The 71,680-nt window shown below is 40.1% G+C and overlaps 5 protein-coding genes across 6 annotated transcripts in view; all 5 read left to right on the top strand.

Moving 5' to 3' along the window:
* The window catches only part of GSTP1 (glutathione S-transferase pi 1), a 5,323-nt gene extending 621 nt beyond the window's left edge, over window positions 1–4,702 (top strand). Inside the window, exons 2-7 of the mRNA XM_053451199.1 lie at window positions 649–684; window positions 1,478–1,584; window positions 2,274–2,361; window positions 2,519–2,622; window positions 3,927–4,034; window positions 4,449–4,702. Of these exons, the coding sequence (XP_053307174.1) occupies window positions 649–684; window positions 1,478–1,584; window positions 2,274–2,361; window positions 2,519–2,622; window positions 3,927–4,034; window positions 4,449–4,637 (632 nt within the window). The 3' untranslated portion in view covers window positions 4,638–4,702. The remainder of the gene's footprint in view (window positions 1–648; window positions 685–1,477; window positions 1,585–2,273; window positions 2,362–2,518; window positions 2,623–3,926; window positions 4,035–4,448) is intronic.
* A 5,870-nt stretch (window positions 4,703–10,572) lies between these two features.
* On the top strand, window positions 10,573–18,714 carry LOC128469378 (glutathione S-transferase P 1-like). The gene is made up of 7 exons (XM_053451198.1): window positions 10,573–10,668; window positions 11,729–11,764; window positions 12,970–13,082; window positions 16,365–16,452; window positions 17,270–17,373; window positions 18,236–18,343; window positions 18,447–18,714. Coding segments are annotated over exons 1-7 (636 nt in total). The 5' UTR covers window positions 10,573–10,667; the 3' UTR covers window positions 18,633–18,714.
* Window positions 18,715–22,265: 3,551 nt separating this feature from the next.
* Window positions 22,266–26,866, top strand: LOC128469377 (glutathione S-transferase P 1-like). Of its 2 annotated transcripts, none has more exons than XM_053451196.1 (7): window positions 22,266–22,375; window positions 22,626–22,661; window positions 23,087–23,199; window positions 24,053–24,140; window positions 26,041–26,144; window positions 26,436–26,543; window positions 26,628–26,866. In XM_053451196.1, coding segments are annotated over exons 1-7 (636 nt in total). In that variant the 5' UTR covers window positions 22,266–22,374; the 3' UTR covers window positions 26,814–26,866. The 2 variants fall into 2 exon arrangements, with proteins under 2 accessions (XP_053307171.1, XP_053307172.1); XM_053451197.1 differs by having other exon boundaries at window positions 22,267–22,352.
* Window positions 26,867–31,675: 4,809 nt separating this feature from the next.
* On the top strand, window positions 31,676–44,261 carry FTSJ3 (FtsJ RNA 2'-O-methyltransferase 3). The gene is made up of 22 exons (XM_053451177.1): window positions 31,676–31,751; window positions 35,042–35,129; window positions 35,395–35,500; window positions 35,604–35,650; window positions 35,733–35,812; window positions 36,052–36,151; window positions 36,258–36,452; window positions 36,543–36,658; window positions 36,951–37,055; window positions 37,156–37,256; window positions 37,335–37,418; window positions 37,665–37,796; window positions 37,909–38,044; window positions 38,209–38,405; window positions 38,490–38,616; window positions 38,837–38,915; window positions 39,000–39,189; window positions 40,521–40,615; window positions 41,407–41,509; window positions 42,337–42,520; window positions 42,796–42,890; window positions 43,880–44,261. Exons 2-22 carry the CDS (start codon window positions 35,063–35,065, stop codon window positions 44,046–44,048), a joined length of 2,508 nt encoding a protein of 835 aa, XP_053307152.1. The 5' UTR covers window positions 31,676–31,751; window positions 35,042–35,062; the 3' UTR covers window positions 44,049–44,261.
* Window positions 44,262–48,483: 4,222 nt separating this feature from the next.
* On the top strand, window positions 48,484–57,129 carry TBX10 (T-box transcription factor 10). The gene is made up of 7 exons (XM_053449922.1): window positions 48,484–48,523; window positions 49,781–49,988; window positions 50,158–50,259; window positions 50,905–51,076; window positions 51,832–51,987; window positions 54,455–54,526; window positions 57,085–57,129. Exons 1-7 carry the CDS (start codon window positions 48,484–48,486, stop codon window positions 57,127–57,129), a joined length of 795 nt encoding a protein of 264 aa, XP_053305897.1.
* The last annotated feature ends 14,551 nt before the right edge of the window (window positions 57,130–71,680 follow it).

The following is a 71,680-nucleotide window of genomic DNA, read 5'->3' as shown; positions in this document are numbered from 1 at the left end:
GTATGCTGCCCTGTGCTGGCAAACCAAGCAAATCTCCAGTGGCTGATGTTTCCTGCGCTTGCATTTATTGTACTCCAGCTGCAGGGTACATGAATGCATGGCCGCCGGCTGGATGTATGCTGCCGTGCCCTGCTAGAAACTAAGGTCAGCTGCCACAGGCTGGTCTCAAGGTGCCAGAACTGTTTTTCTTCTACACTTCAGTCCTGGGCATGAGACCCATCAATAGTACCGGTCTTCAGCCAGCTCATGAATGCCCCTGCTTGCAAAAGTGTACAGGGCATCACTTAAACATTGGGCCAGTCCAGGGGATGATGGGCCGGTTCAGGGGATGATGGGCCGGTTCAGGGGATGATGGGCCGGTTCAGGGGATGATGGGCCGGTTCAGGGGATGATGGGCCGGTTCAGGGGATGATGGGCCGGTTCAGGGGATGATGGGCCGGTTCAGGGGATGATGGGACAGTCCGGATGTTTGGTTTGGTAAAGAAATGTTAACAGCACATTGGAAAATATTAATCTGATAAATGCAGTCTGCTGTATTTTTACCAGGAAAAATATTTTCCAATACTTCTAAAACCATTTCTTGTGGAGGGCTACTTTACTGAGCAAAAGGTCTTGCCCCTTATTTTTCTTTTTATTGTGCTTTTGCAGTGCCTGAATACACCATTATATACTTCAATGTCAGAGGTGAGTGTAAAATCAATTTTGGGACATCCATTAAATGTTTGGAAGTATTTTTTCCCAGCTCGAGTTTATCTTTAGATCAATTCCAACTCATTATCAAGCCCTAATTTACCCTTAAACAGTCATCCTAAAAATATGTTAGTAGTTCTCAGTTTAGAGTCTTTTCATGTGAGTGATTTTTTTTTCTTGCTGCTGCCCCTTTGCTTACAGCTCCATTTTTCCCTGTAGTTAAAATCTTACTGACCACTTAAACTATAAGATTGTCCTCTCCATTCAGTGGCCTAGATAGTCTTGTTTCCTATTGAGAAAAGGAAGAAACACATCTAGGTTCTGCTCCCGCTGTATGCTTTCTGCCTTGTTCTTTGTGTTTAAATGCCCATACTTGCCTAACCTGCATAGGACAACTTACTTTAGCTTTATTAAAAAAAAAAAAAAGATGACTTGGAAAGACGGATCTCAATGTGTATATTTTGGGGTAGAAGGAATGTGATGCATAAATAGGGGTTTAACAAAGTACAGAAGGTTATATTATGTTAACCCCTTTCAGTCCCTTATAAACGTACCAGTACTGTACTAAGAAGCCCTTTAGGACGTACGTAAGGAATGCAGATCGGATAAAAAAAAAAAAAAAAAAGACAAATCCCTCCCCCGTTAAGTTATTTTCTGAATTTTGCTGGAACTGTAAAATGTTTTACTTGCTCTTGCAACATTTGGTCTTTGCTCAATGATTAATCTAGAATAATTGTATATCGTATCCTTCAAACTCCCAACATGGTTATTTCTGGTGGTTTTCCAGGGCGTTGTGAAGCAATGAGGATGCTTCTGGCTGATCAGGGCGTGGAGTGGAAGGAAGATGTTATAAGTGTGGAAGCTTGGGGGCAAGGCAATCAAAAGGCTAAAGCGGTAAGGCCGTGGTATAAAATATTCCTGAATTAAAAGTGTTAATCTTATAGCCGTATAGTTCCGGTACCATGCAGAGTATCTCTACTGGTCATTGTGATAAGGTCCTGTTAACCAGTTGGATGTCTGGATAGGTTTTTTATTTATTTTTTGTTTGAGATGCCACCTAGGTACACACTATTGGCAAGAGTGTAGTGAAACGTGAGGCAGCAGTAGGTGTGTGGAGAGGAGTTAATGGGTGTAACAGAAGCTACATTGTCTGGAAGGTCCTTGGATGTTGCCTGCTTCTTCTTGATATGCTACAGAAGAGTATCCGTCTTTGTTTTCTGAGTAAAATGCAGCTCTAGAGATTTCCTAGTAAATCTCATTCTATCAATATGTAGTGACTACAGATGGGTAGCCATATCATCTCATCTGTACTGCAGTAGAAGTAATAAGTGTGTGATGTAATATGTTAGCTGTGCCTAGTTCCCCACTAGAGAACTGAGGTATGGGGTTTTGTTTATGAAAGTGAGGAGAAGTTTAATGGTGGCGAACAAGGAACATCAACCATGGTTCTGACTGCCACTCTGACTCTGAAAGCAAATTCATGATGGCATGGTTGATAAAGGAGTTTTATGACCAATCAAATACTTTTTATTTATTTTGCCCAAAATTGCTCTTTGCCTAGCCTATTACTTGTTGTTTTGCAGGTATTTGGACAGCTTCCTGGGTTTAAAGATGGTGATATTGTTTTGTACCAGTCTAATGCCATTCTGCGCCATCTTGCCAGGAAACATGGTAAGCCACCTTTTTAGTTTGCCCTTCTCATTTCTGTTTCTTGAATTGTGTGCCCACCCAGTATGGTTGTCATTTTTCTCACTCAAAGCTATTACTGTAACCAGAAACTTCAGCTTTCTTGAGCTCCACTTAACTACAATTGAATGTTTTACTGCAGGTCTGTATGGGAAGCAGCCAAATGACGCGTCTCTGATAGACATGATGAATGACGGAGTAGAAGATCTTAGGCTGAAGTACATCCGTCTTATCTATCAGAACTATGTGAGTGACGCTCTGAGGGCAGACAGGGCTTTTATTAATTTTAGATGTACAGAAAAAGTTTGCATCCCCTTAGAAAATTGGTAATATCTGTACCATAAAAAAAAAACAAAACAGTAAACTGGCAAAACACATTTATTACTAATGGGATTTATATTCAACTGTAGGTCATAATAGAAAGGCATGATCATAAACCAAAACATGGCAACAAAGAAATAAATAAATAGCCCCTGTTCAAAAGTCTGCATACTCTTAGTTCTTAATACTGTGTATTGTCCCCTTTAGCACCGATTTACAGCGTGCAGTCTTTTGTAATAATTCTCTGAGGCTCCAAATTCTTGCAAGTGTTTATAGGCTGCCCATTTATCAGAATGCCTCCAGGTCATGCAAAGCATGCTCAGTGCATCCACGTGAGAGCTAACAAACGTATTGACTATTTATACACACTAATTGCAATTTAACCCCTTAATGACCTATGACAGGTCATGCAAAAAATTGTGAGTTAACGATGGATTACGTGCCTGGCACGTCATGATGTTAAACAAATTATCACTTTTCTTCGCTTAAATGGTTTTGCTGTAATGCCTCGATTGTCGGCATCAGAGACCCTTCCCGGGGCTTCAACGTCCGCCTTACACTGTATGGCCGTTTTAAAAGTTTAGGAGGGGATTAACGATCGCTTCCTAAACTTCAGTTGTGTAGCTGAAATGCCTTGATAGTGAGGCATTCAGCAACACCGAACACCCACCCCAGGACGTGCCGTGAACGCTCCAGAGAGCGGTCACAACCACCACTGCGAGAGATTTTGCCACTTGCAAGATGGCAGCATGTCCTTTAAAAGAAATGCAAGTATTGCATTCAACCATGCAGGTCAATGGAGCCCAGCTTTCTAATTGCAATGTGATTAGTAAAATATTATAAAATTAATTTAACAAAAAAAAAAAAGTTTTCATGATGGCACAGAATGGCATGACGGTTTTACGGGTTTAAAAGAGATCGGGGATAACAAATACCCAAACTCCTTGTAACCCCAACTTTAGAAACTTCTGCTGTAGGAAGTGCTTGATTGACCCTGTATTGAATATACCAGATGCATGTATTCAATCATCTCGCCCACTGAGTTACATAATATGCAGGGCCAGCTGGGCCCTTTTTGCAGGAGAAATATGCCAGTGTTAGCTGTTCAATAATGACGTAATCTGATGGAGCTGGAATTTAAGCTTGTGTAAAGTTCACCTTAAATGTATAAACTTTATGTTCTAGTTCTGCTATTTTCTTTCCATTGAACACTTTCTTCTCTTCTACAGGAGGAAGGGAAGGGAACCTACATTAAGAATCTCCCTGATGAGTTAAAGCACTTTGAGCGTTTTCTCTCAGAGAATAATGGAGGAAAAGGCTTTCTTGTAGGAGAAGAGGTGAGGTTTGAGGCAGTGGACCTATGTTCTAAAGCTACCTAGAATATCTGTGGTTTGGGAATATGAAATATGTGAGTTTAGTAACTTTCAAAGGTTATGGTGATGTTGATATTGGCGATTGCTTATTTTTACAGTGCATTGACGTGTTCAGTTCAGCAACAAAGGCACACAATATAGTTATTTTTTCAAGATGTTAGAGCTGAGACGATCCCCAGGGTAAACAAGTTATCCAGCTAATGGGCATAGCATTACAAAGCATTGTTGAGCCAGGCCATAACCAGTACAGTATATGGGATTTGGTGAGAGTCTCCAGACTGGTTCTTCTAGGAAACAAGTGATGTTAGCAGGTAAAGTGTTATAATTTTCTTGTTAAATGGAATCCATGAATGTGACCTTGCATTGTCTGTCTTCAAGATTTCCTTTGCTGATTATAACCTTGTGGATCTTCTGCTCAATCACCTTGTACTGGCTCCAGAGTGTCTCGCAGACTTCCCTCTTCTCTCAGCATATGTCGAGCGCGTCACTTCTCGACCCAAGATCCAGGCCTTCCTCTCCAGTGATGCCCACAAAAAAAGACCAATTAATGGCAATGGAAAGCAGTAACTCGACGAACAGCTGTTTGTGGTTTCTGTGTGTCAATTACAGTAATAAACCATTTGCAAGTCAAACTGTAGATCTGTGTGTGTCCTGAACATCATGATGCCTTTTAAATGTAGTTAGGCTGATACACAACACGTTATCAAGGGTGTGCACTGCAAAAAAATAAACTTCTATTAACTGCAGGTTATATTTGAAATATATTTCAAAGCGACTACCAGACTTGATCCTGTCATGGTAGACCCTTCTTGTGCAATCGCTTTTGACGGTGATGGATTAAGCTTTTATTGGTGTACCATGTTTCCACAGGTGGGCAGGGAGCCTCGAGGCCTGGCTTATCATGGAATTAGGTTGCCAATCTAATAAATGGGCTTAACTTTATTTTTATATAGCGCCAAGGGATATGACAAGACTAGAATTGACAGTCCAGGGCTTGAGTATTTGCCTTTTCATATCCAGCAGCTACTGTTGTGAAAATTGCCAAAAAAGTTAATGCTGGTTCTGAAAGGTGTCAGAACATGCACTGCATTGCAGGTTTTTGCGTATGAGGCTACTTAGCCACAGACCAGTCAGGGCGCCCATGCTGACCCCTGTTCACTGCTGAAAGTGCCTACAATGGACGCGTGAGCAATAGAACTCTTCCACAGAGCAATGGAAGAAGATGGCCTGGTCTAATGAATCACACAAATGGCCTGGTGGGGTGTGTATTGTTTACATGGAGAACACATAGCACCAAGTGTGGGGACCTGACACAACATTCCCCTGCTGCCTGATCGCTCCTTCAATGCCGTGATTGCAACATTTTAGGGGTGAATTCCCGTTTTGTACGGGGCTCTGCTGCTGGTGGTCTGCATGGAAGCCCAGGCAGACCAGCAACAGCAAAAACGAGCCCCCACAAGCCCTTTGATCAAAGAGACTACCTGCAATCGCTGGTCTATAGAGCAGCAATTCCATCCCAGCTGCCAGAGGCAGCTTCGGGACACGGGGAGAGGGTTCTTCGGTCTCCACATGAGTGTGGAGACCAGCCCCAACCCTCCCCTGCTGCCTGATTGCTCCATGAGAGTGACAGTGCAGCGTTAACTCCTTCAATGCTGCATTGCAGGGGTTAACATTTGTCCCCCACAAGCTTATGGGGACTCAATGTCAGTCAATGCTGTGCTCCAATGGAGCATCAGCATTGAAAGAGTTAAAAAAAATAATAATAATAAAAAAAATAACCTATCCCGACCACCAAAACAGAATACAATAGAATTTTTAAGTTTACCCGTCCTTGATTATTACTAAGTTGCGAAGTATCTTATTTATATAAACACTCAAATATAGTCTTCCCTTCAAAACAAACCTAGCTATAGATTTATGAAAAACTTTGCTGACATGCTAAACACTGAACCAAAAGAAAATGTATCTATCTGAACATGTGCTATTTCTGGCTGAAGCAACTGGTAACTCTTGTTCTTTTACTTGCTAAAGCAGTTTCACTATGCATTGCTATTAACTCATTATATGCTTTATAAAATTGAACATTGACTTAATTTCTTACAAATGCATGGGGGATTCTGCAGAATCTCCCAGATACATTTGCCCCTTTGCCAACCCCCAGCTATTTTCCGTGAAAAAAATTGTTTTGCTGAATAAATCCACATGATATACTTACCGTTAGCCAGCTCTAGTGTTGTCCCGATTTAACAAAGCTATTTAAAGGTAAGGATCTTCAAACCGCAGAGGAGGGTGGGAATCTGCAGCTTCCCCCTATGATAAGTTAATTTTTTCACTATTTTATTCCTAACCTTCAAACAAGTACAAAGTACCTTAATATGCATTGTTTGTTTAGGGTACTGTAGTTCCATTTCGAAATATAGAGTGCAATCATTAGTGTATCCGGTTGTTTGGTAATTTGTTTTTTTTCTGTTATATATGGATAAACCTTTCCCTTCAAAACTGCCCACCACTGAGCTAAAATGTGTACAAGAGCAGTGTAAGCAGGCTTGTGGAAGTCATAAATTCATATGGGTTGTTATACCCCTTGCTAAAAAGGCAGTTGCACCAGGACCATTTGGTGTATGATTCCTACCTAGTTTAGTTACCAACCACTCACATTTCACTTACACAATTTACCTGTCCTAGATGCAGGTACATTCAAGACTGAGCTAACCTCACTGTTTCCACAAAGGTATATGTATGTTCTCTGGCCAGACTGAGCATGCAAATGTTTTAATCCAACTAAGCATGGGTGGTGACAGTCGTTCCAAGGACAGTTCAGTTATTTTCTGTTTTTTTTCCACGTGAAAACCGGCAAGGCAAGCAACAAGCTCCGTTTCTCTGAAAAATAGGCCCAGGTCCATTGGCTTGCAGAGCATTTGCTATGTGTTCCCTGTGGCCTAGTATACGTTCTATAGGTGGCCCTAGTTAGTAGGCATCCTTTTAAATTCCTTTAGTTTCAGTGTTGTCAATATTGCTTCTGCCACTTAAATGGTTAATAATGTGCAGTAGACAAGCTTTCATGTAATCTAATAGATCAAATGTCAATGGTTACAGCTGAAGTGCACCTTACAGTGTGTTCTTTGTATTTGTATATAAGTACATGTTTGTGCTTTTGCTGATCTCATGGTGAGTTAGCTAGATTTCAAAAGACCAGATATCAATGAGATGAATTATACAAAGAAAAGAAAAGCATCCAATGTTATGATGAAACAATTATGCCTGTTTTTGCAGAATTATCACATTTTTGTACTTATGTCCTGTTCCTTAAGTAGAGGACTATGCTCTTTTGTCTGACTAAATAATGTTGGTATTTTGTTTAGGTTGTGTGTATTACGCAATTTGTGTAGCAACTGTCACGGTAACCCCCTGAGGACACATGGATGTAGGTTTGAGTTTGGGATGAGGGGCCATGACGGTATCATGGAATGACTCCAGTTCCCTCTTCTGTCTAAGTCACTCTGTGCTCATTAGGTGTACAGGGCGACTGGGAAACCCTGTCTGATCTGCCCTAACCAGACTTCTATGGGGGCTCCACATGGTCAGAAACGCTCCACGCGCCTTATCGGGACCTGTGCAGCAGTTGGAAACCTTGGTGATGCCCACCGTCATTTGGAACTGATTCTCTACATACGTCCGTTGTCCTACTACGTCGCTCTTTTGGGGTTATGCTGTGCTCGTGGTGGGCCACACTCAGGTGGTTACAGAGAGGGAGCTCATTTGGGAAAACTGGTTTTAGTACCCATCTTTAGAACCGGGGTTTACCCAGCCGGAGCTGTGAAACCGTGCAGACTATTCCCGTGGTTGCTCAGGGTCCCGACAATGGATCAAGTCGCTTTTTGGAACATAACATCCTTTGATCCTGAGCTCTCCATTGTTACTCCAGGATTGATGCCACTCTTCTGGGATTATCCCGAAATCGTGACTCGTGTCAGGTGGGCATTGCTGGCCATAGAACTGGATGGCGGCTGTCTGGTGGCGATGGGATTACACTCCTGATCTAATTATGCTTTTTTTGTGTAAATAGCCGTAGCGTTCCAAATAAACGTAGTTTGTGTTTTCCATCTCAACATTAGCTCTGTCTGATGAAGAGGTTGAGTGGTTGCCATAGTTAATGGGTGTTGTTAAGTACTACATTTGTTAAAGCAATATAGCCACACCCACTTGCAGGTGACAAAAATAATTGCACCCAGGCATCGTGACCTTAGCCTCGTCTACCTTGGTAGGGCAGGGTTTGGGAAACCTGTATTCTGTTAGTCCCATCTCCTGCCAGGTGGTCTGAAGTCCAGGCAGTATCCTAGGTAGGACTTCTTACTTCCATTAGGAGCCTTTCCAACTGTCTCCTGGGCTAGGGTGTCAGGTATCAAGTTTTACTGCAGCTCCAGTGGCCTGCTGTGCGCCTCTGGTTGCCAATGAAGTCACATGTTCGGGTGTTTTTGGCTAATTGTCTTGGACCTTGATACCCACATATATGTCATGCTGACAAATTACAGGTTTTTTTTTTGGGGTGGGGTAACCTTCAGCCTCGGTAGGCTGCCAGCTCCACAAACATGTTGCTTACTGACGGATTAGCAGCATTTCACTTCCTTCATCAAAGCCTTTGTAGTTACATGTAAACTGCAGGCTTCTGTCTATAGCTGAAGTCTCACTTGCACATTTTAACACACTAGATTTAGGATTGGCATCCCAACTGCAGTATAGAAAGCTTTTCTCCACTATCATGTTTACTTATCAGCACCTGTAACGGAGAATACAAATAAATGACACCATTAAAGTTAACAATAAATACACATAAGACATGCTAGTACAGTAGAGGAAGAGAGCCCTGTTCTTGCAAGCTTACAGTCTGGGGGGTAAGGGGACAGAAACCTCTAGCCACACTCTAATTTAGTTTGGTATAAAAACATTGCTGAAAATTTAAATGACTGTTTTTTAAATGTAATGACTGTTTAAAGCATTAGCCGATGTCTTGTCATGCTTACAAGGTTGTTCTCTATGCAGTAGGTCACAGGTGAAAATGCTGCGAAGTGCAGCAGAGCAATAACCCAAGGCAAAGGCATTCACAGGGAAACAATCAAACCAGTGTTGAGTCTACTAAAATGTTTAGACACGCAATGGCCAAACTATATGACAGAAAAGTTGTAGCTTCACTATTTGAATAAGGAACCTTAGAATGGAGTGAGTGGACGATATTACTATTGTAAAACAATTAAAAGAGGACAAACCTATGAGTTAATTGAGATGAGAGCCATACAAAAATCTTTAAGTTCCACTTGGCTTCGGCTACCACTATTTGACCCCAAAAACATAGACTAGCGTATTATTTTTTTTTTCTTCAGCTCATTCTTGTTTCTGGGTGGCTTTCACATACCTCCTAAGTGTACATCTGTAGTAAAGACTTTTTTGGACCCCCTCTGCCCCTCTGCTCTGGCATCCCTTTTTCCTGGAAGCTCGGAAGATTTGGTGGTCATGAGTTTATTATAGTGTCACACTGGTCTAAAACGTATATAAATGATATATTTTTCTATTTTATTTATTAAAGAATGTTTGTAAAATACATTATTCTTTCCAGAAATGCCTTCTAAACAGCCATAACATATTTGCTAAAAAAAGTAATAATAAAGTCTTGCCTGCTACCTATTCCCCTAAATACACTCCCTAAAACAAAAAAAAATCCCGCTTTGGTCATAAGAAATGTTATGCTCTCTCTTTTGGAAGGACAAAGTAAGTGTGAAAAGTATAAACTTTCAGGATCTTCTGTCCCTTGGTATTCACTCAAAATTAGTTGTTTAAAAGTGCTGTTTGACAAAGATAAAACATTATTTATGATTGATTTGATTTTTCTGCAGCGTATATGGCAACAACCTATCAGCGGTTGTATTATAAATGAGGCATTATTTTGTATTAACTATTCCATGGACGTGCTAGGGCATTCAGCCATAATGCGAATTATGTTTCTCATGTTGCATTTAGTTACAAAGATGTGAAATTCAGCACAGTCAATGGGACAACCCCTGTAAATGTGGGACAACATTAACCATGCCAAGCACTCTCAAACGACCTACATATAAGGCTAAATTAAGGATATTTGGTTAAAACCAATCTGTTGCTGCATGCAGGGCTGGTGCAAGGATTTTTGCCACCCAAGGCAAAACATAATTTTGCTTCCCCTGGCTCCACCCCCACAAGCCCCTCCCATTTTCCCACACCCACTTAAACCCCCATTCCTCCCATCAAGTGACCGGCGGTTCGCGGCTGCTAGCCCCCCCTAGGCGGGCACCTACTTTGCCTATAGGTGGCAACACACTAAATAGAGTGCTTGATGTGTCTCATGTGGAGTAAAGAAGATTAACATATTATTAATATAGTGTTTCTTTTCTGTTCTCTATCACCTGCATTTCTGGTTGTTATGCATTTATGACTTTATGGTGCTATCATTGTGACTCAGCAGAAGTCAACCTATATATATACACATTACCTGACCCTTAGAGACCAGCAAGGATCTCCACTGAGGCAACAGTTCCGTCTTAGAAGAAGCTACTTAGACACCGCATAAAAAGTGAGAGCAGCTGCCTGCCACAATGCATTCTAGGTTGCCAGGGGGCACATGGTGTGGTTTCTGTATAGCTAATTATTGCTGTCTTTTCTGTGTTTAAAAAAAAATCTAATCTGTTGCAATATCTATTATACCTTAAATTTTGCAATGCATAGCAGTTGTAGGATGTTGACATTGCATGTAATGTTTGTTCTGTTTGCTCTGATGTGTTAACTGTGTTACCGGTGACTTTCTGATTGTTCCCCTTTGTGATATATAGGTATTTGCCATATTTTTCCATGTTTGGTTCATAAGATAGCACAAAGAGTTTTACGTAAAAAATGTATTCTTGTTATAAGCTTAGAAAGTGAGTGCGACGCTTACAGACAGATTCACAAATCACACATAAACAATAATTATACACAGGTAGTCACATAAGAACATGACCAGTCAGCGTTTTGCATCATGTTTATTTGTATTGATTATTTTGTGTACTTTTATGCCCATCTCAAGCTTTTTTGAATTCCATTTCTTCTTGTCTATCCTCCTTCCCCTGGAAGACTATTCCAACTACCTACTACCATTTTGTCTTTAAATCACATTTATAGATTTACTATAGATTTATTAATACTGCTGAAGGTAAGTGTGACACATTACATAGTGTATATATATATATATATACACACACACACACACACATACATACTAGTTTGTGTAGTTTTCCATTATGGTTGCTTTTGTGCTTTGCGCTGCCAGTCAGTCTGCCTTCTATTTGATCCTAAAATGTACAACATTCTGTAGAAAAAAACAGCAGAGGGGATTGTGGGTGCACGTGTATCCCATCTGACAGTTTTAAACTATATTCAGATACATTTAAATTTGAAATTTCCTCTTCTTATATGTTTCCTAGCCTATTGGCCAGCACAGTCTATATTACTCCATACAAAGTGACACCTTGTCATTTTTCAGTGACAGGTGTTTGTTAAAACTATTTAATGAGTTCAATTCCTGAGTTTTTATGCATTTCTTTATGGTTGTTCTCTAAATAGGCTGTTGATTAAGATAGTGTTTTCTTTTCCTTTAGTGCCAGGATATGTTTTGACCTACTTCCCAATCAGAGGTAAGTGTAAACTGTATACACGTAAGCTTACGCTACAAACCGACCTAATGTTTCATAATTTGGTTTATGTTCTTTAAAATTACCAAGAATTACAGACTCCTATACTTTGATGGCAGATAAGAACCCACAGGTGAGCCTAGGGTTAATGGTCCCTGGGTGCAGTATTTTTCACCTGAACCCCCACCCCGTAATCACTCTAACACCAAAAAGTTACACATACATATCACAAACAATCTTCCTTCACCCAGGAGCCACAAACGCTAGGCCCACTCCTGACACTCTTAACAGCACACGCTGACACCCACACACAAGCTAAAGCTAAATACTAACACACACACTCATGCTAGCACATAAACTAACATACACACAGTCTAAACACCGTTTAGTAATGCACACACAGGGCCGGCCCAAGACAAAATGCCGCCTGGGGCGAAGTTTAAAATGCCGCCCCCCCCATTATCTACCCTTCCTCTCCCCCTCCCCACTGTACTTAATTTCAGCAGTCCTGCGGCGAGTCTCCCTGCTCGGTCTCGGTGCCGGTTTGTAATGCTGAGCGCCGGAAATGACATCATCTTCCAGCGCTCAGCATTACAAGCCGGCACCGAGACTGAGCTAGAGGGCTCGCAGAGGAGAGAGGGGCGCCGAGCGGGTACTGACAACATATGCTCACACACTTTCACACTGTGCACTAATACACATGCATACACCACTTTAACATGCACACATATGTATTTAAACACACAAACACTCTTTCCTCCCGTCTTCATTGCAGCTTATACACCCTAAAGAGCACAGTCTTCAGTGGCCACTACACTGGTGGGTTAACTATAACGCGTTATGTGATCATGCTGAGCTCTTCAGTTATCAAGGCTCCTGGACACTGTGCACCTGCCTTAGTGCATCCCATAAAACCATAAGACCCCACTAGTCAGCCCATTATCCTGCGATAAAGAACTCAAACCTTATTATTTCCTTGATCTTGTCTTGTATTCAGGATAAACATATGCCTACCCCATGAATGTTCAAATTTCCTCATTGTGATACTAATAATAATAATGTCACTATTTATTGATCCAGTCTGAATTTTACAAGTGTTTGTATTTTATATTTCCATACATGATACCCATTTCTCAAATATTTCCCTCTCACTCCTGAATCATCCAGTGCTATCACAAATATTTAGCTTGTATTTCTATTCTATTCAGGAAGGGCCGAGCCTATACGATTACTGCTAGCAGATCAAGGGGCCAAGTGGACAGAAGATGAAGTGCAGCTGTCTGACTGGTTTTCAGGAAAGAATGATCTTAAAAAGAATGCGGTGAGAATGTTTTCTGACACCTATTCTGTGGAAGTTTTCGTAGACAGTATTTCCCTGACAGGGCCATCAACATATGTAAACACCCAAATTACACACACTTACTCATACTCACTATACACACTACCTCTCACCCCACTTACAGATCCATACACACACACACACACACAAGTACACATCCATGCTCACATATATACATTTGTGTTACGATAAATGGAAAGAAAAAGCATCTGGTGCATTTTTTCTGTAAAAAAATCCAATTCCACCACATAAACTTTAAGTTTGAGTAGCCGATACTGTCTCTCGTCAACCTTTTATTGGCCCAACATAGAAAAAAGATGTAAAGTTACATAAGCTTTTGGGACCTCAGAGGTCAGAGCACGATACAGAAGGATGAGGCGAAGGGGTATTCCAAGTATATGCTAAAATAGAACAGCAGGTAAATAAGAGACATAAACAGGGTACAGATGAGCAAAATGGTTCAAGCCAATGCCTAGGGTTACTGCTTTATAATTTGGGGGTGCTTAGGGCTATTAAGCCAGGAATAAAGTAGTTTTTTTTTTCACTTTAAATGCAAAGTATTCACAATTTTACAAGGTCTGTTAAACCCACCTCAATTATGATGCGAGATAAAACAGTGAAGCCACGGCATTGGCTACAAATAACTACATTGACTACATTGTTAAATGCTTACATGTGACATGACCCAAATAATAAAAACAGTCTTTTACTAAGATGTAAGATACAACTAGAATCTTCCCACTGTCTGTGAGGTTAGTGTATGGGGATTGAGGAGGATGTGGCTTAGCTTTGTAAAGATTGTACACTTCCTCAAATGTTTTGTAATATAGTACTAGATAGTAAAGTCCACCGTACCATGGACAAAGTGGATGGCATAATAATTGTTTTACTTAATCCCTTAAGGGCGGAGGATGTAGAGGATACGTCACCAAAATACTGGTCCAAGGACATATCCCCTATGTCATGGGGTTTTGACACCGGCAGTGTTAAATCAATGCTGGTGAACTGAGATCAGGCTGTCAACCTAGTCTCCCCTCTGATAGCTAGGGCCAAAATTTGACTGATGAATCACTCAACTAAAAACTAAAAAATGTATATATATATATATATATATATATATATATATATATACATATATATATATATACATTTTTTAAAGAAAACATCTCGTCATATGTAGTCCTATATAAAATTTTAAAAATACCATGCCCTACAGCACTCCCCATTTACCTACAAAAATCATTAAAAAATAGAAATGTACAAATGTACTCTGCTGACTACTGTTTTAGGGGAAACAATTTTTTTCTGCAGTCACATTTTCTGGGCAAGAAAATAGTGGTATTTCAACACTTCCCATGCACTAATACATACTTTTGTCATAGTAATTTTTAGTGTAATTTAGTTACTACTGCAAAATAACAAAGGCTGATAGTAGAATTAGTGCATGGAAAGAGTTAAAATACCAGTATTTAAAAAACCTGGGGTGTCTAGTTTTCAAAAATATATTGTTTGATGAGGGTAAATTGAATTGGCCAGCTTCAAAGATGTCCCAAATAGCACATGGAGGTAGGATGACAAGATGTGGATAAACATGGTTCTGAAATAGCAAAACACTACTTGTACGTATTGCCCTATAACTTGCTAAAAAGAAAACATAAAAACATTAGGTATTTCTAAACTCAGGACAAATAGTAGAATTTGCTTAGTGGATTTTTGTAGATGACTAAAAACATTTTCAAATAAAAGTAATATAAAAAAAGTAAAATATACATAAAAGTAATTTATGTAAAGATATGATCTTAATATTATGATATGATCTTTATCTAAGTTACAATAATAAACAAATACATTCTGTTTTAACTAATAGCACACAAATGATTGTATTCTTCTTGTCCATATTGAATATATCGTTCAAACATTCACGGTGCGGGTTTGAAAAAGTATGTGAACCCCTAGGCTAATCACTTCAACAAAAGCTAATTGTAGTCAGGAATTAGTAACCTTGGGGTTGAATCAATGAAACTGGAGGACTAGAGGTGTGTTTTAGAAGCATACATATTCACCAGTCCACAGTTATGCAAACTGTTTAAAAAATTAGAAGATTTGGTAATATGGCTATTTTTCAAAGAAGTGGGCGCCCAGCCAAGGTCAGGATGCTCAATGAGGTAAATAAAGATCTCTAAAGTAAAGGCTTGAAGGAATTATTGGAACTAGTTATCATATCTGTTCATGAGTCCACCATATGAAAAACATTGAACACGTATGGAGACCATGGATGAAACTAAGGTTGTTTGGGAAGAACATGCAGTACTACATATGGCTGAAAAAGGGAACCGCATACCCAAATAAAAACATCATCTCAATGGAGAGGTATGTTGAAAGGAGCATCATGATTTAGGACTGCTTTGCTGCCCCAGGGCCCGGACAGCATGCCATCGAGGGGATAATAAATTCCCAGGTTTATCAAGTTATCATACAGGATAATGTCACAGTGGCTGTGGGCCAGCCAAAGCGCAATAGAAGTTGCGTAATGCAGCAGGACAATGACCCTAAGCAGAGTAAATCTATTACAGAATAGTTTCAAAAAAGAGAATCCGTCTTTTGGAGTGCCCCAGTCAGAGTCCAGACCTTAACTTATTAGAAATACTTCGGAATGACTTCAAGTGAGGCGTTCACATCAGACATGCTAGGAATATGGGTGAGATAGACCAGGTCTGATCTGCAGCTACTAGATGCACTTGTTTGAGGTCATTGTTGCCAGTGAAGGACCAATCAGTTATTACATCCAAGGGTTCGCTTACTTTTTCGACCTGCACTATGATTGTGTGTTCATTAAGGACATTAAAGAATATCATTGTTTGTGTGTTATTAGCTTAAGCACATTGTTTTTGTCTATACTTGTTACTTCCATGTAGCTAAGATCACATTTTATGAACACAAAAAACAGGTATTTAGTTACAAAGGGTTGACTTACATTTTCTTAACACTGTATATACACACACTTATATGTGTCTAAGGGCTCATGTGCCTGTATATAGCTGTAACGTTCCTCTGTATAAGGGCCCATGTGCTGGTATATAGAATTATAGAAGCAGATGCCTTTATGAAGCGCAGAGGTAATCATCCTGTATAGGTCAGTGCAGTTATGTGGCAGAAGTGGGCATCATTCTGGTACAGAGCAGGGCATTACGGTGTTTTTGCTGCCTGCTTGATGGTCATCTATGGTGGTAGTGTTTAAGCATGTTCTTTTTTCTTTGCTTTCAGGTCTTTGGACAGCTGCCTCGGTTTCAAGATGAAGATTTTGTTTTATATCAGAGTAATGCCATTCTAAGATATCTGGGACGCAAACATGGTGAGATGGAGTTCTTGCATCACATGATTTTTCTGTACATCTACTATCACAAAGAGGACTGCTTCATTAGCATAGCGGTGTGTTTTTGAATGAGTAAACTGATAATATACCACCTTTCATATGTCAGAATAGTGGTTGATGATGTCAAAGTCTGTAAGCCAGAAAGCTAATCTCAGGTGTAGTAAATATTATATTAAACTATAATCCGAGAGCTAGATTTACTTCTCCAAAGAAACAAAATCAGTCATTCGAGGGTCATTAGTAGCTCACTATTGGTGTAGCACAATTACAGGTTGTGCAAATACCACATTTTCCTTACCCGGCGGATGCTGTAGCTACAAATTAATAGGCATCTCTTTCTCAGGGACAATTATTTTATCACAGCAAATAACTCTTATTTACTATGATACAACTATGAGTACATTGGCATGAGCGGTTGTTTTTAATAACAAAGGAATCCTAACACACCCACAGAATGTTTTCCGGAACTCCTATAAATGCAAGTTTAAAAATTGAAATCAAGATATACAGTAAATATTGAGGATGCAGTCAGATTATATGGCCATATATTGTTTAGCCAACCATTGCAAAAAAAAAAAAATACACACATTTTCTGTGTCTTATTTAGTCCTGACATGGCCACATATCACTTTTAAACCCAGTAAGTTCAAATCAGTGTCTGTCCATATCTAATAGACATTTTATACACTTTCTAATACTTGTTTGTACATGAACATCAAATGTGTAAATATTTGGAAGTCCCAGAGAAACATCAGAACATATTATGAAATATTTTATATTTATATATTAATCACAGGACTAGTGGGGAGCAATGAGAAGGAGAGTGCTCTGATCGACATGGTGAATGATGGCGTTGAAGATCTAAGGCTAAAATACAGTCGTCTGATCTTCTATGAATTTGTATGTGTAGACTAAGTATATGACTTCATGCCATTAAACATTCTCACTACTTTCATAAAACGACATACTTTATGTACACCGTGCACATAGAATAGTTTCTTCCAAGTGTCTTCATTGGCTAAATTAATAGCTATCAACAGGTCACAGTGTAACATAAAAAACCTTATTAAACCATAATGCCTAGTAGCATTGGTAACCACGCCTACTAAAGCAAAAGTGTCCATTTTTGGCCATTCAGAAAGTTTTTCTGTTATGAAACTATAATCAGAGGGGGTATTTGCAGTTTCCAGGAAAGCTAAAGCTAGCAGGGAGAACTTTAGAGCCGATATCTCAAACAATGAATAAACTAGGTATGACCCTGAGGTACATATATTATGTTACAAGTCACATAATTACATTTTAATGAGATCGAAAGTCATATCTCAAATAATGGAAATATGGATTACCATGAATTGCTAAAGGAATATTAAAGCCAGACGTCCATCCTTTAACAGTGAGCTAATCAATGACTGGCAACCTAGAATACTCTACAGTCCGTCTCCGCTGTTAAGTTACCTACACATTTAAGACAATTGTAGCAAATTTTATTGCAGAAACAGTTGGAGGTTGTGCTTATTGTCTGACAATGTTTTTCAGTAAATTCTATTGCCCCTTGGTGTCCCTCCTTCACTCTTAAAGATTCAAAAGCCAGTGACTATTTTGGTATTTCCCTGTAATATCTGCTGTATATTCTTTAATATAGAATATGCAGCAGAGTCATTTTTTTCATATCTACATTTTTATTAATACAAACAAAAAACAGTAAACATCAGAGACAATTGTATTTACAATTGGATCCACTCATTTAATATTTTCTTTCTAGGAAACAGGAAAAGATAAATATCTGAATGATCTGCCTAACCAGCTGGCTCCATTCGAGAGACTGCTTTCCCAGAATTCCAGTGGAGGAAAATTTGTGGTGGGAGATAAGGTAATATGACCCAAGCTACCTGCATGATCTCATTATTACTAATAAAAACTGTACATACAATATATATTGTAATAATAATATCAAATATCTAATTCACCCACAGATCTCGTTTACTGACTATAACTTCCTGGATATCTTGCAAGTTCATCTTGACCTTTCCCCAACATGTTTGTCCGCATTCCCCTTGCTCTCTGCCTACGTTGAACATTTGACTACTCGTCCCAAACTAAGCGAGTACTTGAAATCTGAGAAACGTAACAAACGTCCAATCACCCCTAAACATAAATGATCTGTAATCCTTCCTTACGCAATTAGCATTTGTTCCTATGTGTGTCTACCTTCCCAATAAAGAACACCTTTTTGTAAGATAATGTTTCCTTTGTTGAATTTTTAGATTGTTGCGGAGAACGGAATCCATAGAGCTAAAAGTTTTAGTCTACAAAAGCATCCAGTCTTTTATATATACCAGCTGTAAATATGTTTAATTTTAAGCGTGATTTTCTAGTTCTGAGAGAAGTAGCTACAGAGTATTTTTCACTTTCTCTGTAGGGCCAACCTAGCTATAAATATAAACAATATAATTATACATCTAATAGCACAAAGCCAACTCTTTGTTGCATCAATTTATCAAGACTGTTTTAGTCTTTGTATTCCCTTAACATTGCATTAACCTTAATAGGATGTTGTTAAAACATAATGCTGAAACTTAAGAAAAGCAACCATGCAGTTCAAGTTCTTCCACACCAGACTTATCCAACCACGTCTTTATGGACCTTGCTTTTGGCACTGGGACACAGTCATGCTGGAATGGAAAAGGGCCTTCCCCAAACTGTTCCCACAAAGTTGGAAGCATAGCATAGTTCAAAATGTCTTGATATGTCCCATGCAGCATACCATAAAAACTTGAATGGCCCAAACATAGCCCTGACCTTTACCCCATTAACACCTTTTAGATGAACTGGAATGGAGATTGCGAGCCAACATCAGTGCCTAATTGTACAAACACTTTACTGGATGAATGGGCACAAATTCCCACCGAAACACTCCAAAATCTTGTGCAAAGCCTTCCCAGAAGAGTGGAAGCTTTAATAGCTGCAAAAGGGTGGGCCAACTTAGGTATGATGGGTGGAATGGGCATGATGGGTGAGTAGGTACCTAATAAGATGTACACTATATGGACAAAAGTATTGGGACACCTGAATAGAGGACTGCATTGGGATGCGGGTCCCGCAATGTACCTGCTGGTCCCAGTAGTCCTGCGCACTCCCGCAAGGCTGGCATTGCGTTGCTCCCTCACAGCGTCTCTTCTCTTGTTCCCAGCGGAGTCACGTTAAGTGACGTAAATTCACGATACTCTGCTGGGTTCCTGGGCAGAACAAGAGAAGAGACGCTGTGAGGGAGCAACGCAAAGGCAGCCTCGCGGGATTACGCGTGAAATCTGCAGTTCAGGTAAGGGGGTGGGCGGGATTGACCACGTATGTGGCGGGAGCGGGCGGGATTGGACGCATATGTTGTGGGAGTGGACGGGATTGGACACATGTTGCGGGAGTGGACACACACGTTGCGGAAACGGTCGGAAATGGTCACAAAATCAGCGGGAGCGGGATTAAAAAACAGTCCCGCACAGGGCTCTACACCTGACCATTACAGCAACAGGGACTTTGACAGCATATTTATAATGCAATGTCATCAAAGTCCCTGTTGGTGTTATGGTCAGGTGTCCCAATACTTTTGTCCATATAGTGTACAACTCATTAGGTACCCGCTCACCATCATGCCCATTCCACCACACTGCCTATTATGTGCTGAAGGCTGTACGAGCCAATATAAAGAATGAGATTGACCATATTCTGGCATTAGTGGTCATCAAGTGCTCAATGCAACTTCTGAACTGCCCTCTCTGAACACCGCTAATGAGGCGCCTGTGTGGTAGGTGGGGTGCTCAACCAGAAGGTTTGGTCACAAAAAAAATTTCAGAAAGGGGAGCACACCCTTAAAAGCATACACATTAGGATTGCAGGGTGCTGCTGAAACAACCAACATGTACACACAACAAAGAAAGAGATCAGCGCATACTCGGCAAATGCTATTTAAAATCACCTAGCTGAGGCATACCTATTGGGTATTCCATCACACTATATGCCCATACATTGCTTAGCCTACCACTTACCACACAGGTGGTATGGTGTTATGCATTCTTCCTGTTGTTTGCGTGATTAAAAATGTGTTTTTGTTTCCTTTTAAAAAAAAAACAAAAAAACAATTCAATTCTTATTTATGAATGCCCACTACAGTTTTTATGCTTGTTTTTCTGCATGTTTACCTTATTTAAAGCGGAACATATTGATAAATAAGCATCCATGTAATTGTTTCCAAGCTGTAGAGTAAATCAGGGTCCTATGTTGATGGGTATCTAAAAAAACAAACTCTATAGGGTTCCTTGTGAACCATCAACCTCAAGCTATTAGTGGCTAAAGAAGTACTTTGGACTACAAGGTCATGGAAAATGGCAAGTTGGCCTCTTCTTATACCCAAGGCAGTAAATATTTTGACACATTTGTGCACTTAAGTGTAAATGTATTTGGACAAAACCGTGTTGTCCATGTTAAACAGTGTCTTTGTGTGAAACTGTATGCCTGACAGAGGACCCCCCCCCATAGCCCCTGGTGCAATACAGTGGCTACGCAATCATCTGCAATGCAACATCCTTTACAAACACATTGTTAACTGGGTTATTTAATTGCATATAGACACATTGTTGTCAGGTATAATAATTTAACTCTTTCACTTTTTGGCAAACATAATTATATTTGTCTTAAATAACACTAGAAAGAGTTAGCTGCCAATTTTAGTGTTGTTTTTTGTTGTTTACTGGACATTTGCAAGTCTATTACATATCTTTTTCATTTGCTAACGTTAGTGGCTTTCTTTCTGTTTGCATTTAAGAACATGAATACATAGTTTGGTATACGAACTTCCCTTCATCAGTGACCTTTCAGTTACTGGGATTCTTAGCTCTGCTTTTGTTTGTTGGCTTCAATGTGTTTTACTCTAGGTTCAATATGTTTTACATTGTCACCACGTTACACTTAGTGGTATTGATTAAAGGCTGCAGGGGTTGCCTAAAACTTTGACTGCTATTTTGTGTAGCAATAAACTAACATTATGGGTTTTATTGACTAAAAGGAAAGTCGGCAGGAGGGGGTATGGTTCCCCCATTTTACTATTCATTACAAAGGGCCGAAACTGGCAGGTTTTTCTAGCAACAAGATCAGGGCTAGCGCTGTATAATGCATATTTAAATACACGAGGAAACTTAGAAGGGATATCACAGACTTCGCTATGCATTATACAGTGACATCCATGCCTTCTCTCTCTCTGTAACAGAAGCTCACTGAAGTTGAGAATCCCTAATAACTGGTTGAAACCACAGCTCTCCTGCCAATTATCCCTTTAGTGAATAAATGACAAAATGGCATTTTTTATTTATTTTTTTTTTTGCACGAATGTGTCTAGGGTGCCCTCTACACGCCATTTTGAACAAAACGTTTTTGTAGCTGCCACACAGCCCCTGAGAAGACTGGCAGCCGCGTTCACTCCTCTAGGCAGAAGTCGTAAAAGCTCTGGCTTCCTCTGAAAAGAAGAGAAAGGTGCAGCTGTATAAAACTAAAGTAATATGGCTGCTTGCTATTATGCAATTATCACCTAACCATGGCATTTATTTATTTTTTGCAAATCACTGTCTAGCAGAGAAATAGACATAGTCTGTGCTCGTGTCTGTTTGCATATTGCCCATAGCTTTGGGTTCCTGCCATACTTTTGTTCTTTCCCCCTCAGTGAAGTGTTATCCCTCCTCCCCGTGGTGTGTCTGCACTCCACTGCCCTGTGTCCTGTGATTTCTCACTGTGACTCAGCAGAAACAGCCGAATATATAAATCAGAACAATGGAACACACAGTCCATTCCACACTGAGACAGGCACAGATCCACTCGTGACAACCTACTGACAAGTAACAGACAATACTAGTTACAAGTAACCATTCTCTCTCTTTCTCATCAAAATCTTTTTAAAAGTTCTTTTAAAATGTATCGCTTTTATTGAAAACTTCTCTTTGCCAAAGTAAAAAATTGCTGTACTTACATTTGCTCATTGATGGTTCTCTATCTTGTTGTCTCTTTAATTACAATGTGTTGTGGTTAAATGCAGTGCCACGTGTTCTTTGTCTTGTCACTTTATTAAGTCTTTATTGTGGATTAATGTGTGACTGTGGTATCTCTTTCAGTGCCTGGATACACACTGACATACTTCCCATTGAGAGGTGAATATTAATCACTTTTTACTGGCTGCCTGAACCTGTTCCTGAAAGTTGTCTTAACTGTTGATGGGCTTACACAATTACTCCATATTTTTCGTTAAATGTTCCAGGTTGATTTTCATTGAGAAAACTGAAACCCTTCGTATAACAGTAAATTATTGATGTTTAATTAACCTCTTCACTGCTGAACCCCTGTGTATATAGCCTTGATACGGATGAAAGGAAATAAATGACACCTCTTTACAAGCCCAATGGATAAAATACCATTCCAGCCCTATTGGTATTTTACCATATCCCAAATATTTATTTTATTTTACTAGCAGTATTATGTAATTACTTTATGGCTAGTTAAACATATTGGAGAAGATAATATATAGCAGTAGCACTAATTGGTAATAAACTCAATGTATTTGTCTAATTTTTTTCAGGGAGAGCAGAACATATCCGGCTGCTGCTGGGAGATCAGGGGTTGTCATGGAAGGAGGATGAAGTACAAATGCAGGATTGGGCCTCTGGAAAAAGAGACCTAAAGAAAAATGCGGTGAGCTGTGTCCCATGAACAATGATACTAAAATAATGTGATGTTAACTACGCACATCAGACACAGGACAGGTTGCTAATTATTGATTGTTTTAGGTAGGGTATCATTGACTCTGGGATTCTATTTTATTCTATCCGAAACATTCTGATGACCACACTATTTACTTTATTGTAAATAATAAAAGTTTAACTTTTTCCTACATATATTCATGTAAAGTTAAAGCAACACTCCAGTAATCATATGCAATTTGATACATGTGATAGTTGAGTGGACCCTTTAAATTCACTTTGTGTCCCCCCTCGCAAATGCATATAGGGTGTCTGCATTTTTTCCCTCACACCCTGCGATTTGGCTTGCAGGAGATGTGGTTGGCCAAACACTGCTCCTTCCACATGATATACCTTCTGCCAATCGGTTCCAGGGCTGGCTGTTTGAGTGTTTAAGGGAAAGGGGGTCTAGTGAGACTCCCATATGCATCAACAGTAAATACTCCTTTTGATTTCAGTTGGAGTGCTTTCTTGCTACTGATTGGCTGCATCAAACTGTAGTGAATGCACTTACAAAGTACGTCAATCTGCAGTGTTTGTTGTCGATCCTGCCTGGGGCATTGGAGTGTACCTTTCAGTCTTATTGTTATAGGGATTTCTTTCCTCTTCAGACTCATGCATCATCAATGGCTAGTTTGCCAATTCCAAGCACTTTACATTTATTTTGATACTTCTCTCTTGTGTCTTATTTCTCTAATTTCTCCCTGGATGCCTGCTTAGTCTTCCTCTGAAATCATTGGCTTCATCAGTCATCCACTCTTTAAACTATTGTTTTTTATTGTTTTCTTTGTTTGAATGTCTAACAGGTCTTTGGACAGCTGCCTCGTTTTCAAGATGGAGACTTTGTTCTGTATCAGAGTAATGCCATCCTAAGATACCTGGGTCGCAAGCACGGTGAGAAAATATTCTATTGTATCTTACATACATTTTACATCACGGCCTTTCTGATTCAGATGTAAAATGGACATCCGCTTCAGCTGCCTTCCATCCCTGACAAAGCCAAATTCTCAGCGGAATTTAGATTGATCTGTCTCTCACATGTTTCAACTTCTAAACTAGTTAGTATCTGTTTGTAGTTTAGGAATAATGAGCCTAGCCTCCATCTGTGCAGATCTGGGGTGGGCTATGCCATGCACAATAGACTGCAATATGCATTTAACATGGAAATACAGCTAAACAGCACCTTTAAAATGCAAATTAGCACTTTTTTGTTGCAAGGGGGGAAATACAAAAGTCTATCATGATCAAACTTCCAGGTATCTATATATGCTAGTAAAAAAAAAAACAGTAAGTTTCCCAAGTTTGTTTAAGAGGTTAAAGTATTTCTTATGATAAAGGCCATTATATTTTTCCATACTTGTACTAAATGGATCTTATATCTTATTATTTAATTCCACATATAAATGAAATATTCTTTATATAGAAATACATTCCTATGCTGAACATTAAACCTAATTTCTGCTAATCTTAAGGGATGTCATATTTTATTGTCACTGAGCTCTGTAGCACACTCACTGGCTACTTTATTAGGTGCTGTTCAATTGCTTGTTAACACAAATAGCTAGTCAGCCAGTCACATGGAAGCAACTCAATGAATTTAGGCATGCAGACGTGGTCAAGCCAACTTGCTAAAGTTTAAACCGAGCATCAGAATGGGGGAAGAAAGGGGATTTAAGTGACTTTGAACGTGGCATGGTTGTTGGTGCCAGACGGACTGGTCTGAGTATTTCAGAAACTGCTGATCTACTGGGATATTCCCGCACAACCATCTCTAGGGTTTACAGAGAATGGCAGAAAGGCAAATAACCACTGGTTACAACCAAGTTATGCAGAATACCATTCACAACACGTCGAATCATGAAGCAGATGAGTTACAGCAGCAGAAGACCACACTGGGTGCCACTCCTGTCAGTTAAGAACAGTAAACTGAGGCTACAATCCACACAGGCTTTCCAAATTTGGACAATGGAAGATTGGAAGAACATTGCCTGGTCTGATGAGTCTCGATTCCAGCTGCGACATTCAGGTGGCAGGGTCAGACTTTGGCGTAAACAACATGAAAGCATTGGTCCATCCTTCCTTGTATCAAAGCTTCAGGCTGGTGGTGTTGGTGTAATGGTGTGGGGGACATTTGGCACACTTTGGGCCCCTTAGAACCAATTGCGCATCATTTAAACACGACAGTCTACCTGAGTAGTGTTGCTGACCATGTCCATCCCTTTATGACCACAGTGTACTCATCTTCTGATGGCTACTTCCAGCAGGATAATGCACCATGTCACAAAGCTCACATCATCTCAAACTGGTTTCTTGAACATGGCAATTAGTTCACTGTACTCCAATGGCATCCATAGTCACCAGATCTCAAACCAACACTGCACCTTTGGGATGTGGTGGAACGGGAGACTCACATCATGGATGTGCAGCCGACATATCTTAGGCGATTGTGTGATGCCATCATGTCCATATGGACAAAAATCTCTGAGGAATGTTTCCAACACCTTGTAGAAAGTATGCCACGAAGAATGAAGGCAGTTCTGAAGGCAAAAGGGGGTCCAACCCTGTACTAGCAAGGTGTACCTAATAAAGTGGCCAGTGAGTGTATGTCTCTGTCCTGTACAAGTATTATTCTACTATGCAGTCGTTGAATAACTAACAAAAAGCAATTATAGTGGATAACATATCTCAACCATCCATTCAGGGGTCACATGGACAATCCAGAGTGTTAAAGCAACAAAGAAGTTATTCCATATCACATGCGACTCATTCTAGATCATTGTGATGTTTTTTGCAGGGTTGAGTGGCAGCAATGAACAGGAAAATGCAGCCATTGACATGATGAATGATGGAGTGGAGGATCTCAGGCTCAAATACTACAGATTCCTATTCTTGGAAAACGTAGGTGACAGTGAAATGACAGTGAAAGAGTCTTGATATAGGTTTATAAGTCCTCATTTTGTAGAGCACTGGGGCATGACTTCATACCTCAACATTTTGCCTCCTATGGTCATGCAAAGGTGCAACAGTAGTGTAGCCTAAATAAAAAAAAGTTTTAAGGAATATGAGAGGCCATTCCAACTGGCCAATTGTGCTGTGGCCAATATGCAGCTGGAAATTCCCAAGAATGCTTATACCAGTGACAAAACTGGTGAAAAGAAATAATTTGACCTTTGTCATTTGGCCATGCAGGCACCAAATAAGGAAAAATACTTGCAAGAACTTTCAGACCAGCTGGCTGCATTTGAGCGAATCCTAGCCAACAACTCAAAGGGACCAAAATTCCTTGTGGGAGATAAGGTAAATCACCTTGCATAGTGTACCTGCCAGTATTTATAGTCTTGCTTTATATTCCTTATAACCACGGTTAACTTCCAATTACAGATTTCATATGCTGATTATAACCTACTGGATATGTTGCACTGTAACCTCGACATTTCCCCGGAAATTCTGTCCTCATTTCCACTTCTCTCAGCCTACGTTGAAAATCTTGTTGCTCGACCAAAACTTAGTGAGTACCTGAAATCTGATGGTCGGAAAAAGCGCCCCATCACTCCCAAGCATAAGTGACCCACTGGTAAATTCAACAAGACTAAAAATAAACAGTGACATTTTATATCGCCTTTGCGTTACTTTTTATTTACACACAATAATGGCATGTGATACAATACACTTAAATAAAGTGTACATGACAATATGTTTATACAAAGGTATCTAATGCTGTGCAAAAACCAGGATCTTTAGCCAGGATACCCGGCTATAGTGTTGATGTCCTTCCTGAGTTCTCTAGAAATAGTCAATGCGTACCACATCTACTAGGTGGCTGATCCCTTTAATAGTGACGTAAAACTCCCGTTTATAATATTAGATCAAATATTAATGCAGGGGCAGAACCGAGAGCTTGATCTCGAGAGGGACACTCGCACTAACACACAAATCCAGACACGCAACCTATCACCCCCCCCCACAACACATTCACTAACACACCCAGAAAAACACTTTCATACCAGACCCATTCCCAAACACACACTAACACACCAAAGACTCTGAATACCCCCACTCTAACATACCCAGACAAAGACACATGTTCACATACTAAAATCCCCCCCACACACTAACATACTCAAAGACACATGTTCACATGCCAACATACTGTAAGGGACTAGGATTCAGACAGACACAAAAAAAGTAAATTGCAAAACACCTTTATTAAGGTGCCAGGCAGAATAGCAATAACTAGAGCGGGTAATCAGACAAGCTGAGTCAGGAATGCAAAGGTCAGTGAAGTCAGGGTACAGAAACCAGGAGTCAGTAGCCAGGAGAGTAGTCATAAGAAGCCAGGTAATACATGGGAACACAGGAACAACAATGGGGTGCACTTGGTAACAGGAAACATACACAAGGGCAAGGAGGAAATGGACCTACAGTAGCTGCTAAAATAGCCTGGAAGGGGTTGGCTGGTAACAATCAGGTGAGTAACCATGGTGACAGAGATGTAAGGCAGCTCTTTCAACAACAGCTGAGTCAGCCTGATACAAAAAAGAAAAAAGCTGTTGTTGGTTGAATTAATGGTCGAATTCTCCTCAGAAAAAGTTATTTCCTTTAATAGATTATGCGCATAATCGAGACAAGGCACACAACACACAAAAGTCGAAGCGTTGTCTAATTACGTATTTGGATTACATGGTTTATATAACTTCTTATACTTCTTATCTGCTTCTAATAGCATGCATCATTCTGATTGGTTACTTTTTAAGCAGGTTACGCCTCTTAGTAGATATGTTGGCGCAACTCGTGATATATCATAGACTAGACATTTTCTACTGTCTTTGTCAGCAATAATATTTATGATAACATAAGCATTTTTCTAACAGCTGTGTGTTGGGTGCCGGTGTGGCAGAGCCTGTCCTGGTGTGTGTGATCATCTGTTTCCTAGCTAGCACTTTTACTTACTGTAGAAATAAACTATTTAATTTTTACTTATCCAGAGATAAAACACCCTACAGAATTTGTAGACCACTTCAGAGGGTAAAGCTTTCTAGGCCCAGAAATCAGTGAGTGGAAAAGTAAAGGTATTGTGTTATTTAACCCCTTAACGACCAATGACTTGCCAGACACGTCATGCAACTACAGTTGGTTATCGACTAATGATGATCCCTTTATTAGTTTTAATGGCGTTGCTGTAATGCCTCGGTGCTGAGACATTCAGCGACACTTCGCCCATTCCAGGGCACTCTTTAAAAAAAAAAAAAAAGTTTTCAAGAGGGTTCTCCAGGCTCTTCTTAGAACTCTCCCCCTGCAGGTTGAGTACAGGTACTGCATTCAATCATGCAAGTCATTGAAGCCCAGCTGTCTAATCACAATATGATTAGTAAAATATAAAAAAAATGGGGAAAAAATAAAATGTAGTCACATTTAAAAATAATTATGCAGTGATGTCAGGGGAAGCATCTAGTTATTACAAAATTCAAAGAAAGTGATTTACGCTTGCTTTCTGCACCCAAATGGTGTTGCTGTAATGCCTTCATGTCGAGGCATTCAGCAACACCGAGATCAACATCAGGTGCCATGTCCAGCCCCTCTTGGGGCATCAACGTCCGCCATAAACTGTACAGCAGCGGACGCATGTTTTAAAATGGTTTAGGAGGCGATCAACGCTCGCCTCCTAAACTTCAATGGTGTCGCTGAAATGCATCGATAGCAAACACAGCTATTAATGAGTTCACATTTGAAACGGTTTTGGCCATCAACGTTTGTACAATGTACTGCCAAAGTGCAGAATCCCATTATAATGTTATAACTCATAGAAGTACTTCTATTTCCTACAGCTTAACCACTAAGACCACATGCAGTTTGACACAGGGTATGGATGCAAAACCCTGCTGGAAGATATAATGCTGCTGTAGTTTCTAAGTTAACCAGTTCTCCGTGCTCATATCTAGTGCATAATGAAAATGGCACAGACTTATCAAAGCAACAGAGTACGTTTACAGAATGAAATGAACTAACACAGAACACACATTCCTAATGAATCACGTGTGACAAATAAAAATCGAACTTCAGCATCTGACTGTTATCCTGGATTATGATAGCTTCAGAGAGGTGTTATTATTATTTGTTTTATATAGCACCTTCAAATTCCGTAATGCTGTACAAAGGGTAGCCAGGGCATAACAAGTATTATATAACATAACAAGATGACATATCGAGACAACAGGTGAAGAGGGTCCTGCAAAAATGATCTTTCAATCTAGAGGTTAAGTGGTTGCCCGTGGTCCTAATTCTCCAAACAAAGCAGGCTTGAGGCCTCATTTGTCCTGGCCTGCTCACAACAGCAGCTCACATCTGAAGCGTATTGGGGGTCACAGTGAAACTGAAACTGAGTGAAATCTGCAGGAGCGGGGAGGTAAGCGGTAATCGGTGGCGGGAAGGAGGGAGGTGGGATGTATGTACAGTGGATATAAAAAGTATACATACCCAGAGCTGGCCTTAGGCGTTGTGGCACCCTGTGCGGACTACTCCTATGGCGCCCCCCCCCTCACTGCCCCTTCAAACTAACCCCCCTCAAACTACCCCTCCCCTCTGCCCCTTCAAACTACACCCCCTTCAAACTGCACCCCCCCTCTGCCCCTTCAAACTACACTCCCCCTGCCCCTTCAAACTACACACCCCCCCTCAAACTACACCCCCTCTCTGCCCACTCAAACTACACCCCCCCCTCTGCCCCTTCAAACTACACCCACCCACACACACACTTACCTTGTTGCCAGAGTCCTGCAGTGAGAGCAGGAGGCATCCGTCTTCTCGCTCTACCGCGGTGCCGGCATTTCATGTTGTGCGCCGGAATAGTCCGGCGCTCAACATTAGATGGCGGCACCGCGACGGAGTCACGGAGAGTAAGGGGCGCCGAGCGGCTGCTGAGAACTTCACGAGCAATCGCTCGGCGCCCCTGCCCGGGACTTAGATTAAAGCATCGGGGGGTTTTTTAAACTTTATTTAACATGAATGATGTTAAATAAAGTAAAAAAAAAAAAAAAAAAACGATGTTTCAAGTTAAGTCCCGGGCAGGCGCCCCTGCTACCATGGTGCCCTGTGCGGTCGCACAGGTCGCACACCCCTAAGGTCGGCCCTGTACACACCCCTGTTAAAATGCCAGGTTCTTGTGATGTTAAAGAATGAGACAAACATAAATTATGTCAGGACATTTTCCACCTTTAATGTGACCTATAACGTGAACAATATGATTGCAAAACAAACTGATATCTTGGAGGGGAAAAAAATTTAATAAAAACTCACAATAACCTGGTTGCATCGATAGGGATCCTTTTAGGAATCTCTCGTACATCTTATGTATGCTAGTGATGTCACTGAGCTCACTGTATATTTTATTTTTTTCACAGTTTATATTTAATTAGAAATAAAACACTTTTTTCTTTCATCTTTGTGGGAAGAGCTAGAAATGTTTCCTGCACTGATCACAAGTCAATGACAAGGGTACAGTGAATTCATTAATGTCAAAAACTAGATGCGGCAGAAACATGAGACAAGCAAGTTCAGGAACAAATGATTAAATATATATATAAGCAACAGAGTTGGACAGACAGGCTACCTCAACTTAACACAAAGACAGGTCAGTGGCCAAATTAGGCTAGATATAGATAGCTAACCCAAAGATCCACTTCCTGGGCTCAACTGGTTGTGATATATAGGTGCCATTTATGATATATAGGAACCTTAATCAAGGAAGTAAGATGACTGGCACAGCTGCAACATACTAACATGGAAGTGATGCAAAGCTACCTGCATTTCTATGATTGCAGCACCAAACCTCCCAATATTTCAAATGGCAAGAGCATGCGTATGGTTACTGCCATAGCTAGATGACATGGCTTTACTAAGACTTTTTATGTGCCTTTTGATGGCTATAATAATGCGTTTTGTATATAATTTAGATTCTAAACATTCTTTCTGGTGTTAGGATACCTATCATTAAATATTCGATGGTGAAGGTTGTGAAAACGTTGCTCCGTCCCTCTTTCTTCATTTGAAATGTGTGTCGGTATGCACGAAGAACATTATCGCTGCTATCAATATTTTACTTCAATAAAAACCGAGCTAACTACTTCCATCTCTCCGTAGAAAGAAATAACTGCACGTGTTAACCCTGGTAGTATTTACTATTTTGCTTAGTTTGACGTCCATAGTGCGGCTGTCAAGGAAGCCATGTTGGTTGTGGCAATATCGGTACCGTGAATCAATGTGATATTATCTGGCTTATCCATAAGCGTGTACTGACAGACAATTAGCAGGGAAACCATTTTACCTCTACGATGCTAAAATAACCTTCAAATTATGAAGTTTTATTACACAACTTTAACTCCACACCCAACATGGCGCAGATACGTGTGCGTATGCACGAGAGGTAGTGGCGTAGTTGTTTGTGCGACTTACCGGAAACGCCTCCATTCCGTCGAGCTTGCTGTCTTACCACGTGAAAGTTTTAGAGAGGTGAGTTAAGTTGAGAAAGGTACATTATTGGCTGATATGTCACGCGTATTTAACATTAAGATAAGTTAGATATTTGTCACAAAGCCATTCTGTATGTTACCATACGTACTCGCTCTGTTACGTTAACTGTATGGATACAAAGTCTGCATGTATTTCTGTTGGGGGAAAAAAGCCACTTGTGTATTGGAGCTATGGAGTAGCTTATAGACTGCATTACTCTGCCCCCATAAGTAATAATACATTTCACTGAAGTACAGTCTTACCAGGGTAAGAACTGTGGCACTGTTTTGGCCATGTGTTTGTGTGTGTGTATATGTATATATATATATATATATATAATATTTGGGTAGTCTAAGTTATCTAGTAGGCTAAAAAAATATATAGTTTGCCTTTAAAATACACTGTGTGTGTTAGATTTTTACATGCGGATGCTATAATGTGTTGCTGTGTTAACCAGATGCTTACATCTGTACTATAGGTGCAGTTATATGTAATAAAAAGCGATACAGGTGGAAAGATTGGAGCATTTTGACGTTTAAGGCAGTATGCGATTAATCTAGCTGCAGTGTAGAGGGTGGAATGGAGTGGTGAGAGGGGGAGACCAGTTAGGGAGCTGCAATAGTCCACAGATGGGATATCGCAAAGGAGTGGATAAATATTTTGGTCGTATGAGAGTTGTGAGATGGTTTTTCAGGTGAAGGTGGCAGGATTTGGTGAGGGATGTAGGAGAGAGAAGAGTGTGACACCAAGGCAACAAACTTGGTCTTTCAGTTGGATAGAGGAGTTGTCAATAGTAATGTAAGAGATATGTCAGGAATTGTGGACACACCAGATGTTGAGCTTTAGGTAATGGGCCGCCATCCACAAAGCAATTCCTGCCCAGTCGGTGCGCAATAGTACAAATGAAAAGCATAGCCACAAATAATAATCCTCCCCTAAAAGCACTGTGCACCACACTGTGGTGGGAGTTATTCTTTAAGTCAACAATGTACCTTCACAGGAGGAATAGATTGCTACCAAGCATTGCTAATGGCAGTGAGATGATAGTAAATGCATGTGTATGATCAATTTCCTATTTGTAGAGATGCCCAAAGAAAAGCACACTCTGGAAATATTATAAGTGGGATTTCAAGAACAGTATTGACTATTTGAAAAAGTGTCTCTGCCTGAAAACATTTTACCAATATTTTGTTCCCAAGCTCTTAAAATTTTGAATCCCCAAAAAGGTTACAGCTACAGCAAAAAATAAAAAGTGATAGAAGCATTCAAATATTGAAAGGAGTTTAATAAAGTACAGAGGGAGGTTTATTTCAAAGGTGGAGAAATGTTAGAACAAAAGGTTATCCATTAAAACTAGGGAAAACTAAGGACGTTTTACTTTACTGAGAGAGTAGTAGATAAATGCAAAAGCCTCCCATCAGGAGTGGTAGAGATAATAAATGCCCTTACTAATAAAGTAAGGGCATCTAAACATGTATGGGATCGGCATAAAGCCATCCTGAATCTAAGATAAGATCTAGGACTGATTGATGTCTGAGTTTTTAGGTCTGGTTCTGATCTACTGTCAAATTCTAGTCGAGTCAGGATGTAGGGTGATAACTCTTTCAGGTAACATGGGCCCTGGTTCTTTAGTGCTTTAAATGTTAATCCCATCTTAAAATACATTCTCCATTTAATAGGAATCCAGTGGAGAGAGCAGTGAATAGGTGGGATATGGCATAAGCGGGGCTGATTTGATAATAGCCTGGCAGCTGCATTTAAGTTATTTTTCTGGGAGGCCGGGGTATATTGCTTTGCTAACAATGTTAGTGTAAGTGGAAATCTTCATTTGCAACAAATTTTCTATCTATGTGTATTTTTTCTTCTTGTTTTTCCCCTCTATTCTGCACGGATAACATTGTGATCGGAAAGCATAGTACCTTACTACAAAAATCACCGGATTTACTAATATGGTCTAAGGGTCACCTTGACCCTTTTTCTGGTTGTATTAGTATGTCTACAGGGATGTTAAGTTTCAATTAACACAATAATACTTCTGGTACACTTCAGATCCTTATTGTTACATAGAAAAAGTGACAAATAAAAAGTGCACCGTGAATTTATTGGATTGATCTTAATCGGTATGTTTGTTTTTTTGACCGTCCTTTTTGCTGCTTCAGGCTGTAATTGCTGATTAAAAATGTTTTCTCTATTGCATGCTGGAAGAGCTCTGTAGCTGTAGGCATTTGATTTAATGAACTGTGATAAATCACTCTTCTACTGCTCTTGTCATCCTTTACCTTCCTGCCTTGAGAATTGAAAGTGTGAGGCCTTTCACTGCCTGGTAACCAACAATTCTGTATGCCTATGATTCAAACATGGCTTAAGGACTGTACAGAGCATAGAAACTAATTTAAATATACTTAAGCTGGACATGTCTAAGTGTGAGATCTATGCAAGTAGATGTGTATATGCCTGCTCTTTAACCACAAATGCCTGAGCGTTCCATGACGGACTGGTTCAATCTTTTTTGAGGTCTTTGGTGTGGCACTAACTCGTCCAGCGTAAATCTCGAATGATGTGTAGCCAACATTTCTGTATGCTTATTGTGGGTCAAAAGTCGTCTGCTGTACATAGCGAGTAAAATGAAATACACGTGTGTTTAACATGAACATGTCTCGTAAGGGTGTTTCAGATGGCTGGCCACCTCGTGGCCCATGAGGTTTGTTTTTGTACTGCTCCAGATGGCTAAACTTAACAAATGCTGATGAATATGCACCGCGGTCTACGGAATATAAGTGTTGGACAGAGCTGCTGTAGCTTGGAGAATATGCTTCAAAGTTATGTTATTTCAGTGTCGCTACTCATTAACTCCCACATTTCATATTTTTTAAAACTATGAATTCCTCTTAGTCCCATGGAAAAAATACACTTTTCTTCACACACTTTGTTTTTTCGGGGGGGGGGGGTTTGCTTGTGTTTTGGGGTTTTTTTGTTTGTTTTTTGCAGTAATGTAGGTTAACGTCGAATGTTTTTATTTCGTTTCATTCCTATAAACTTCCTTTATCTTTGGACCTGAAGGCTGCTGTTGTAGGCAGTCATGTAATATTTTAGATGACTTTCCCTCCGTATACAACAATAAAAAAAGTGGTGGGAATTCCCCTTTAAATGTGTAGATATATGTTACAGAAATTAAGATATTGGCCCTTAATTTTGAATGGGATTTGCATAGATTACAAAACTAACCGTAAAATATATAACCTGGCCTTGACTGGGATAAACAGCAAAATCTTCTGTTTGTTTCCACGCAGTTGGCAACCTTTTGACGCAAGATGGGCAAGAAAGGAAAAATCGGGAAAAGTCGAAAGGATAAATTTTATCATTTAGCAAAGGAGACAGGTAAGCCAAAAGCTGACATGACCACATTTTCAAAATAGAATTAAAAGAGAAAATATTCATTAAAAATTCATTAGATTTAAAAATAGAGCTCTACTGAGTAACTAGAGATTTTTATTGTCTGGCAACTTCTCTCCTTTTTTGTAACAGTACCCCAGGAGTAAAAGAGCTTATTATATACAGCATATTGTTCGTTTTCCTGTAACGATACGAACGTCTGACATCCCTTCATCATAAATTTACTGCTATTACCTGCTTTTATTTATAGGTTACCGCTCTCGGTCGGCCTTTAAACTCATACAGCTGAATAGAAAGTTTCAGTTTCTACAGAAAGCCCGTGCGCTGGTGGATCTGTGTGCTGCTCCGGGGGGCTGGTAGGTATTATGGATGCAGTATAGGTGTGACTGTGTGACCATCAGTGGTTGGACCTTGTACGTTGCCTTTGTCCCCTGCACTCATCTGCCTTTTTTCTTATAGGCTTCAGGTTGCATCAAAGTTTATGCCGGTCTCCAGTCTGATTATAGGTGAGTTATTAGGACAGTACAATTCTGCTCTGTGTGTTGGATGAGCAGTTTCTCATGAAATTTAAACCTTGTTTCTCTGTAGGAGTGGACCTTGTGCCTATTAAACCAATTCCTAACGTAGTGACCTTTCAGGAGGATATAACCAGTGACTCTTGCAGGCAGGTGAGCAAGTTTCAACATTTAGTATGATCACTTTTCCTTTATAGATATTCACGTGTAGATTAAAATGAAACTGTATAAAGGCTGGCATATAATCAACAGATTGTCTTCAAAATGCTCATCTGTTCATTCTTCATGAAACGGCTGTGCTCTCCCGAAGTTATTTTTTTGGGGACTGTGCTTCTTCCCACTCTTCTGTGTTACATGCATGATATCTCTTTCTGCATTCTCTCTCCCCTCAGGCAATTAAAAAGCAGCTGCAGACTTGGAAGGCAGATGTTGTTCTGAATGATGGAGCTCCTAATGTGGGAGCCAACTGGACACATGATGCTTTCTCACAAGGTATGATAGTCTATCTTGTAGTGTACTTGTCCTCTGAGGTGATTTTTGCCCATATTTCTTCTTTTTATTATTATTATTAATAGCCTAATTTCCGTACCTCTTTCAGTACACCTCTCTCTTATGGCGCTTCGTCTGGCTTGTGATTGTTTGGCGAAAGGCGGCTGGTTTATTACTAAGGTTTTCCGCTCCTCGGATTATCAGTCCCTACTGTGGATCCTGCAGCAGTTCTTCAAGAAAGTGAGCTCCACAAAACCCCAGGCCTCTCGTAGCGAAAGTGCTGAGATTTTTGTGGTATGCCAAGGTGAGTTTCTGTTGCGATAGGGTAAGCATCAACCCTGTTCTGACTCACATTTGTTTACCCTCTCACTAATGTTTTGCATTTTTTCTTTAGGATATTTTGCTCCAGATAAAATAGACAGCCGATTCTTTGATCCCAAATTTGCTTTTAAAGACGTGGAAGGTCCTGTACAGACAGTCTCTCAGCTTGTGTCTCAAAAAAAGCCCAAGGTTTGTTTCTTTTAGTGCATCTGTCTTGATTGTATGTACTGTCTGTACTAATATTGCAGTAGTTCATATTAATTTAATGCACGGGTTGACAAATTTGTAAGACCGCCGTGTGTGCTCACGCGCACATTGAAGTCCGACGGGCCACACGTTGGACGCCCCTCACCTAGGCGCCAGGACAAAACTTTCTGTCGACCTGGCGCCTGGGATTTGTTGAACCCTGATTTAATGTCCTAGTTGTGATGGGATTTGTTTGGCAGATTTCTTTGACATGCACTATTTCTATATCTCCCAGGCAGAGGGTTATGCGGAAGGATCACTCACTCTCTATAATCGGGTATCCCTGATTGATTTCCTTAGAACTCCAAATCCAGTGGACTTTTTGTCAAAGACCAGTGAGGTGAGTTGTCGTCATGTCTAGGATGCCAGGGCTATATATGGGTTACCATACAGATCACAAAAGATGTTTTTGCGCCTTTTACACTGTTGCTTTTATTTAGATTGCTTTGGATCATCCAGAACTTGAGAAGCATACAGCTACAACCGATGACATCCGTGAATGCTGCCGAGACATCAAAGTTCTGGGTCGCAAGGAACTCAGGTTATAACTCCCCCAATGCTCTGAATTACATAAATTTTTTCCAGAACTGAATCCTAAGTGAAAATCTCTTCTTTTCAGGTCACTTTTAAGCTGGCGGACAAAGTTACGCAGATATCTTGCAAAGCAATTCAAGGAATCAAAGGAATCAGGAAAGGAAATAAAGTAAGAACATCAGTATACTGGTTCTCCCTTCCTCAAAATGAATGTTTTCCCTGAACATTTTTGGTCCTATGTAATCTTTCTGCCTCATTTCTCCATGTATCTTTGTTTTCACTCAAACTTTTTGAACTCATTTCCATATTTCCTGCACTTATTTTATATTTCTCCTGTTGTGAGTTTGCACTTTTCTGTTATGGTCATACCGTTGCTTTTGCCCAGACTGTGACTCATAGTGGTACTTATTCTTAGTCTTAGCTCTGGTGAGGAGGAAGATGGGGAAGAAGAAGAAAAAAGCCCTGCAGTTGCATTGGAGGATGAAAATGAGGAACTTGACAGGAAGCTGGCAGAAGTGAAGGCTGAAGAGCTTGCCACTCTGAAAAGGTAAGTGACCAGGGAGTCTGTCTATTGCCACTATAGTCATAAGCAACCATTCTTATCCGTGAACCTCTAGTCTAATTATGTAGAGAAACTCTGATGCCCTTTTCCCTTGTAGAAAGAAAAAACGCCTATTGAAGACACTACAACGCCAGAGAGAACGAGTAGAGCTTAAAATGGATCTCCCTGGTGTGTCTATTGCTGATGAGGGGGAAACAGGCATGTTTTCATTGCGTTCCATTGGCAAGAGTGAGGTGAGCACTTGAAGAATTTGGTTACTTTTATTTCTTTTGCCTTAATAACACTTATGGATAGTAGGAAGCCACAGCTTCTAATCTTCACGAGCCATTAAGATCTCTATCTTCTGCTACTTTTTTACTAATTACATGCTTTTTTTTTTATTTATTTTTTTTTAAAGCTCTTACAGTCCCTCTCTCATGGTGACATGTCTATGGCAGACTCCCTTGTGTCAAATGGTATGATCTGCGATGGAGATGTAGTCCTCTCTGACGATGAAGGGTCAGTAGGAGACGATGAAATCTCTCTTGCAAGCGATATTGAGGATGAAGACCTTCAGGAAGTGAGAGCACGGGAAGAAAACGCTAGGAAGACGTGGTAAGGAAAGAGATTATCACACTTGTTTCTCGTTTGCTATCTCCAGCTATGTTTGGCTTATTTTTTTATTATTATTATTATTAGCATAAAGGAGGCTCCTTCCATTGAGCAGTCTCAGGAAGATGAGAAGGAAGAAACAAATCCACTACTCGTTTCTCTTGAGGAAAAGTCCGAGCGTCAGCAAAGAGACACAAACCTATGGTTTGGAAAAGTAAGATTTAGTGATTAGGGGTCCATGTTCAATCTTTTGTGTTGCATTGGATTGTTAAGAAACATGTAAGTCTGAACTATTGCTATCTTCTCTTTTAGCAGTACAGACAATTAGCATATCTCATTGATGTCAAATTATAACAACCGCTTTCTTTCGATAACAGCCTTCTCAGGTTGTTTAGGAAACACTTCCGTAAGGCATTATACTTTTATCTCCCCAGGGTGTTTTTTCCTCAATGGATTTTGATGCAGATGAAGATCTGGAGATTAAACAGACACAGCTGTTGAGGGAAAAGAATGGTGAGCAGAGGAGAAAAGGTGATATGTAAGAAAATCAATATTTAGGGCAGTATTTTCATATCCTCTCGACTTCTCTCTATGCAGGAGAGAAGCCACTGAAAAAAGTAAAAGACAAAAAGAACAAGAAAGCCTTCAAAGGTACTGAGGGAACAGCAGCAGAGAGCCCAGAAGAGAATCTAGAGACACAAAGCTCTGGAGAGAAGATGGCACCCGTTACAGACAATGCAGATGGCGATCTTAGTGAGTCAGACAGCGACAGCAGTGAGGATGAAAAGTGAGTTGTTTTTTTAAATACAACCAAAAATCATATTGATTTAAAAAAAAAAAAAAAAGCCTGATAACACTCTGTGATCAGTGATGTCAGAGTTGCCTTGTGGACTACAGTTATCACCAGCTTAAGCATAATTATCAAAAGGTGTACACTAGAGGTGCAAGCAGTTTGACATACTTGTATGTGTAGAGATGTACATTTTTTGGAAATTATGAAGCCATGGGAAAAACAGGAGTGGCTTAGTTACCATTTTAAAATTATTTTGTTGCACTGGGAACATAAAAGTATCATGCTTGAAATAAAAGAACAGCTTATTCAGTAAATAATAAACTAAATTGATTTTTAAAACTTTGTTGCAAATGGAAAAACAAGGTCTGTATATGTTAAGAACATTTCAACTATATATGAGAACAGGTAACCCTTTCCCTCAAATGCAACAAAATAAATGAAGAAACCATCAAACAAACAAAAAAACAGATCTCCTATAATCCTCCTCCATGAATTGGACTCGGAGAGCCCAATCAGATTTGCACCTTAGCACCAATTAGAAATAAAAAAAGTAACTGGCATTATTTGTGCCAGTCGGATGTGGACACATTGCATATTTATGCTTCGTAGTGAGGTTAACATTGGAGTGATCCTTTAAAAAAAATAAATTGAGGAAAGGAATCGGACACAAAATGTACATGGGATTTAATGCTACTATAGTATGTTTTACTATACAGACCTTGTTACATTTGCAACAAAAATAGTTTTGGGTTTTTTTTACACTGTTTCTAGAATGGGAACTTCACTTTACACTGTAGAATGGGAACGATGGAGGGTAAAGCTACCTACACTTTCGTTGCTATAATGACCCTCGTTTAGTTCTATAAAAAAATTTGTATGGCTTTAGGACACTTCTGGCAAGCATTTGGAAAGAATATTTCTTGTCACAGTATTTGCAACTTGCAGCTTTGTTCTTAGTAGAAGTTGCCCTGTGGAAATGTTTCCAAACACTTTTTACTAATTTACTGGACAAACTCAGACTTTAGGATACAAGGACATTATCATGTGGTAATGTGTAAGGCGTACAAAAACACGCATTTCCTCCCGTGCTTAAAAATGTGATCTGGCCAATTTTATGTGGCCATTCTTTGACTTTTCTTGCCACTGGTAACCTTTTCCTGCTTTTGAATGTACTTAATTTACTAGGATACTTTATAACAACTAAAATACAAGTAAGCTGAGTCTTCTGTGCCAACCTCGCCTATTATTGCAGAGTCTAAGAACTGAATAAACTTGGTTTCACATGATCTCCTGGCGTAGCGCTGATTTAGAAATTTTTTATTCAGGGATATCAAGTCCATGAAAAGAAAACATAAACGGAAAAGAGACCAAGGAGAGGATGAGACAGCTGACTTTGAAGTGGTTCCGGTAGAGCGTCCAGGTATGTTACCAAAACCAAACGGGTTTCCATGCTGTGTGACCTCATGGCCTTCATTTGTGCTCAGTTATTGTTTACCGAAGAAGTTAGCACGTGTTTTTGTAAGTGTGTGGCAGCGTATGGTGCTGGATTGTCAGTGATGAGCCTTGGGTTAGTGGTGCAAGGGAAATATTGTGTGTTTGATGTTAGAGCAAGATTTCATGTTAGCATGTGTGTTAATTTCCTTGGCACCCAGACACCACTAACCCTAGCCTCATCCCTGTTCAAGATTGCCATGATTATCACGCCCAAACAACTTATTTCTGCTCTAAGATTTCTGTTGCTTATTTCAGAATGCTGGCCCTCTGACACATTTTTTCTGGCTATATGTGCTTAACATTTACATTAAATGTTTATGAAACAATTACACAGACCGGTAAATAAAAATCACAATAAATTACATTAAATTTAGCTATAGCTACCTTTTAAAGATTGTGAGACTTACCTGCAATTCCATATATAGCTATATAGAGGTGTCTAAAGAAATAACAGGCATTAGACAGAATTTGCACCCTAACTGGATTATTCTGTGCTTTTTATTTGTCTCTCCCCCTAAGCCTTTTTGGCTGGCAGGTGTTCTGGTAAATGTGCACATGTGGAATAGCCGCGAGCAGCCACATCCAGGGCTTTGCACTTCAGCTCTACACCTGCAGTTTCACCTAGAGATGTTTTACTCTACAGAAAATAAAATATGCTTTAACTAGTATCTTTACTGCCATGTTAATTTTCATCATTTTTTTTTCTAATGTCTGCAGTGAAACGTACCCGTGTCTTGAACCCAGAAGGTCTTGCTATTGGAACAGTTATTGCTACATCAAAGAAGTCTACCAGAGATCTAATTGACAAGTCCTTCAATAGGTCAGTACAAAGGGTTTCAAATTATGGCCAGTGTAGCAAGTTTCTTTGTGATGACCTGTATAGCCAAAAACCTATTGGAGTCATCAAAAGTAGGGGCCCTGTGAGTGCAAAAAATACCTGTTTCGTATATTCAATTTCACCATTTCTCAAACATGGCTACCCTGTAATAACTGCACTGTCACCCACATGAGCTGTAGACACCCTCCGCTGCTGCCGGCACTTCCGCTGGGGCTTCTATGGAGCACTGGAAGGTCATGTGATGCCAGTGCTCCGTCATAGAAGCCTCCAGAGGAAGTGCCGGCAGCAGCAGGGGTCTAATCCGACCTCAAATAGAGGTTTGACTACAAGACTAAGACAAAGAGCTGCAGGGGATCTGGATCTTTGTATTAGTCTTGTAGTCAAACCTCTATTTGAGGTCGGATTAGAAGACGACCTCGAATATAAGACGTCTTATAATTGAGCAAATACGGTATTACTGATTGTGTTGGCATACATGGGGAAACAAGGTTTTTGTATTTAGCATAATATTGTGATGGAATGCATGATTTGCATTAAACTAGTTATGTATGGACAACTTGACCTGTCCTGAAAAACATATGTAGATTTCCCTAGGTAAAGTGGAACCTGTTCATAAAATCATCACCTAAATTGATTTATAGCAAGACTACGCATGTTGGTATGTTCTCCCAAGGGAAGAAATATGGCCTCTGGTACTCTAGGGTTTAACGAAAGAATAAAAATGCCTATTTGACACAGACTTATACTTTGTTTAATGAAACAGATAGGACTTGATTTACATCTTCCCGTTTTTGTTTGTCCGTTGGTAGGTACGCTTTTAATGAAGATGAGGATGAGCTCCCTGATTGGTTTGTGACAGAGGAGAAGAAGCACCGAATTATTCAGGTCCCCGTGGACCGCCAAACGATGGAGGAATATCGAAAGAGGCAACAGGAACTCAATGCACGTCCCATCAAAAAAGTGGCAGAGGCAAAGGCCAGAAAGAAGAGACGGGTAAGTTAAAAAGACATTATAATGTCAGTCATATTTACAATTAAATGCTGTTTTGAATCCTTTATTACATCCTCTGTCCTTTGTTATTCACTAGCTTCTTCACGGCTTTATTTTTTTTTTTGGACATTTAATTACTTGTATTGCCTTGCTGGTTGTGTACATCTTTTCTCGTTCCAAACCTTCCCATGCTTTTTGTATGGGTCGCTCTTTCTTCACACCCATCTTTCATCCCTTCCTTTGATGTACTTACCCTGACTTTCCACTGCCCTGAACAGATGCTAAAGAAAATGGAGCAAGCTAAGAAGAAGGCCGAAGCTGTGGTAAACACTGTTGACATCTCAGAGAGGGAAAAAGCCGCACAGCTACGCAGGTGAGACACTATAGTAGACTTCCATGTTTTAATGTACTTGCTTAATTCTCATGGGTTCTAAAGTGTTTCTTCTTCCGGCTGCTTCTTGCGAATATAACACTGAGTGAAAACAAAATGTAGCAGCCGATGTAGAAATAAAAACATACCTTTATCCAATTGCGCGTAAAAACAAGTCCCAACTCTATTTGCTCAAGGAGTAAGAACTTCTGCTTAATATGTTTCATAGGTTATGGGCCACTTTGTCAGAGGAAGTGCTGTACGTAGACAAGTACACCAACAAATAATTTAACTATTAATAATAACAACAACAACAACAAAAAGTATGCGTGACCAGCGAGGAAGAAAAAAGACCAGATATCTCCTTAATAAAAAAAGATTGAGAAAAGGTTTTTAAAGGGAAACTGTTTTTATTTTGCACAATAAGTAAAAAAAACATTTTTTACCATGGGACTTCCCTGTTAAGAATACATTCTTATTCTGTCCATTCTGATGCAGCCCAATATCAGCTTTAATTAGCTCAACAGGCATCTTATACACATGTTCAACACTATTGCAGAGTAACCAAATGCCCATAACAGCTGCACAAATCCATTCCCCAAGGGCCACAAACGGGTAAAATTGGTATAGTTGTGATCAAGCTGTGCTTCAAAGGAAGGAGAAAGATTAAAACGGAGCTTCCTTTGTGTAGGTGGGAGTTGTACCCACAGTACATTCCATTAGTTTCAGATTCACTTTAATTCTGGTTCCCAATGTTCCTTGATTTGTTAATTAGGTGCTTGAATGTGATAATGGTGCAGTTACTGTCATCAATAGTATACAATAATAAAATAACAGTTGATAATGCACTCAATGTAAACCGCAGCCTTAAACATGGCCTGTTAAGCATTGTTTATATTTTATTGATTTTCATGTCATGTTACTATACTAATCTGTTTTAATTATAATTCATATTGGTAAATGTCCTTGTCTTCCCCTTTTCTGTTTCATAGTGTATATAAAAAAGCTGGTCTTGGAAAAGAGAAGCGCCAGGTTACATATGTGGTGTCTAAGAAGGGTGTTGGGCGAAAGGTTCGTCGTCCAGCTGGAGTCAAGGGTCAGTTCAAGGTTGTAGATGCAAGGATGAAGAAGGACATGAGAAGTCAACGAGGGAGGAAGTAATCTTGAATAAAGGAGCATCTACTTCCTATTATTGACAGCTTCTTGATCAAACTTCCAGAGGTTTTGTACTTGGAGTTTTATCATTGGAATTTACATATTAATGATGGACTAAAACTGATCAATTTATTTTATTCTCGGAAGTGGAAGCAGGACCATTGATCACTTTCTGTTGCCATGTGTCACGGATTGTAATTAAAAGACTCTTCCCCTGGACATTCTTTTTTGCATGTTCTTGAATTAGATTTTTTCTTAGTTTTTTGTTCTATAAATCTTACACAATCAAATTAACGGGTTATGAGGTAGTGGTAATTTGCATACTGCAGCATGAACTGCGCAGCTGGCAGTGACTTCATTGCCTGTCTCTGATGCTAGGGTGTGAGGAGCATTATGAGCATATATACTGTAATAGTGTTTGTGTATGCTCACATCATCCTAAGCAGATGGCCACAACTTTTCATGCACCATTTAAAGGGATGTGTCATAGTTGAAATTTCCAATAAAACACAATGGGAAAGATATGCCCGTTCTATATCCATAAAGCATTGAAGTGAGAGTAAAGGGAAAATGCACTTTAATGCATATGAAAGCTGCATGGCCCCTTTAACTTTTTATGGTGTCGCCAAATCAAATCAATCATGGTGGATTCCGCAAGTTCCCCAGTATGCGTTTGTACCTTCCCCCACTCGGGTAATCACCATATAGTAGATGTGTTCGCCAAACACTTTTCCGGGGACAAGGTATACTTACCTCTAACCAATGATGTATCATTTCTTTTGTAAAGGACAGAACCAAGGGGCAAACAGACGATCAGCCCCCCTGAGTGTCCCACTGCTTAATGGACCTGTTAACAAGGGAGATTTCTCAATCTGCCCATTTCCACTATGGAGCATGTGTTGACTGCTGATGTTAAATATGCACGTAATTTGCTGTAGAAAATATTGCATGCGCAATGACACACCAGGTACATTACTGGTCCTGTAGGCCCTGTGAAGGAGTTAATGCATTTGATAGCTGAAATGTTGCTTTACATACATGAGCCCCCCCCCCATTGGGGAGATTCTGCCAAATCCTCCCATGAGCACTTTATTAAGTTTTTTTTCAGATCAGAGGTCTGGCTATGAGGCTAAGATCCAGATCCCCCGCAGCGCTGCAGGGGACCTGGATCCTCCTGTCTGGTAACCTCCGTGGCCGGTGCTTCTGACTCCCTGGTGTGTAGAGGCAGCGTGTAGACGTCTACGCAATTCACGTAGGCAACTTCCGCTGCAGTCGGAAGGAGGTGCCACTAGCAGCGGGGGTTGTCTGTGTCCATCGCGCAGACCTTCCCCGGCTGTCAGAGAGGAGAGTTCCCCGCGGCGCTTCCAGAGTGGCATATAGGGGTATAAGGCATTTCTGGAGGCAGAGTGGCATATAGGGGGTCAAAAGGCATATCATGGGGCACAGTGGCATATAGAGGGTTAAAAGGCATATCATGGGGCACAGTGACATATAGGGTGTATAAGGCATTTCTGGGGCAGATGTGCATAACTGGGGGGCAGTTTGGAAAATAAAAGGAAATAAAAACCAAAAAAAAATATTTTTCTCAATCATAGCTTTTATTAAACAATAGTTTACATGAATTAACAATTATTAGTAAAACATTTTTTCCTATAAGGTAGTCTTATATTCAGGCTTTTTCTTTTTTTCCTAAATTAATATTCAGATTTTGGGGGGTCCCATTTAGCAATTGCCGGTGGAATATTCCCAGGTCTACTGAAGTTTAGAAGAGACCAGAATCCCTTTATGGGAATTGACAGTTTTCTTAATAGTTTCCCATAATGGAAGAATCTGTCCCAATATTAAGTTGGAGCTTCTTATGGTCACAATTTTCTGTAGTCGGAGAGTTCCATATGAAAGCAGTCAAATTGTTAATATCACAGGCCTCCGTCTCATACCAGCCTTCCTTGGACGATTCCTCTAGTTGCGTTCTAAATATGTATAATTATATTTGCTATTAATATGTTTTTAAGAATGGGAAGGCCTTCTATCGATTTTCAGCCATAACTGCAAAGTTTAATCTAGGTTTCTTACCCTTCCATACGAAACATTAAAAACTAGTTATGTCCAAGCAAAGTCGTAGTCTTTTTTTATCTGGTTAATTTGACAACTGTCCATATTAACGTCTAATAGTATAGTTTTGTTTACATTCATTTTGTAGTTAGAAACACGGCCATATGCTTTTATTTCTTCCATAAGATAAATTAATGATTCCAGTGGTCTGGTAATCGTTATTAGAATATCCTCTGCATAAAGATTGATCTTTAAACCATGAAGTCTTGTGGGGAAACCTCGAATATTACATTTTTTTCTGATGCAAATAGCTAATGGCTCGATGGACATTATGCAAAGGAGTGGAGACAGAGGGCAGCCCTGTCTAGTTCCGTTTTTTTTAAACTGAACCAGTCAGAACATATGTTGGGGCCACCTTTCTGGCTGATGGGTTTGAGTAGAGAGACATGATTGCCCTATGTATCCACCTTAGTTCTTATTTTTCTCAATCTGTTTGCCATCATTTTATCTGCTCTATTACTTTGACAATAACATTTCATGTTTAACTTCTTATTGTACATACTGTCCTTTCCATCAGTATATCATTGATTTGGCATTGAATCTCTCAAAGTTTATTATAATTTTCTACAGAGGGATTAGTTTTATTTTCTGAAACAAGTTGGTTATAAGAAATATAAAGCCCCGAAAGGCCCCTCCCTTGATCTCTCTTGATTTTACTCTTAAGTTTTATTAAGTAACCTCTCTCAACCAATTTAAATGTACACCAGTTATTTTCTGGGGATGTTTCCTTAGGATTATTCTCTTTAAATGTATTAACTTTGATAAATATTTCACATTTTCTTTATTATAAAGTAGGGAATCATCTAATTTCCAAGTGGTTCTGATGTTAGTAATTATATTATTTTTAAACTCCGCCAATAGAATATAGTGGTCAGACCAAGTATTGTTCCTTATTTCTATGTTTTTAACCCTGCTTATAATTTTAGAACATAAAATGTAATCAATATATGAATAAGATAAATGCAGTTTAGAGAAATTAATGAAATCTTTATCAAGCATATGATATACTCGCCAAATATCGCTAAGGACCTTATTATTTTTTTATCATTAATCCTCTTGTTATTGGTTTTTTTATCTAGATCAATATCTAATACACAATTGAAGTCACCTTCTGTAATACAATAGCCTAGCTTCACCTGGTCTACACGTTCCAGAATCTTATTTAACAGATGTACTGGAGAAATGTTAGGTAGATTTACTAAAGTATGCCATTCTTCATTAAGTTTACAAACTATAATTAGAAATCTGCCCTTGGGATCATGAAATTCGTACTTTATTTCAATTTGTAGTGAGTTGATTTTATCTGACCTTCTCCAGTGAGTCTCCTGTAGGAAACCTACATCTACATGTCTTTACTCAAAAAATTATAAATTGTCAAACGTTTGAAAGGTGAGTTTGAGCCTTGAACATTGACCGAGCACACTAAAGGTTGTAGTTTTATTGACTTCAAAACCACAATAATTACTATTTTTTTTTCTGAAGGCATGAAAATTGATGACAAACAAGAGTCTATTAGCCTATTTCCTTTCCAAAAACATCAAGTGCTCATTTCGCTAGCCCTTTTATACTAGTTGTGTGTGGTTTGAACTCTTATATTCTATGGTATCTACTTTGTTTTCCATAAATCAAACCCATGCAGCCACACCTTTTTTCGGTAACATTTTTTTATTTGGCCCTTCATTTTGCTTTGAAAGATTTTATACATTGTAACATCCAATTACCTTTAGTTTTCATTAATATGCTTAATTATGCAGACCTTGCGCCATGCAGGAAAGAAAACTGTCCATGCCCTGTCCATGCATCGCATAAGGGCTGCTGGTCTCATTAATCAAGACCTGTCAAGGAGATTATTAGGACTTATTATAAAGTGTGACTGGAAGTGACACCTATAAGATAGATGAGACACCGCTGGGGGGCAAAATCTTAGGGCACCTGCCAGAGTCACTGCAGCTTGTCCTTAACTGTGTGCATCAGGGGACAGGGCTAACACTCCTGTCTTTATACTTTTGTCTGAAATGTGCAGGTGTTGAGTGTTGTTTGGCCATTAGGGAAGAATTTTCATTATGAGTAATCAATAAGGGGTACAAAGCATCATTTCACAAATATTTTTGATATTCAGAAAAAAAACCAACCTTTTAGCTCTCACTCCTCTGGGACCCTGGCAGCTAAAAGTCATAGCGAGAAGGAGCAAGAGGGGACAGAGAGCCTGCGAGAAGGGGAGAGACAGCACAGTATAGTGCGCTCAAAGAAACAGAAGATCAGGGTCCCCCAAAAAGTTAGCGCCTGAGATCAAGACTGGGGTTCTGTGCTTTGGAATCATACTGACAGGATGTCTGTGAAGCCAGTAATGCACCATGCTAGTTCAACAGGTAAGATGCCTTAAAATGCACCCAAAATGTTATGAAATATGCATCTGTAGTAGCTATCTCTGTTTTCCCATTTCGTACGAAGCTTTGATTTCATATGTAAGGGAAAGAAGGGAAAAGCAAATAGAAACCACCATGTAAGTAGTGTTAGCACACATTCGATTTCCCTATGCAAGCCTGCTGTGGTGCCTTACTTCTTTTGCATAAATGAAAAAAGATATAAGTATTCAAGGTGTGCCAGAATGGCATATAATAATAGTAAAATTGTGCATTGCAACAATTTATATATGTATAAGACAATGTAGGAGTAAAGAAATCAACAGCTATTTATAGAAAAATAAAAAAGTACTATTTTTATGCCTCCAAACCTAATTTAGCTACTTTTTTTATGCTATATAATCATGCTTAGCTTGAAGTCCCACTTTGCGGCGCCACATTGAGATATATCTCTGATATTTCATTTAATTAATATAAATTACTTACTTTATTCAAGGTACAATTAGCTTAAGGTTCACTGGAGACATTAAAGAAAATTATATTATGTTTATTATAACAGTAATAATATTCCAGCTTTATTCTATAATAAAATATTTATTTCAATGCCATGCTGTATTACTTATTGTCCCTGACGTTACAAAAATGGAGACGCTAGGTTATCTGTCAAAATTATTACATTTAAATTATTACATTTTTTTGGTTATTCCAATGTGACTTGCTGATAACAATTGATTTTCATGGGAAAATACTCTTTGGCTGAAATGTTTTTACCTGTCCAATTTGATAGACTTTTGGTACATTTTGGTATACTTTTTTCTTAAAAAGTCTTATTCGAACTTGAATAGATGTGCCTACAAAGCTCTTCTTTAGCTTGCCTGCCATCACATTCAAAATCATATAAATAACCCATTACATTATATTTCACTACAGAACTCTTTTCAAGTTCCATATAGTAGTTCTTATAAACTAGGACTGGAAAGTGCTCTGCATATCAAGTACTGGTATTTAAAGTTCAGTTTTATTCTGTATCTTGCCATTTATTTATAATTTTGACAAAATTGTAATAACCTTAGCAGCTGTTGCTGTCAATATGTGCGCTGTCCATAAGCTCTACAGGTGTTTCTCTTTTTACTCTTCTGTACCCCGTAACTAAAATGTAACTTATTGTAATCTTATTGTTTGTTTTCATTTTTTTGTTTCTTTTAGTTTTTCTATTTCTTTGTTGTGTCAGCTTTACGTCTTTTGGTTACTCTCTCTTTACAGCCTTGTGTCTAGGTGATTCTAGGTGTTTCGTGTCTCCTAATGCCGCTTCCTGGTCACCTTCACTCTTAGATGCTCCTCGTCCCCCTCAGGATGATGTCTCTGGCAAGAATACAGCTCTGCGTGGTGTGACCGTTAGCCTGGAGACAGCCGGACTATGGGAGACCTTTAACTGTCTAGGAACAGAGATGATTGTTACAAAGGCAGGGAGGTAAGAACAGAGAGAGACTTCCTAAAATGTAATCTGTACTGAGAATGATAAAGCAGATACATTTGGTGTATAATTAAGTGATTGCTGTGAGAGAGTACCATTTAATGTGTTTTGCTTGTTTTTTTTCCCTTTTGGCTATATTCTAATTGTCATACAACCAAATGTCAAGGCGAATGTTCCCTCTTTTCCAAATCCGTATTTGGGGGATGGATCCAACAGCAGATTATTCTCTCCTTCTTGACTTCCTTCCAGTAGGCGACAAGAGATACAGGTATGAAGGGACTTTATTGAGCCCACAAACACCTAAAATAGAGCACTAGTAATCCAGGATTTAATTAACCTGTAAACGTCTAAAAATGCACCAAAAATAAATAAGCAGGTTCTAAGGGGTCCAAAGTCTAAAGCTGACTCACTCGTGTTTATCTCAAACTTTGAGGCTATACGAGCCTTCAAATAGGCAGTTTTGGTAATAGGTGGAAGTGATTTTTTTCCTAGGAGGATAAATTCTAGTATAAACGTAGAGGGTCGGAGGCTTACGTGTAATATAAGGGAGTTTTACTTCACTAAGAATAGCTTAGTGGACCAGCCTTACATCAGAGGTACTAGAGTCAAATATGTGAGGGACTTTTAACTTTCATGTGATAAGCATAAAGCTAACCTGTACATAAGAAGAGGTCAGGGACCAAATAAGGGTTAATTTCATGGAATCTTTGAGGGCAATGTGTTCATTCAAAATGTGGACAGTTCAAATAATAACACAAAATAAACAATAGTAACATCTTGCATAATCAAGTACTTAATATTGGAACAGCCCAACACCAAGCAGTGAAAAATACTTTTCACAAACTGAATGTATTGCGTAGTTTGTATTTTGAAAACATGAATCCTAGTCTGAACGTCTTGTGTTCTTTCTTAGGTATGCCTTTCACACCTCTTCATGGTTGGTGTCGGGACCAGCAGACCCGGCACCACCTGGACGTCTTCACTTCCACCCAGACTCTCCTGCAAAGGGAGCCCATTGGATGAGGCAGACTGTTTCCTTTGACAGACTGAAGATCACCAACAATGCCCAAGACATGAGAGGACATGTAAGTAAGGTGGATCCTTCAAATACACGTAACCAAAGGTATATTTTGAGATTACCAAGAGTGATATGAAAGGTGATAAGACGTTTAAAAAATACAAAAATTTAACTCTTCCAAGTTATTGTAGTTAGATTTAAGGTAACTTTTGCAATAATAATAAAAACTCATTATGGGTTGTCATCAATTTATACAACAAAGCATGGAATCAGCACACACCCAACAATTACTATTTAAATGCACCTATCTGAGGCATTAATATTGTGGAATTCTGTTACGCTATATGAGCATATATTGTTTGGCACGTTGGTCATTTCAGCGACATCCCATGGATTTAACTTGTATGCTTTTTAGGATGCGCTTCCCATTTTGTATGTTTTGTCAGTAATTTATAACACACCAAGAACAATAAACAAAATGGATAAACCGGACCCTTACATTAAGATCATGATTAACGCTAAAGTCTGACCAATGTAACATACAATGTGTAAGATACAGATTGTCGGTAATGGTCATATTGCATACATATAGGGTGGATCAGCTATCTGAAGATATGATCTACTGGACAACCACCTTCTATCTTTACTTTCTCTTTTCTTTCTAAGGGCATCCTCAATGGTCATGGAGTATACAACACAGACACAAGCCGTTTTGCATGACTCATTTAGCACAAATGTCTCTCTTATAAACTCATGTCACTCTGTTTAGTTATAGAACTCACTGCAGTTTTTTATCTTCTCCGTATGTGTATTTTTTATTAGATAATACTGAACTCCATGCACCGCTACCAGCCACGGCTTCACATCTTGCTCTCTGATCGAAACAGGGGTGGAGAATCTCGTGCCGATCAGAACTTTGTGTCTTTTGTGTTCCCTGAGACCCAGTTTACAGCTGTGACAGCCTACCAAAATCAAAGGGTAAGGAGCATAATTGGGATTCACTCAATGGGCTATTACCAGTGCAATAGAAATGATGATGATGATGATGACGAAGGGCACATGTAGGCATAATCATATACATTAACGATGAATTGAAGGTGCATGCTGGGGAGACATTATCTCACCATCTTAAATATGCAATATGAAGAGACAGCTACCCAGGAAAGTCTTGCTGTAAAAAAGTATTTGCCCCCTTCCTCTTGTTTTTGCATATTTGTCACACTATGACACTATGTTTCAGATCATAAAACTTCTTTATAATATAAAACAAAGACAATGTGAGTAAACATAAAATACAGCTTGTAAATGGTGATTTCATGCATGGAAGGAAAAAGGTTATCCAACCCAAACTGGCTCTATGTGAAAAAGTCACTGCCAATTAACCAAATGTAATTGATCATTGGGTTCAATTTCACTAGATACACCCAGGCAATTTTACTGCCAGCCCTGTTAAATCTAAACATCAATTAAATAGAACCTGTCTAGCAAAGTGAAGTAGACCAAAAGGTTATTAAAAAAACAGCAAAATCTAAAGAAATTCAAGAACAGATAAGAAAAAAATTCATTGACATCTATTAGTCTGGTAAGGATTACAAAGCCATTTCTAAGGTGAGAGTCATTATCTACAAATGAAGAAATCTTGGAATAGTGGTGGACCTTCCCAGGAGTGACCGGCCTACCAAAATGTCTCCAATAGTGCATGCAAAGAACTGCAGGTCCTCACTTGCCTCAGTGAAGGTCAGTGTTCACGATTCCACAGTAAGAAGGAAACTGTGCAAAAATTTAATACTGGGTAGAGTTGCAAGACGTAAACCACTTCTGACCAAAAAGAACACAAAGGCTTGCCAAAAATAAACATTGATGACCCCCAAGACTTTTAGGATAAAATTCTGAGGAGTCAAAATTGGAATGTTTCTAGCACAGCATTCCACAATAAGAACAATATACCAACACGATGCTGGTAGTGTGATGGTCTGGGGCTGCTTTGCTGTTTCAGGACCTTGTCGACTTTCCATAATTGATGGAACCATGAATACTGCTCTCTACCAGAAAATCCCGAAGAAGGATGTCTAGTCATCAGTTGGTCACCTAAAGTTTAAGAGCAATTGGGTTATGCAGCAGGATAATGATCCAAAGCACACAGGCAAGTCTACCTCTGAAAGGCTCAAAAGAAACAAAATGAATGTTTTGGAGTGGGCTAGTCAAAGTCCTGACTTGAATCGATGCTGTGGAATGACCTTAAAAGAGCAGTTGATGCCCAAAACCCTCCAATGTGGCTGAATTATAACAATTCAGCCTGAAACAGTCATTGTCAGTTATCACAAACATTTGATTGCAGTTGTTTCTGCCAAGGGGGGCACAGCCCGTCATTAGGTTTAGGGGCCAAATCCTTGCACGATAAAGGTTTTGATTAACTCTTTAGCTTCAACACATGAAATGATCATTTAGAAAGTTGCAGTCTGTGTTTACTCACATTGTCTTTTAAAAATAGTTGAAAAGAAGAAATTTAGAGAACAGAACACATAGTCCTCGTGTAATTCTGATTATTAAAATTATCACTAGGAAACCTATATAAAATGCCTACTCATATATAAGTGGGTATCTCCAGCATTAAAATATACTTCAGGGTGCTGACTCCTTTAAGGTACAGGTGCTAACTGTGGGTTCTTCAATCAAATCAATCTATTGCTGGAAACATTGCATACAGGCAAAGAAGTTTCTTGGCACCAGATAAAATCTAATTACTTTGGATCTGTTGATAAACTACACTGATTTCAAGATTGAAGATTGATTCATTATTGAAACTTGTTTACTAGAATACAAGTACAAAATTGGTGACATTTATATTATATTTTTTATTAATCATTGAAGCCTTGAGCACAGGTGTTATCCCTGGGTTTTATTAAAATGAATTGAACTTATTTAAATGTTAAAAATAAGCAAAAATACAAGAAATCGGGAAGGGGCACATACTTTTTCACAGCACTGTATTTCATTGCAACTTGCCATTATTATAACTTGCGAGCCAACTTTGAAAATCCTTGGAATTAACTACAAATGTGTACAGAAATGATTAGACGCTCATTTACAAAGCTTCTACAAAGGGATAGATCGTGGCATGTGGGTGACCATTTATGCTGTGGTTAAAAAACTACATTTACAGTAATGTACTCTAAAGAAACCTATGCAATGGTATTTAGTGATTAAATCATTAAGTGATACAAATTTATTAGAAACCAACCTTGTGTATATGACAGAGATTTTTTTAGCAGAATCTGCAATTTGCTTACATATCTAGTTAGACGGGCAAAATATTTATCCTTATCCTTTCTGTATCAAATACGTTAAGGATGCATCTCCACAATGCCAGGTATGTACATTTGTATTTGTCACACTTGTATCTTGGTACCATTTTTCTACTGCATGCTTATTTTTTTGTCAACAGATAACACAACTAAAGATTGCCAGTAACCCATTTGCGAAAGGTTTCCGAGAATCAGAAGGTGGTGAATGGCAAGTATAGTGAGATTGTCCTAAAATAACTTAATTGTTTTTATTTTGTCCTAAATATTACATGGCAGTGTATAGTCTGAGAGGTTTTGGTTATGAATCACTGAAATATTAAAATGTATGCCCCAAACACATTCTCCAGAAGATTGTGACGCCTTTTTCTGGCCCTCACATTCATAGAACAAGAGATTTTATTTGAAGGGACATGTGAGGTCTTAAGGGCGTAGAGGACCCTATATCTTGTCTCTGTGACTGATATGGCAATATCCCATAATTCACTTGTTTATCTACTTTGCTATGTACACAATCACCATTGACTATCTTCTGCTGAAAATCATCACCTTCTTCACGATAATGGGCCATGTGTCGGGAACAAACGTCTAAGAGCTTGTGCTCCTCTGTCAACTGCTTAGGCACCCACCTGGCACACACTTTACTAAACTGAAGGCTGTCATGTATCAGGGCATACGAACATAGAAAAGGAATCCCAGCGCTCCAAACAGCTTCCAATCTTTAGGATATTTTATTTAGAGAAAGCAAAAAAAAGCAAAGTTTCGGCCAAACAGGGCCTTTGTCAAGCTCACCCCAGGGTGAAAGCGTTTATACTAAACCGCAGGGGCAGTCGGCTTGCCAGACAGAACTTGTCACATGACACGCTACGACACGACCAATTACTACTCCTCCCGCCTTTACCGTTTCCAACGAAAATATAAAAGTGCGGAAACGTTTCAAACGTCCATTGTACTTTTGGTTAAAGTGCATTAAAGTTTGATGTATATATAAACGACATATATTTATGAATTTTCCCTCAACTAATTTTCCCTCAACTATACTATTGATGTATATATAAACGACATATATTTATGAATTTTCCCTCAACTATATTCAAGCGCACGTAATTCCCCAAGGAATTACAGTAGGTAAAATTTCCCTCATGAATATCTACTTGTATGGACCCATAATGATGTCTGGAGGTTGTTTACAGAAGCTGATGATCAACTGAAAGCAGATCAAGTGAAATGCAAAGTGGTATTTTATGAATTATTTGGGTATTATGAAACCAAGGGTCATTTGAAATATTTGAAAATATTTTCTCCATAGGTCACTGTGCCGCAACCCAGCACCTCTTAGTCTACATGTCAAGGACAAGCAATGTCAAGGTAATCTGTTTATAGGACTAGTTCCCTTTCTTTAAGAATAGGTAATAGCAAACTTTGTATTATGTGCCTTATGTGTCTGCCCTGAGACAGTACATCGTATCCTAATGCTTTTTTGGTGGACCTTTACCAAAACATGTTAGTTAATCTATGTAATGACTTATCCTGGCCAATGCACACTATGGAAAACTCTTCCAGCCTCCATAGTATGCAGTAAAAGACATTGATGATGTGGCTGTGGGAGGCAGCAGCTGAAGGTGATGTGGTGGGTCAGGCCTAGGGCAGTGCCCAAGGTAAATACATCACTGAATTTACCTCTTCACCCAACCGCATTGTTTAAAATTTCAATAAAGTGCCAGTTACTACTGGAATAAAGTTACAGAATCTTCAATGCAAAATGAGGACGGTGTAGTGGGTCAATTGCTGTAGTGTTCTGTTTGGCCTTTTTTACTCTATTCCACAAAGTAAGCCTATGCTCATACACTCATGTAAGGTGGGCCCTTCGCCCACTCTTCAGGAATGTGGGCACTCCTACCCTAACTGAAGATCCCTGTTCCCAGTTTCAACAAGGTTTTATGGGTATCATTTATAATATTATAAGAAATATTTCATCCGCGTATTTACTGTCTTAGTTTTAAGTAAATAGTACTGGGAATCCTTTCTTCTAAATATGCTTTCCTATCCAGCCATGTATAATTAATATATTTAAAGCTTGACATTAAGTGAATTATCAAAATACTGGAGGTACAAGATCTCTCACAGCACCATATATAAATATAAACTGCAAAACTGATGAGAAAAAGCAGAAAATGAGAGAGGGAATAGGAGGATCAGACAGGAATCCCACCTAGTCAGAACATATATTTTCCTTGTCTGCAAACCACTACTGTCTAGCCCTTTGCTGTTTTATTTTTTTTTCTTTAAGAGTGGATCTAGTAGTAGACATGGTTCACAAGTAAGGAATGTGAGGTTTGTTTGTCATTGGTATTCACCATCTTAACGGTAACTCATTTCCATTTTATTATAGACAAATGTTTGGCTACCATTTTTAAACCTGCATTAGGAATAGGAAGTACACAACTCTTCTGTTCTCTAAGATATTTATAGAACATCTTTCTTCTGCAGATGGTGCAATTTGGGGTTCTAATCCTCCCATTCATGAAAACTGTGGATCCCCAAGTACACTTTTATGCAACCCCCTTTCTGAGGACCCACCATTGCTCTGCTACCATGGATATGAACTGGCAAATGAGGGGAGTTGTGGTTGCCAATCACTTTAAGAATATCAATATCATGTCACCCTGCCAAGGAACCTTCTGAATCTGCACCTGAGGCTTGGTGAATGGTTCCTAGGACCTTTCTGCATTTTTAATACTTCACTCCTCGTTCTGTCATGACCCTTTTACAGAATCAAATCCGGGCTATCCAGTGGTATCCACAGAAGCTGCGCTAGGAAATAGGTATCTACAGGTAGATATGACAGCTGGAGGCTGAGGGGAGAGCCCCAGAGCAAGACTTTCCAAGGTATAGGTGTCCTCATTTCTTTAGACTTGTTACATAAGTCCATCAGACAGCTTCATGTATGTGCATCTATATTTATTGATCCAAAAGAAGGCAAACAAGAAACAATTTATGTTATTCCTAACCTAGCCTTACAAAAATAACATAATGTTCCTGCAATTATATTCTTTTCTGAAGTAACATGTTACCAATGTAAATAAACCAAGATTAATTCTATGTAAAATTTAATATATGGAGTATAACCTCTGTTGGTTCTAGTGTTAGAAAGCATATGGAGACATTTCTTGAGTCATCTGATTGACCTAAATGGAAACCCTAGTGCCTCATGCAGCCTCACCAATAAAGAATGCATACTAAAGTACTTTGTAAGCACTTTATTAAGGATTATTCAACATGTTAATTTTAAAAATAACATAAAAGAATTTATCTTTAGGATTTGGGAGAAGCTGTACGCAACATACTGTACAGAAAGAGAAGTGGGCCCTGCTCTTTTAAGCTTATAATATCATTAGATGTTAGAGAGACTGAGATAGAAGCAAAAGGTTATGTTACCTAGAGATCTCAACTATAGGAGGAACAGATGATTTCCAGATTGCATGTATTAATATTATTTTCTGTATTTTATGCTGCTATTATACTATTATATTTGGTTCACAATAACCATAAGATGTGGGTTCTCCTTCTCTGTCTTGACAGTCTGGAGTGACACAGAATCCAGATTAAGTATTTAACTAGCGGTATGCTCTTTGCATCTCATGTCCTTAACATAAAGAAGTTACTAAGACTATTACCCTATTTGCATATGTTTTTTAGAAATACCCCCTTTGTTTTTTCTTTTTTGTTGTTTAACACGTTAAAAATATAAAGAAAAATAACGTTTACAAAAGTTGGTGAGAGTCTGGCAGAAAGAAGTAAGAAATCCCAATGAATAGAAACAGCAAAGGTAAAATCCTGGAGATGCAGATGGGAAGAAGAGATAAAGTTTTAGAAGAGATGCAAGCAGGCACAGACTGGCCATCCAACATGCCGGCCTGACTGACTTTATTCTACACAAGCTATGATTAGCATTATTGGCAGCATTCCCAGAAAATGTGGCTAAGGTTCAAAGTGGGTACATGTGTAAAGCATTTAGAGCCCACTCATTCTAACAGGTGATGCATATTAAGTTTTAGCTAATGCAAGTTCCAAAGTAAACATAACAAGGTTGTTACCTACAGCAAAAGAAAAACCACTGCAATAGTTATAGTTAACCACTGCAATGCCAGAAATAAATAAATAAATACCGTATTTGCCCGAATATACGCCGCACTTAAAGTGGGGGTGCGGCCTATATTTGGGGTTTAGTGCAGGAATGAGCAATTCGTATCGCTCAACGCCCGGACATGCAGTTCCGGGCGCCGGGCAGGCAGCAGGGTTAGGATACAGATCCCCTGCAACGCTGCAGGGGACCTGCCTCCTACTCTCTGTCTACGCTCAGACAGCCTCCCCTGCCAGCACTTTCCACGGGGGGAGTCCCGGCAAGGGAGATTGTTAAAGCACATAGTGCAGACGTGCCAGCAGCGGAGGTTGTTTACGCTCGCATCACCGCAGCCGGTGAACGTCTGCACAATGCGTTTTAACTCTGCCCCCAAGATGTGCCCCCTCCCCCTAGACTTACCAGAGCAGACTCCCGGGTGTCTTGCGGGGTCGGCGGGGGCCATCTACGCAATACGCGTATACAACTTCCGCTGAGTGCCCGGCACCGGAAGTTGTGCACATCTCGGGGGGAGCACATCTCGGGGGGGGGCAGAGTGGCAGCATATGTAATGTTTTTACATTTTTTAATTTTCTCAACTCGCTGTAATTCGCAGGTTGCCTGCTTCTTTAAACTTGCATACATTTTCATCTCCTGCATGCGACTGTATGCCAGCTGTAATATTTTTGAGGATTTTTAGTGGACTTTTGTGCATGTTTGTTGTTGCAAACTTGCATTTCTAGCCAACTTGCGAGTGCGAGGAATCAGAGTTATTATAATGTATTATGTACAAGACAAGAGTCTCTTATAATAAAAGGTGTGGCTTTATTTGAATATGGCAGAGGTTCCAAACAATCACTTCCTTGATACAGAAGCAATACAGAAAAAAAAATCTACAAAAGCCTAGCTCACTTTGAGCACTTACTAAACAATAATGTCCCTTTCTAACTCCAGAGAAGCAATCTAACAAAAGCCAGCAAAACAAACATAGGTTTCGCCAGCCTGCTGTGCTGCTCTCCCAGCAGGTCACATGTCATTCTGACCAACAACCTCTGCAGTCTGGGATTTTAAGTAAGTTGCACAAGCTAATTTGGGGCATGTGAGATTGTAAAGGCTATGGAGGACTCTGGGTCCTCAGTACATTTAGAGAAAAAAGATGAAAAGGGGGGGAGAAGAAAGAGATGGGACAGAGAAAAGAGGGAGAAAAGGAGGAGGGAAAGCAACAGGGAAAACAGAGGTAGAAGATCAGACAGAGAGGGAGAAAGAGTTGAGGAGAAAAAAAAGGTACAGATGGAAGAGAAAGGGAAGGAGAAAAAGTGCAAATCATTTGTATATATAGCATATATGTTTATTTTTCCCCTTTTGCATGCATATATATACACAACTACCTATATATATGGTGATCTGTTAAAACCTTTGTGGGAATCAGTTATATGGGTTCTACACCATCACACTTTATAGAAGTCATAATTCCTAATTATTCATATTCTGAAATCCTTAATGCAAATTAATCGAAGACCTACATACGTTGTTGTATTCCTGGAATGGGTGAAAAAAAACTATCGATGTTTTCCATGAAATTGGAGACCTGGTACACAGAATTAAGGTACATGGTTACAAGATAGTTATTCCCTTACAAAAAAATTACTGCAGTGTTTCTGAAGTAATACTGCAGTTTTTTGGACATGAAAAACTGCAATACTGCACTTTTACTGCAGTATTACTGCACATTTACTGCAGTTTTAACGCATTTGTACTTCACTGTACTGCACTTTTACTTTTTTTTTATATTGCCAACCTACAGTTGTACTTCAATGTACTGCAGCTTTATTGCATTTGTACTTCCGTACAAAAATAACTGCAGTAAAAATGCAGTACAGTGAAGTACAAATGCAGTAAAACTGCAGTAAATGTGCAGTAATACTGCAGTAAAAGTGCAATATTGCAGTTTTTCATGTCCAAAAAACTGCAGTATTACTTCAGAAAAACTGCAGTAATTTTTTCGTAAGGGTTAGATGGCTCTCCTCCTTCCTCACAACCAATTCGGTGACGATATTTGTAAATATGGCTGTTTAACTCAGGGACTCAGGGACTGCTGTCTGTTTCTCAGCACTACTACTGCATAGTATCTAACATGTCTATGATACAACGTTTCTGGCATATCTTGTTCTCACAAGAAGTGCCTCTTAATAGATGAATGGAGAAATGATGTTCCTGTCTGTAACGTGATACTATTTTAAGCCATGCATTTCCATGATGGTTGCCACCCATCCTGACTTTGTGGGATACTTCCTAGTTTAGGAAGCCTGTCACGTGTACAGAGTACCTCTAATAGAGACAGATCTTCTGTCCCACCTAGCTTGGTGAGAAGCCAGCCAAGAGCACCAGCTACGCTGTGAAAGAGCAAGGCTTCCCCAGAACCTTCACACAGATCATTCGTTATTAAAAAAAAAAGAAAAAAAAAAGGACTTGAAGCCACACAAATCACACTGACACACAGGTCATCTTCTACCACACACCACTCATGTAACATCCTATGACACGTCAATTACAGCCACGTGGATAACACTCTGCACTCGGCTGCACAGATCATATTCAGCCAGACACCCATCTCTGCCACAAAGATTACACTACAACTCTCTGCCACAAAGATAGCACTCTACCACACACCACATTACATACACCGCCTCACTTGCTGATACCCAAATCACACACACACTACTCTTGGACATTAGAGGATCTCCCAGACAGCCCATGCTTCCCAGGGCCTGCAGAAGTGGCTGCTACCCAAGACAGTACACAACCGCCCCACAACAGTTGTTGGGAGGTATGCACAATACTCTCAGCAGCACAGATCACACTCAAATACACGGACACTACTCTCAACCACAGACACCCCTCTCAGCTACGCAGTCCACTTCCAGCCACACATTACAGTTTGTTTTATTTTTAAATGTATCTTAATACAATCACAGAAAAGTTATGTAAACAAATGGCACAATGTTCAAATACACTATATGTACAAAAGTATTGGGACACCTGACCATTACACCATACACACTAACATTTCCTTCCTGGATCCCAGGACAAAGGGAGTGGGGCCACACACTCTACAAGACCCTGCAGCTTTGAGCTTTAAGCTACCCAGTACAGATACCGGGTAATAGACATACACAGTTAAATGCTGCCTGTGCACAATGCCTGTGCACAATGTAACGCAGACCTAATTTCATGGAACAGGACAAAAAAAAACAGGGCTGTCCCAGTAAATTCGAGACTGTTGGCAGTTCATCCAGTAGAGCTATGTGCGGGCCAGTCAAGTTCTTCCCCACCAAACGCATCCAACCACGTCTTTATGGACCTTGCTTTTGGCACTGGGGCACAGTCATGCTGGGATAGAAAAGGGCCTTCCCCAAACTGTTCCCACAAAGTTGGAAGCATAGCACTGCCAGAAATGTCTTAGTATGTCCCTTGGTATGTCCTTTCGGCATATAATGTCTATGTATTTAGAATGCAATGTCATAAAAGTCCCTGTTGGTGTAATGGCCAGTTCTCCTAATACTTTTGTCCATAGAGTGTAGTGATTATTATAATTATCAGAAGTGCCCATATTTGTTGCCCAAATGCGACAATTCTAAAACTGAATTAAAAAATGCACAGAATACGCCAGCATGTACATTACAAAACACAAAAAATAGAATTACAGGTCCACAGGCTTGGCAAAAATCCAATAATTGTTAGGATAACGAAACAGCTGCATTATGTCTCTAGTGCGTTTTTCTCTGTTGAAGTCACTGTGCGTCTTTGATACGGCTCACCAATTACATTTCTGAGTGTGACTAACCAATTACAAGGCTCATGCAACCCGGAAGCTGCCATAAACCTTAAAGGCGAGCCGCTGAATATTAGGCAGGCCTAATGTTTAATCCAATCGTAGCTTTGAAGCTGCGTGCTTTCGGTGACGTCATGCGACATTCCTCCCAATCAGACAGGAGTAGGCCTTAGGAGAGGGGTTGGGTGAAACCCAAAGGAGACGCGAGCTGCGGGAGGCGGACATCGCGAAACCAGGTTTAAGTTTATCGCGATAGGACCCCCGATTGTAGTGACTGGGAGGGGCTTGGGGATTCTTATACGCCTACGAAAACCCAGGTGAGTCTTAGGGTGCGCGATATGACGCGACATTGTGCGACAGACCCCACCCTGGTCTTTCTGTGGTGGAATTGGGTGCCTGCACCTCAAACCCTCTGTATACCTGATATAGTGTCTGTTTTGAAACAGGGTGTATATCAACGTTGTAGTATTGTATCAATTATTGTATTATTAGGTCCCCTCGTCCTAAAACAAAAAGATCACCCGTGGCATTGTGTTCGTGTAACGATTTATGAAGCCTTTTTGGGTGTATTTAGGTTATTTGGCCTAATATAGTAATCGGTTCCTGCAGCATAGGGCAGCCACATAGGTTAGACGTTAGCCAGGTAGCCATTTTTACTGCTTTCCTTCTGAATATCTTGTTGTCTGGCACATTAATGTGTGTGAGATATGTAAAGCTTCGGGGTATAAAACAGCATAATTCACATGTTGGACATCAGAGACTGAATACTGTACGTTGGAGTAAGCGTAGCAGATGCAGTCATGGATAATGAGTTAATGTTGCATAGGTGTGCGTTGTAATAAGTATGACATTGTGCTGAGCAGTTCAGTAAGCTGCTGAGTTTATGTGCCGTAGGGGAGTTGTAGGTTTAACAGCTTTCGAATAAATCTTGATAATTTAAGTATGGCAGTTAAGGTCTTCCTGTAGCCAAAAGCTCACTGAGGGTGAAACAGACTGCTTCCTATGCTATACTGCTGTGATAATATATAAAACCCTCGTTTGCTATGGTTGATATTCCTGCTTGATTGCAGGTGACTCAATTAAGTATATCTTTAATGATGAGTCAAGGTTTTCAGGATGACCTGTATTAGAGATATGTATAATCTTCAGGATTGACAATTAAAGGGTTAATATTACAGGTTGAGGGTCAAGTCATTTGGAAAACTCAGGTATGTTTATATACCGTTGTTATATTCTGCAGCACCATGGATCCCACGCACTGCAGGGCTGCACTATAGATGGGGGGGGTCAGCGGCATGTAAAAATTAAACATGTCCTGAACAAATGCCCAGAGTTTAAAAGGCAGGTACCGTGATGGAAGTGTCTGAGAATAAAGTACAGGGCTGTGTACAGCAAGGAATGTTAGCGTTGACAAAAGCTTGAGTTTATTTCACTTTGAGTCAAGAAACCTTCTTTATCTGCGGACCTGGGGGCAGTCGTCAGTCGTAGGATAATTTGGATGGCTTCTGCTGCTTGAACACCACACTGAGCTGATAAAGTGCCGCTTGTACGATTCAATGCTTTCCTACTTTAGTCAGTGTGTCTCGCTGGGCAATTAAGACTGAGGCACTCTATTTAGCACAAGGCAGCCTGATGAGGAGTCATGGTGTTTGGCAAGTACAGTGCTGTCTCCAGCTTTGTTGGCATGGAGGTCTGGAGTTTGTCTAATAAGCCATGACTACTAGCAAAAATACACATATAGACGCATTAAAACAGCCTCGCACCATCGCGTTAAACCGTGAGGTCATGTAACAGCGCGTGATGTGACCGCACTGTACTCCCGCCTCCGCAAGTGGACCAGTCCAGCTAAGACCAGCCCTGTTTGAAGAGTTTTGGACTGGTCCGCCCCTGCTGCTTATCCCGCTAGTTGCTGCGGGTCGCAAACAAGCACATGGCAGGCCGCCAGTTGGGACAGTCCTGGTCGCGTAAATTAGTGCCAAACAATAGAAATGGAACTCATACAAATGGCTAATATGCAGCTGCCCAAAAAACATTACAAAACCAGACCTGTCTTAACTCTCTTGCTTCACTATCCATAAAGAGGTGTCAACACTAGCTTGCTTCTTTGGGGTGGAGGGTTGAGCCAGCCCAATATAATGTATAATTCAGTGGTAGAGTAGACTTTTTAAAGAAATCTTGCTGATTTAACTACATTACCTGGCTGGCCAAGCTTTTCCTGCTGCAGAAGTGTACCAGGGTGTGGGCTCTTCATAATAGATGCTAAAACAGAACTCCCCTGCAAAGTTATAAAACATCTACAATGGTTATAAAGAACACTTTTATGTAGTTTTATTTAAGCAATTTGGTTATGGTGATACCTATTCAGGCTACAACTCTCACTTAGTCTGCCGTATCCGATAGTGAAGTCACTTTACCAGTGCAGTGTCCCGTGTGTGTGTGTGTTTTCTTCCGTGTAAGTACCATCTTTAGAAAATACAGTAGGGGCAGCGGAAATTGTTTGGAAGTATTCAAACTGACAATAAAATTCACACAACACGACCTACTGGTTAAGGAAGAGAGGAGGGGGTCGTGACCTGCAAGCCAGCAATGTATTAGGAGATTGATGGAGAGTGGAAAAGAGCATGATGGACTACTTGATTGAGGATGATTTTATTATAGCAAGGATCTGGAACTGTGTATATGCAATAGCAGTAATTCTGTTGATACAAAATGTTGATCCAGTTGTATAAAAATAAAACTAAACAGTAAACACTTTATCATCTCGGTGACATTTGCCGGAGATGCTTAAAGGGACACTCTAGCCACCGTATGCATCTGGCCCTCCCTCCACACCCAGCTACATGCGAACACATTGCCCGGAAGAATGCATATTAAAGTGCTCATAGATTCTTTTTATTCTTCTTTATGGTGCAGTCAGAGATGTTTAACTGTCCCTTTAAGATGAGTAACTGCATTTATATCTTTGCGTAAAAAAATATTATTTAAAATACAATTGATTTGACAAGGTCAATGAAAGGGGAGCACTGATTTAGTGTAGGAAGGAGATGAAAAGGACAAAAACTGGGACGTTATGTATTCTAGTTACAAAGTTCAGATTGCTCTGCTGTGGTACGTAGCAGTGAATCTTAATGGTGTAAGGAGCATTGTGTCTGCCGCATTTCAGTTCATTAGCAAATGTCCCAGATGTTAGAAGAGATTGTGTGATGCCATGTGTGTGCTTTATTACTGTTGTTTTACATATGTCACATTGGCCATGATTGGCAAAGATGAAGGAGGAGGTTTTTATTTGGTAGGTTGAGAGGCAGCTGGCATGGGTTTGCATACATTGGCACTGCGACAACTTAACTAGGCCGTAAAACTATAAATAAAAATATTTTGGGGTAAAAGATGTTTTTTGTTTTTTTACTTCACCGCTTTGTATTATCTGTGTCAGACCGATCTATGTTGAGCCGAGTAGATTTTTTATTTTCTTTAAATAATAAGAAAAATAGTAGAACGAGTTGGTAAAGACACAAGAAAGGGCCAGAAGTAACATGTCCTGGTAATTCCAAGATCTGACCTGTCTTCCATACAGCTGCAACATGTTGGCAAACCCTTCTCAATTATAATTGTATGCATGTACCTAATCTTTAAGGTGTGCCATGATACCTTCTGAAGTTAGGAATATGTATCTATTTCTAAATGTACATATTCTAGGGGAAAAGAAATAAGGTTTGTTATCTTGTATAAAAGGTAACACTGGTAAAATATTTTTATATTTTAGAAACCCTATGACAGGGGTGTCCAAGTTTTTTCTGCAGTGGGCCACTTCATCAGGATTGTATACGTGCGAGGGCCGCACTCATTTTTCACTGAGAGAAAATATGGCCTTTAATAAGATATGGTTAACTAGCCAGGTTTCAGCATGTACTGGCTGACTTGGCATGATAGGAGTGTGATTGCTAACAGCAAACACACTCTTTTTATACCCAGGCAACCAGTGAATGCTGGAACCTAGGCATGATGGGACTGTGATTGCTGTTAGCTGTTAGCAATCACACTCCTATCATCCCAAGTCAGCCAATACATGCTGGTACAGGGTGGCTGTAAGTGCAGACCCCATACTGCTGGCAGCATCACTGAGTGATACACAAGGGGGGCAGCTAGCCAGGTTTCAGCATGTACTGGCTGACTTGGTATGATAGGAGTGTGATTGCTAACAGCAATCCCAGTCCCATCATGCCTAGGTTCCAGCACTTACACATCCATGTTATCACACACACAAATCCATTCATTCACAGATTCATTCCCTCAATCAGACATACTCATTCACACAACCTCCCCACCCCCTTACCTGCTCTACAGCTCTCGATGCCGCTCACAGACTTCAGCAGGGGGCGCGGCCTCCCTCGTTCTCCCCACAGAGGAGGCAGGACTGGAGCAGAGAATAGACCCTCCCACAAGTAAGCAGCAGGGCTCTTGTGATCCTGGCTGCCGATCTCACGCGGGCCGCCCCTGCCCTATGAGTTATGTCTTGATCACTTGTAAAATTAAGATAACTGGAAGTCTTAAAGTGATACAGTTGCTTTTTATTTCAGCAAACTTGTGAGACCTACATTCTAGAATTTGGTGTACTCAGATGGGGTTTATTCACTAAAGGCAGAGTTGGCAGGAGAGTTATAGTTTTTTTTTTTTTTTTACTCCATTATTCTTTATGTAAGGGCACATGCTAGCGAGAAGGGCTTAGCTGGCCCTGTGTAATGCAGAAATAAAAGGGCGATGGGCCTTTGCAGAAGTCCCATGTATTTAATTATGTATTATACAGTGACAGCCACGCTCTTCCTGCAGCAGCGGGCCTTCATAATGGTAGGGTTCTGCAAAATCTCCTCGCCCTTTAAATTCTATATCATCAGGACCCAGCTCAGCCCTTCTTGCAGGAGACTATTAGCTGAGGTGGACACTTACATTTATTTTAATAAACATCAAAGTGGGGAAGTCAGATTGTGTATAAAGATAAGAGAAATGAGTTCATAAATTAGGTTTTGTAATGAAAACGTTATTGTTATCCGTGTCCTACAGAGTACTGCCCCTAGGTATGCCGTAGCCTCGGCCTCTAAAACAAAACTGTTGCTCGTTAGCTACTTACAGTGTTGAGAAGTTTGAATATGATCATTTGTGCTTTGAGTCACAGGGTAAAGTGGAATTGGTAATTAAAAAAAAATATATATATATAATTTTTTTTTTCCCATGTGGGTAACAGCATATGAAGATGCCATGGTGTCCCTCGTTTCCTCTCTATACTTAATTGCTACTGTGGTATTTAGTTCAGATACATATTATGATTGTTTCTGCGAAGGGGGGGCAGTGAGTACTAAGAACATATGGTAGATCTAACTTTTGTGGCTTTGATGAGCCAGTATGTATTAGGAATTCTTTGGTGGGCATCGATTTAATGTCTCATACTCAACCAAAAAAGGCAGGCGCATATCACTACTTAATTACAGGTGTGTCTGAAACCAACAGAACTGCTCATTAACCGTCTTTCGCAATAGTATATTGTGACGTGTACTGTGTGGTTCGGCAACAGTGTGGTAACAGCAGACATTTGTAACTTCAGACTAAAACCGGAAGGATGGTTTTTACCTTGTGGATGGCGCTCTTCCTCGGCTCCACATTTATCTGTCTGGCACTTAAATCTTACAAACGTATTCGGAACCCGTGGGCTGCCAGTAACGCTTCTGTAGTAGGATTGTGTTTGGTTGTTGACTGTATGTCGCTAGTATTATATGTGAATAGTAGTCTTGCTTCTTCATCAAGATTGGTCACTGTATCTTCTTTTCTACACATTTCTGGTGTACTAAGCATCAACACAATTAGGATGTACTATTATTTCCTAAGGAAAGTGGTCGAAAGGACAATGAGGACATAATACATCCTACTGAAAATGTTCTTCATCTTTCCCCACCATTATCCGTAAAACAATACAGATATCACCCTTCTGCTGCCATGTTTGAATATCATACCTCACCTACTGCCCTGCCTTGCGTGCGACAGTTTTTTGCTGTCCTACCCAGCTCTTCTTTTTGTGACAGAAGTAGAGCTTGGCAGGATTCAGGACCGCGATATTTTTTATTTTTGTATTTATGAAAAAAATAAATACAAATAAATATACCGTATTGGCTCGGATATAGGCCGCCCCCGTATATAGGCCGCACCCTAAAAGTTTGGTGCTTTTTTAAAGAAAAAGTTTTTTTTCTTTAAAAAAGCACCAAAAAAAACATGCTGCCACTGTCCTCCCCCCCGAGATATGCTACCACTGTCCTCCCCCCCGAGATATGCTGCCACTGTCCTCCCTCCCCGAGATATGCTGCCACTGTCCTCCCTCCCCGCGATACGCTGCCACTGTCCTCCCTCCCCGCGATACGCTGCCGCTGTCCTCCCTCCCCGCGATCCGCTGCGCTCCCTCCCCGCGATCCGCTGCGCTCCCTCCCCGAGATCCGCTGCCCTCCCTCCCCGAGATCCGCTGCCCTCCCTCCCCGCGATCCGCTGCCCTCCCTCCCCGCGATCCGCTGCCCTCCCTCCCCGCGATCCGCTGCCCTCCCTCCCCGCGATCCGCTGCCCTCCCTCCCCGCGATACGCTGCCCTCCCTCCCCGCGATACGCTGCCCTCCCTCCCCGCGATACGCTGCCCTCCCCGCGATACGCTGCCGCTGTCCTTCCTCCCCGCGATACGCTGCCGCTGTCCTCCCTCCCCGCGATACGCTGCCGCTGTCCTCCTCTGCCCCCCCTCCTCGACTTACCGGAGCAGACTCCCGGGTGTCTTCAGGGCCGGCGAGGGACATCTACGCAATACGCGTATGCAACTTCCGGTACCGTTACCGGAAGTTGCATTTGCGTATTGTGTAAATGTCTCCCGCCGGCCCCGCAAGACACCCGGGAGTCTGCTCCGGTAAGTCGGGGGTGGGCAGAGGTAAAACGCTTAGATAACCTCCCGTGCCGGCACCCCCCCCCCCCCCGTGGGAAGTGCTGGCAGGGGATGCTGTCTGAGCGTATCGGGGAGTAGGATGCAGGTCCCCTGCACCGCTGCGGGGGATCTGTATCTTAACCCCGCTGCCTGCCCGGCGCCCGGGACTGCATGTCCCGGGCGTCGGGCGCTAGACCCCGAATATAGGCCGCACCCCCACTTTAAAAACTTAAAGTGGGGGAAAAAAGTGCGGCCTATATTCGAGCCAATACGGTAATTAGAAAAGTAAACAATACAGTGAGATCGGTGATGGCATTGTAACATTACTGGCATTGGCATACATAACATTTTGAAGAGATCTCCAGCCATAGGGTCATTCCGTGCCAAATCATCACAAAAAAGTGGACTTTTCAACCCAACCATCTGCAGTTTTCATGAAATTTGGCATGATGGTAGAAGACATGAAGTAACTTATGCAAAGTTTTAGCGCTCAGTGATGCCTGATATTCATACAGCAGAGTTGCCAATGTGCGAGCTTAACAAAACAAATTCATAACTTTGCTCCTAATTAAGGTTTGAAACTAAGGTGTGTGTTTTCATTAAACATAGTTTATTGTCTATTTAATTTGTTTAGATGTATGAGTGATCCCTAAAATGATCTCTATCTCTATTGCAACTGAACGTTGTAAAAAAAAAAAAAAAAAAAAAAAAAAAAAGCCCTTGCCTCCCATTGCCCTGTCACTAAATGTAAAAATTCTAAACACCCCCTGGTCACTACCCCCAAAAGTATTAAAAATACTACCCTACAGGGTACTATGTTAGGGAACATAAACAAATGTGTATTAGAGGGTATGTCTGTGTTCGGGATGTTGGCAAACATAAATTGGGTAACTGTTCATTAGTGGCTCCTACTGCGTAGAAGAAATCCAATGCAAAATTGAAAAGAATGAAAACTAATTTTTTATTATTTACATACCTAGTTATTTATTTTTGGCATGTTTCTATGATTTCAAGAGCTCTATTTATTTCTATAGAAAAAGATGAATAATTTGTGTGGGTGCATCAAACACGGAAAAAGGGGACCTTAGTGAAACCCATATACGGTAAGAATGGCAAAAACAAACCGTACAGGCACTAAAAAGCCTTGGTAAGGAAAGGGTTAAAGATAAGATACACTCCAGCAATTATACTTTAATGCATGCAAAAGCAACATGTGCCCGTTTAAGTTTTCATGGTGTTATTTTTGCATCTGCCACAATCCCTACCCCCTAGCTAGGTGCAATGCAGGGGACGTGTTCAAGCCGAACACCCAATCATGCTGTCATGTACGTGAAACTCTCCTTGTGTCAGCCCAGGGGCCTGTTCATATTCCCGTGTGTGTGTGTGTGTGTGTGTATATGTATGTATGTATATATATAATGATAATCAAACTACAGGAAAGTAGTATTACATTATAGTAACAATAATTACTAGGAAAAATAACAATTGCCTCTGTTACACACACTGTTGGAACAGTGGTCTCCTGTAGAACCCATTATTCCAGGGCACTAGGAGAGATTTTGAGCCCCCCCCCAATTCTTAAGAATCACAATATTGATGTAATAGTGAGCGCTACCACGCACAACTCTCACTAGAGCCATTGCTGGAACTGGCAGGCGGTGGATATCCCGTGTGTGCGGTATTGTGTGGGAGATACATGCAGTGGAACGCGTGACCTGCGAAGACAAATAGCTGGGGGGGGGTAAGGAAACAGAGTAAATGCATTCAGGAGCTCCGATGACTTCATGCATTAACATGGAAGTTGTTTTAATTTAGATGGTACATTGTAATGTTTGCTGGCGACCTGAAAATCAGATCCATTTTTATTTACTAACCCCCCTTTTTTGCAATTCACATGCAATAAATGCTGTAAAATAATGTCAAATGGCCCACTATCTCCTGGATTTGTCAAACCATTTTGTTGCAATTTAAATATAAAAAATTGTGGCTATATAATTCAGCAGTTTATAGGAGCAGGTGCAGGAACATAATACGGTAAAACCATATATATAGTATATAGCACTTCGTTTTATTCTTAAGAAAAAGTCCCCCCTTTACATAGCAAGAGCTCTGGCTACCAAAATTGGACGAGGCTCCTTTAAGAATTTCTTGCTCTGCACTTGTGCTTGGAAGCAGCGGCAGATGGAGGCAGCAAGGATGTTGCGGTCGCATGCTGCCGGGCTTCGCTTGTTGGCTTCTTTTGGTAAGACTTTGTGACCCCTAGCAATCCAGGTACGCTTCCAAAAAGCAGCAGCATGTGTGGTAAATATGCACGCTTCAGTGTCCTACGGTTACAGTTGCCGGTTAGTGTCTGGGTTTTAAGTTGTAATGCCACAGCTGAGCAGAATACCTGCCTCTCTCGTGATACCAACTACAAGAGCAGCGCGAGTGACCCGTTGTTAGAGTGTAAAATGTAGTCTAATAATCAAATGAATG

Source organism: Spea bombifrons, chromosome 11, assembly GCF_027358695.1.
Source record: "Spea bombifrons isolate aSpeBom1 chromosome 11, aSpeBom1.2.pri, whole genome shotgun sequence".
Taxonomy (NCBI): Eukaryota; Metazoa; Chordata; class Amphibia; order Anura; family Pelobatidae; genus Spea; species Spea bombifrons.
Note: the sequence above shows the minus strand (reverse complement) of the source record. Positions and strands in the feature narration are given on the sequence as shown.

Coding starts and splice junctions, on each gene's coding strand:
- LOC128469378 (XM_053451198.1), top strand. Junction 13,083..16,364: donor ATGATCTTAAAAAGAATGCG/GTGAGAATGTTT, acceptor CTTTGCTTTCAG/GTCTTTGGACAGCTGCCTCG. Junction 16,453..17,269: donor ATATCTGGGACGCAAACATG/GTGAGATGGAGT, acceptor TATTAATCACAG/GACTAGTGGGGAGCAATGAG.
- LOC128469377 (XM_053451196.1), top strand. Junction 24,141..26,040: donor ATACCTGGGTCGCAAGCACG/GTGAGAAAATAT, acceptor TGTTTTTTGCAG/GGTTGAGTGGCAGCAATGAA. Junction 26,544..26,627: donor AATTCCTTGTGGGAGATAAG/GTAAATCACCTT, acceptor TTCCAATTACAG/ATTTCATATGCTGATTATAA.
- FTSJ3 (XM_053451177.1), top strand. CDS start 35,063: ATGGGCAAGAAAGGAAAAATCGGGAAAAGTCGAAAGGATAAATTTTAT. Junction 38,617..38,836: donor CAAACCTATGGTTTGGAAAA/GTAAGATTTAGT, acceptor TTATCTCCCCAG/GGTGTTTTTTCCTCAATGGA. Junction 42,521..42,795: donor AGGCCAGAAAGAAGAGACGG/GTAAGTTAAAAA, acceptor TGCCCTGAACAG/ATGCTAAAGAAAATGGAGCA.
- TBX10 (XM_053449922.1), top strand. CDS start 48,484: ATGTCTGTGAAGCCAGTAATGCACCATGCTAGTTCAACAG. Junction 48,524..49,780: donor GCACCATGCTAGTTCAACAG/GTAAGATGCCTT, acceptor CTCTCTTTACAG/CCTTGTGTCTAGGTGATTCT. Junction 51,988..54,454: donor CAGCCTACCAAAATCAAAGG/GTAAGGAGCATA, acceptor TTTTGTCAACAG/ATAACACAACTAAAGATTGC.